The 72,089-nt window shown below is 45.9% G+C and overlaps 1 protein-coding gene and 1 long non-coding RNA gene across 2 annotated transcripts; both read right to left on the bottom strand.

Annotated features, from left to right (window-relative positions):
- Positions 1 to 5,200: 5,200 nt before the first annotated feature.
- On the bottom strand, positions 5,201 to 12,665 carry LOC119437221 (uncharacterized). The gene is made up of 4 exons (XR_005189287.2): positions 12,568 to 12,665; positions 8,374 to 8,394; positions 8,053 to 8,160; positions 5,201 to 5,425 (listed from the first exon to the last, which is right to left on the bottom strand). It is a non-coding gene; the product is annotated as an uncharacterized LOC119437221 (long non-coding RNA).
- Positions 12,666 to 22,265: 9,600 nt separating this feature from the next.
- LOC119437220 (uncharacterized) lies at positions 22,266 to 69,181 on the bottom strand. The gene is made up of 7 exons (XM_049660359.1): positions 69,088 to 69,181; positions 68,501 to 68,615; positions 61,896 to 61,968; positions 46,577 to 46,622; positions 29,751 to 29,823; positions 27,186 to 27,307; positions 22,266 to 22,559 (listed from the first exon to the last, which is right to left on the bottom strand). Exons 2-6 carry the CDS (start codon positions 68,592 to 68,594, stop codon positions 27,231 to 27,233), a joined length of 363 nt encoding a protein of 120 aa, XP_049516316.1. The 5' UTR covers positions 68,595 to 68,615; positions 69,088 to 69,181; the 3' UTR covers positions 22,266 to 22,559; positions 27,186 to 27,230.
- Positions 69,182 to 72,089: the final 2,908 nt, after the last annotated feature.

Below are 72,089 nucleotides of genomic sequence, written 5' to 3'. Positions count from 1 at the left end.
CACTGGTCTGGCCCACGCCGACCGCAATTCCTTGGTAGTGACGATCGAAATATTCATGTGGCATAGCGCTTCGTTTAGCGAACCAGAGCTGCGGCGTCGCCGTGTCCGCCCGTGGACGTAACCATGTGCACTTGCTTGACGGAGTTCGAGGGATGTACTGCATCCTACAAGTCACATATCGGCGATTGCGTCGACGGCGCGCTTCACAACGCGAAATGTGTGGTTTGTGTACTGTGCTTCTTGAAACGAGTGGTGCAGCCGTGCAGCTCATTGCGTCGACCTCGTGCTGTACAACGCGAAACGTGTGGTTTGTGTACTGTGCTTCTTGAAACGAGTGGTGCAGCCGTGCAGCGGGGGTGGTGGAGAAGCTTCGGGTCTCCATTTGCGCCTTCACAGACATATGGTCCCGTTTAGGTCTGATTGGCGGCCGGTTGTCGCGAGATTGTGCTGTGTACCTGGCGTAGTATGAAGTTTACGATACTAACACAGCTCGTTCACGTTCCTCCGTTCTAGATGTCATTTGCATGACGATTGAGCTGAAAACGAGACCTATATCTTAAATTACTTTGCATTATACAAGTTATGGCGATCTTATTACAAAAGGAGTACGGGCGTAAATATATGAACATATTTGTGCATGTCTCAAATTTTGAATTATGTTTCTCTGTATGTCGCATGTTTTGAATTCTCCAAAAGTGGGAGGAGGCTGCCATCAACTGTGTCATGCTACGAAGGGTGCAAATAGGCAAGAATTCCCCGCAATTACATAGTTATTCTTTCAGGATAATAGAGTACTTACTCGAGAAATGTAATTTCCAAATCTTTTATTACACAGTTATTGAAATAGACCTCCGAAGTCCATGTGCATTCTTAAGCAGAATCTGCAAGGAGTGCAGAATTTGTGCAGCTCAAGACCATGGAAAACAAGGCACTTGTGTAATAGAACATTTGCCATAATTAGCAAAGTGGAACAGAGGCAAATAAGCTTCACCACTGATTAGTTAATTCTAATCAAAATAGAATGGAAATGTAAGCTTCACCACTGATTAGTTAATTCTAATCAAAATAGAATGGGAATGTAAACAGCCTATATCCTCCTAGGACCTGAAGACAGCTTAGGGCCTTCAAGTCGGTTATTACTACTGCCCGATAGGCTTTGCATTGGAGACTCAAGATAACGAACCCACTTGCACTGAGTGAAGCTCCATTGTGCTAGGGCGCTCTATTTTCTTCTATGTCACTAAATAATGCAGTCAGGCATTGTTGGTCTTCCTGACCTTCAAATTCTTCACTAATTCAGCATCAAGCAGCAGAAAAGTGCTACACTTTGTGGCACGTCTCTCTTTACATATATAGTTTTTAACAAATTCCAGAAAGTGTCAGTTATGCAGGTTCATTACACAGGACTGACCAACACCGTTTGCATGATACTGCTAAACGAGCAGACAGTATTTTCTGCGAAATTGCTGAAGTTGCAAATGGTGCATATTGTCAAACAGTTACAAGAACATGAATATTTGAGGTAATGTTGCGGCTTTCGAAACATGATGAGTGAACTTAAGTTTGAAACAAATTTGCTGGTGGTATGTATGCACTGTGTTTCCCAATCCATTTCATTACTAGGTTTGAACATGTCGAATATTCAAATGATATTAGAAATGTCTGTAAGGAAGAAATATAATGCCTTGTGGGTGATCATAGAAATATTTGCCTGAATTAATAAAATGTGCCTTATGGCAGCTTTGAAAGAAAATGTGTACAGCAATAGTTACGTTGCTTCGTGCAATGATGCAACTCACGTGGTCATGAATGGAACAAAGGGGAATTATTTCTGGCGCTAGCCCAGGGGTGAGTCAAATGTAAGATGCACTGTTTTGGGGCCTCTTTGGGCCACAGAAGCAGCCAGCAAATATTATCTTACTCTGTTGATCACCACAAGCTCCTTTCCACCAGCTTCTGCAGAAGCCTCCCCTATGGCCTTTTTCCCTTCAGATTGCAGGCAGGTAGCTGTCCAATGTGAGGAACACACCAAACTTCGCGGGAAGTGCGAACATTCCCACGCTCAGGAGGAGTTGTGTGTAGCATTGGACAGCCAGGCACAGGGGTCACGTTGCCAACATACGTGCCGAGACAGCGCAACCATAATTCCAAATTTTACTTATATTTGGCCCTGGGTAGTCCGACACATGGTAAGGTGGCCAACGGGTGTGAGTGGCTGTTCAGCTGTTTGGTTGGTTTGCACGAGTGCCGCCATTTTCACTTGGCAAGGTCGCAGCCACCGCAGTGTCTCCACGTTTGCCATGACAACAGGTGTTAATTTCAGCAATGCGTGTCATGCTCTGTATTTTTTGTCGCTTTATCAAATCTTGTTTAACATTACATACGCCACATTTAGCTTTTCGCCGACTTTTTCAAACCGATGAAAGTCATGGGGCCTGCTATGCCGAACCAGGCCATGCCCTGCTGTGTAGACATTTGGGCTTGTTGGTGTAACATGTTTGCAGATTTTCTTCTTGTACCGCAAAAAACACACAGACGTAGAAGAAGAACGGCAACACACACAGGTGCTACTAACTTCCAACAACAACGTTGTTGGAAGTTAGCACCTGTTAGCAATTGTTAGCAATGGAAGTTAGCAATTGTAAAATGCCCACTTTTATTAGGCAGAGGGTGTATTCTGTAAGAGTCTGCCTAGTGGACTGTCTATGTCAGCTGTCGCTGATTGGCTGCAGCTGCACCAGCGAAAAAGGAGACTGGCTGGGGGCACCTGTCTCCTGCTCACATGTGCAGCTGCAGCCAATCAGCGGCGGCCGAAATGGACAGTCCACTAGGTTGATTTACAGAACACCCCCCTATATAATTTGCAAGTGAATCTGCAGTCGTAGTAAGCTTCACTGCATGGCAATTCTTTGTTTCACCGCATTACAAATTCATTATTGTGGTGAAGCTTACTAAAGCACATTCGCCATTGTAGACCACATTGTTTACCTTTAGTGCAGGAGCACAATGCCGATTCACGCCTATGCTTCTGGTTGGACTACACATGCTGTTTAAGAATTGATTCTTTGTTCATAAGTGCACAGGTAGTCTGAAGTTTCTCCTTCACCAGGGCACTGCTCATTCATTACATTGATTACTCTATTTGGGAGGGCTGAAGTTAATATAGAAGAGCAATTTTTATTAAGGGGACAAGAGGTTCCTAAGATGGTTGCCAACACAGCTTTTCTTTTTTCTGGCACCTGTCCTGCTAAAAGCTTCCATTTCAATATTTGTAGCCTCTTTTAGCCACCAGTTAGTGTATATCAAAAGCTGATACTGATTTGAGCTTGGGAACATCATCTATCCTCTGTGCAGTGAGTGTTATCCTTCCCTTTTGTTTTCTGTTTTTGTGCTTATTTTTATTATGTATTCTGCACACTAACCGCACGAGTGCCGAACTTGAGCTTGTTATTATCGGGTCTCATGGTTGTTACTAACAGAACAGAGTGAAAAACAAGGGCTTGGAGGCATCCAGTGGCCTTGCTTGTCGTCTCATGGTGTCACTCCATGAAAACACCATAACGTTCCTAAAAACCAACTAGGAAGGGAGGTTTGTTAGAATTGCTTCTGAACTGTATTGCCATCAAACCAACAGTGCTCTCAATGACAACTTTTGGACGGCAGAAGGCTTGCACCCAGCAAAGGCTAAGAAGAAAGCATTCAGGATATGCGAAGTGGGCCTTTTGAAGCTGGCAACATCACTCAAGGAGCTCTGCCTGCCTGCCCTCTTAATGGATGCACAAAGATCATGCACAAAGATGATTCCCCCTTTGAGGGGATTTTTTCAGAGGTTGCTACCTGGCAACAGTGTTCGTTGTTTAATAGTAGAGAAGCTTGTATTTGCCCACTGTCAATAATCCGTTGTCTCCAGAGTCCCTGTGAAGTGCCCAGTCTTTAGATGCAATGCACTTTCCATGCATGCATACATTTTTAGCTCATAAAGATGTCGATTACTCCTTGCCTCAAGCTGGTCCTCACTGATGTCGCCCAAGAAGGGATCGGGAAGTATGGCGATGCACTTGGCAAAACACTGTTGATACCAGTGAGACCAGATTGTTGGAGCTGTGGTTTTTTTATGTCCACTACATCCTCCTCAGTTATAATGAGCCATTATTTGCTCAACAGAAGCCATATGTACTTGCTTGTGCATAGCCTGCGTACTAAGACCTGTTAGCGTGTTATGACAGCGACCTGCCCGAGAACTTTAGCATGACATCTATATGTTGATTACTATACGTTGATTACTTCCTTCTCTTGTTTCACACTTTGCCCGATGAAGCCAGCAACAGGGTCAGCCACATGTTCAATAGGCTTCCCATTAGTTTCTCCTTCACCAGGACACTGCTCCCATTGATATCTACGTTTTCTTGACTTCACGCTGCACTTCAACGATGGCCACAACTGCTAAAACCTATAGCCAGGGATCAAAAAAGTGCCGTGTATCATGTTTCTCCAAACTCATGACGTGTGCTATAAGGCCTTGAGGAACACCCTCGTTTATTTACGCCATCATATTGCATGAAGCTTTGCATCGTAAGTGCAATGATTAGCATGTGCTGGCTTTCCAGTTATTACTGTCCAGCTTACTGAAAGCTATCCTGAGTGAGTTTCGGAAGCAAAAGACTGCTGCCTGACAAGAAGTAGATAAAGCAAAGGTTGCCATAGCCGCATATGTCAAACAAAATGAAGAAGGCCGCCAAGTATACAGGTGGTTTACTTCGTATCCAACAAGCTTGGTTCTCCCTTTGCAAGTGAGTAAACTCAACTTGCCCCGAAGGCATGCCCTGTGACAAACTGCATGCCAGATGCTGTATCCCTTGCAAAGCCAAAGTTTTGTAAGAGATTCTGACATCCCGCAGCGGCTTCTGCACTGGGCGAACAGGCCACTGTAAAAACAACTGCCCGTGCAAACATGCTAATATCATAAACATGGGGGTGTTGCGTTCTTTTCGGCTACTGAAGGGCGATAGGCTGGGCCAGTCCGAGATGGTTCTGTGCTTACACCGTGAGTGTAACCTGACGGCAGGTTTCCTTATCCATATTGTGTGCAAAATGGTTAAATGATGTCAACTATGATAGCCATTTTTAATATGAAATGCAACAAAAGAGCAAGAATAGGTAAATTGTAATGCAAAAAGATGAAGACAAACAGTACACAGGATAAGTGATAGACTTTCTATTATTGAAAAAAATTTCACACAAGTGCAAGTGTGCCACCAGCAGTGGGTAACAAACTTTCAAGCGTAGGTGAGAGCCAGAACTTAACAAAATTATACAATCGCATTCAAATGTAAAATGGCATTGGACACAGAAGACTAACATAGTGTACAGAATGAGGGGGCAAGACTCCATCCATGGCACCACATACTCCCCATCCATAAAAAAACTGCAACAAGAACAAAAGCATAACACATTTAAGATATCACTTAAAGTCAGTGATGTCGGAACATTATTTTCACTGGGGGAGCGAAAAAAAAAACACTACCAAGACATCAGCATCAACATAATTTATTCACCTCGAGTGCCCAACATTTACTAAATAAACACAATCAACACACTGACATAAAGGCAATATTATAAACAAACTACAATTTTGGTTTACTAACTGCCGCAAACAATTAAAAACGTAGTGCCTGAACAGTATGTTTTGTGTGACGTTTTGTAAAGTGTTTGTTACCGATATTGTATAGATTTCGCCAGACTGTCTTTATATACATTCATCATTTGATGCGATTCTAGTTTACCCCCGCTAAACGAGCTTGTCAAAGAGATTAAACATAAGAAAGCTGGCAATGAGACATATATAAATCAACATGGTACGCCTGTCGTCCAGGTAGCCTTGGGAGCGACAGCAAACTAGAGTACACATACGATAACACACGTGTATGGATGTAAGTGTAGAAAAGAGAAAAGTAAACCAATCTGACAGCTTTTCACTTGTACAATCTTCGGCGCCATAATCTACTACAGCAGCAACAATAACATATTCCAAACTACAGCCAAAACATGGAATATTATGACACATCAGAAAATAAGAACTTAAATTTCAACCATGTGAGACACTGCTGGCCAGGGGGAACAAACCACTATAAATCGTAAACGAGCCCGAAAAGATTACGACATGCCTATATTCGTCGTAGGCTCACAATAAAATTGCAGAAATAATGTGTATGGATGTGTCAATCGCAAAGTAAATTTAATGTAATCACAAACATAATTTACACATCTTAAACATGCTTTCCAAACACAAATATTAATGAATGCTATAACGATACCATGGACAGCTGCGCTAGTTGGTACGTATTCATACTGAAACAGTGCGAAGAAGACACAGACGAAGCGAGTAAACCAGTAAGAACAGCGCTCGTTCTGTCCAGTTTACTCGCTTCGTCCGTGTCTACTTCAAACTGTATCAATATGAACTATACCGTGTAATCAACCTAAGATCCAAATGTATATTCCTAAGTGATGTTTGAAATGCTACAAAGTTGCACAAACGCATTTATGCGCTCTTGCACGTTATGGTCACACTGTGCCAAACATTGACTTCCTTTCCGAGGTTTTTACAACAAACATCTCAATTACGGAGTCTAAGCTCAAAGTGGCAGTTAAATCACCGTGCACTTGCAAAAGGAGTAGATGCATCAACCTTTCCTGGGACATTGTGCTTCGAAAGCACGTCTGCATATGTTCCAGGACACTAAAGGATCGTTCAGATGTTGCCGACGATGCGGGCACCGTAAGAATTAGAAGCACTAGTTTGAGCCATGCTCCCTCATTTGTAGGTGAGGGGGAGCCGTCGCTCCCCCCGCTCCCCTTGTTCTGACACCCCTGCTTAATGTGCAATTTGCCGAGTTCGAAACCAAGAACAAACAACCCAAAAAGGCTTTGCTAAGTTTTACAATGATTAAAATTGTCAAACTGTCTCGTCACTTTTAAATAATGAACCTGAAAGCCTGACAGCAGGGTTGCAGAAAATGGCATCAAATAAACATACCTCGCTTACCAAGGACACCTTTGGTTTGGTTGTTCTCCGATCTTGCACAATAATTGTGTATATGCTTCTCTTGTTTAAAATGGTTTAGCAGACAGGGAAAAATGGCCATTGCAACAGCAGGTGTATGCATAGTTTGCGCACGAAAAGCCACTGCTTTCTTACTTTCTTTTTTGTTCTCTACTACTATTCACAAGTATTTAAGCACCTTAATAGCATAGCACTGCTGCAAACATGCTACTGCAAAACACAGAATTGGGCAAGTTGTGGCATAAAGAAAATTGCAGTTTTGCTCGTAATAGCTGGTGAAATGTAATGCACAGTAAGCCTGATTGATGCGGTGTCTGTTGGAGTGAACACTTGCCTATGCAAGTGAGTAATCTCCTTTTGAGACGTAAAATAAGTGCGAGTCATATTTGTTTGTGGACGTTATGCCTCCCAGTGATGAAGTGGGAAGACTCGGCTAGAAAAGCCGAGTCTTTCCACTTCATCACTGGGATCAGTGGCCAAGTCTGGATGTGAAAGAGGAGCAAGAAATGCTCCTCTTTCACATCCAGACTTGGCCACTGGTCTCTACCAAAACAACCCTTTATGTTGTTAATGCTGAATTCGTTTTGGTTTTCTCAAATCTATATTTGGGCTACCGCATCAATAGGCCTCACTCTGTCCTTGGGGAAAACAAGACATCAGCAGTCCCATACAGTAAGCATGAGAAGCCAAGCACTGGAAAAAGAATAATGAAGACTAAGCAGACTCATCCGATCATTGTCATTACGTTCAAGAAGAAAATTTAACATAGGACTGCCTCCACAAGTGGGACGGTGACGTGCCACAACCTGAAGGCGTGAACGCCAGCTCTATATACAGTACACAAATATTGAACAGGTGTTAGCTAATCATGGCACCTGTTGGATCGCACTCTCCAGGATCATTATTGACCACGGCTGTAGCTTCAGCAGAGTGGCTTAGATGTAGAATTATGGACTGCCAATCTTTCGGTTGCAAGTTCGAATACTCACAGCACAATGAGAATCCTTTTATTTGCAATTTTCTTGCAGGAAATTTGGGAATTCCAGTGACACCACCAGTAGACATCAGAACAACCAAGGCTGTTACAGCCGCTATTACTGTAAAAAAGATGGCACAAGCCCAAGAATTGAGACAAGTACATTACATGCCTTTGTTCTTGTGCTAGTTCTCCATTACTTTTGTGCTGCAGTTAATGACCTTGAATGAGTTCAAGGTGCAAGATCTTAGCCAAGAAAAACATTAGGCTTAACAGCTGTATCTAGTAGTCTAATTTCACCTATGCAGCTTTATACAACCCTGTGCATACTTACCCAAAGCACACGAGTGGCATCCTGCAGACAAAAAAAAGAAAATATTGAGCTTTTCTAATTGGTTTGGAGTAAATGCATTTGTTTCGGCCTAACTGGTATTGCATACTGCACGTACTTGCACTTGGTATATGTTATCAGCAACTTTGTTAAGTCACCTTCTTATCTCTGCAGTAAATCACTCCTGCAATCAAGTATGGCGGTCCAGGTTTACGTGCATTTCCGCCTGTGCAGCTGGTAAAAGTCCTTGGCTGTTTACTGCCACTTCATATTTGAAACGTCCGGTTGCATAAGAAGGCTTTGACAACACTGGCAACCCTAACAACGGCAGGCTTCACTAAAAGCTACCAGTACCGCCTCGTTGCAGACTGTGTTGAACATCCATCTTGTCTACTGTGACTAGGATCCCAGGTACTTTTCTTCCGCAGCGGCTGGTACTGGTGGTGCTTTCAGGCAGAAAGAAGCTATAGTTGCATAAATCAAAGTTGGGGCAGAAACCAATCTGGCACAGGTGGAAACAGTCCTCTTTCTCAGATGGTAGTTCAGCCCCTCTCGCGAGGCACATTTGTTCAAGCAATTTGCAAGCTGTCGATGTGAATGAGATTAGTCGAAGGTTGGCTATAGTGTCTGGTTTCTTGCCTGATTTCGGTAATGGCATCACCATCGAGTGTTTCCACTACATGGGGAATTAACCAATATTCCAGATTTCATTGATTACAAGCTGTAGTGCTTGCTTTCTAATTTCAGGGAGGATTCCTCAACATCTGCCAAGTGACTCCATCTTTGCCAAGTGCGTTTTAAGTGTTGACATGCTCGAGAGCAGCAACAGGTTCTGCCATCGTAAAGAGGCTTTCAATTCCTTCCTTGGCAAGTGGTGATTAAGGTGCATATAAGTCTGGGGACGGTCGGTTGCTGCGAGGTGGTTGGGGAAAGCATCTGCTGCTTGTTCCTCAAATTCTTCAGATGTGCACTGTAGATTGAACGTCGTGTTTTAAATAGTATTAGAGTTTTTAGTTCATCCTGTTATAGTCGAGAATGTGTGTTACAGCTTACTGAGGGCTATGTGTGCAAATAACGTGCAGCGGTCCATCCACTGGTCTTAGGTGAGTTGCTTAGCACAACATCTCGCCTTCTCAGTCTTGTGTAGAATATTTATCAGGGCTTGTTGCTTGCGGCCACAATTTAAGTATGCAGTAAGCAGCTTGGCTTGCTCACCCCAAAGTTGCAGCAGGTGCTTGTTTGGGTTAGATATTACTCCAGTAAGCTCTGTTCGCATGTCGCTCCTTACATTGTTGCTAGCGATTCTTCAACGCCTTCACATTCTGCAGATTCAAGTGAGTCACGAAAATTATCCCAGCCTGTAGCCATGATTTTGCAAATGTGGCACATTTTCACCTACACTTGAAGTGTTATCTAGATCAGATAACGGTCGCTGCGTCTTGGGTCACAATTGCACTGACACTCTGAACGAAGCCTGCAGTCGCCCAGGTTAGATCAGTGTACTGTCCTTGTGGTTTGAGTGGTGGGTGTGGCATTGGGATAGTTGCTGTCATTTGCTAACTTGAGGTCTGCAGTGTTCTTGAAGGTGGCATCCTCTTGGTCATGCGTCTTTGTATCCCCAATGTGAGTGATGTGCACTGAAGTCACCTCCACTGAGTATTCTGTGCTGGGGAAAGTGAATTTGCAGATGTCAAAGCCAAGTGAAGTCTCCTTGAGTGCAGCGGTTGCTTTTGGGACAGAGGTAGACCAATGTCAAAACGGCTTCTTTGCACTACCTTAGCCTGCAGCACACTGAAATTTTCTCATAAGAGGTGCAGTATAGAATAATGTTCAATTATATGTGCGGAGCGTCTACGCAAGGAAATGTGGCCGTTTGAGCCTGCTCTATTGATGCCTCTCCTCACTATGCCCGATGCTCTATAGTCGCTTGGAGTTAGCCTTTGTACCCTTGTATGTCTGGCGTTGTGCCTCTGTTTTCCTGGAGTAGCAGGACAACGGGTTGGCCCTCTTGCTAAACTAGCTGACCCAGCTATTTCAATGGGTTGCATTATTGGGTCGCATGCATTAGGTCGCACTAGCACTCCAGCAGCAGCTTCCGCTGTATAGTAGCGGCCGTCTGTAAGGTTTGAGGGAGGTTAGCAGTAGGGTATAGGTGTTGTGGATTTCGCAGTCTTTCAGAATCTCATGAAAAAATTGAGCAAAGATGACTCCGATTATTGAATGAGGATTTGGAGGAGTTTTCCATGCTAATCCATGCACACTGCCATCATCTGTTGTTGCTGCTGGCATTGTTACTGCTGCTGAATGTGAAGCTTTAGCTATTTTGCCTTGTTCTATGAGAACCTGTTCGAGCTTAGCAACCAGAAGTGACATGGCTTCTTCAATTGTCATTTTCTTGTGCACAGTTTATCTTGAGGGAGCACAGCCCTCATGGTACCTGTTGACTGGCGCAGCCTCTTCTGTTGCTGCTTCTTGCCGTGTTTCACTTTCTTTTTGCGCACCGAAGAAGCAGACTTGCAGGATGTGCACCTACTATGAGAATTTCTTGGCTCCAGCGTGGCTGACTGCAGGCGCTGCCTGCTTTCCCCACCTCCTCGGGCTTTCTTCTGCAGCTTGTGGTGCACTTCTTACCTGCTGCTCATTTTCAAGTGCAAGGAGGCGTGCAGAGAGCAGCTTGCTGCTTGTCTAGCTGTTCTGTTTGATGCAGTACGTCTACTAATGTCACTCTCAGTTTGAAATATTCCATAATCGTTTCAGTGCGATGTCTCAACGTACTGCGGTGGCCAAGTTTCCATTTTGATTATTCAGACACTGCTTGTGTATAGGTCTTGTATAGCAGCTTGTTCTGTCTGTATTGTGCAGCATGTTCACTTGATTCTCGTCTGGTGTATTCGCTTTCATGGGAGCTGGAGGACGACTGTGCAGTAATCGGCTACGCGGCCACTGCTCTGTGTGCTTCTTCAGTTCTTTTTTGAAACAAGCTTTTTTGGGGTATTTTGGGCAAGGCGCCCATCTTCGCTGTAAACGTACAATGAGGAGCCGTGAGGAGGCAGTCTTCAGGTTCGTGTGTGCCCCACTTTATGCAAACAGGTGGACGCATGCATGTCTTGTTTGTAACCAGTCCCGTGGCATCTAAAGCATGCCAACATTCTGGGTACGTACAGTGACGCAGGCGTCAGCCAGCTGCAGTACTTCACAATACGATGACGCCTAGGCGTCGGTAAAGTGAGCAGCGTCATTTGGCTTTCACCCACTAGTAATGCTGCTGGTATCGTGGCTCCTTCCGAGTCCAATGCTTCTTTTATTGATTCAGCTGTTTCTACTTGCATATTACGAACTGCACCTCGAGACATGCCTTTGCTGGGCTGCTGGTAGGCACTGACTTCAAGAGAATCATACAAATCAAATACAATCAAAGTAATGCGAGTTAGCGGATGCAAATAGTGTGTTGCCAGTTGTAAGTGGTTATGGAAAGTTTTGAAAGTTTCAGTAGGTCACGTTGGCCTGCGTGAGCTGCGATCATCTTGTGGAGGCTGTCAGAAAATACGTTTGACATGGCTTGCCTAGCTCTGGCCAGTATAGAGAGCCCATATTCTTCTAGCCCTTGACGTTCTTGCAGGCGTGGTGTTCACCTATATGCCTTTGTATAATGAAGTTGGGTTACATGCAGATCAGCTGGCTTGAATGCCGCGCAGAACAATGTTGTCTTCACGCTCGGGAGGATCATTTGCACGTCTGTTTTTTGCTTTAGCGGAGACATTTTGTCCCTCTTGCGCCAGAGGGCACTTCCTTGACATCATGGTGCTAGCTGAAGTCTAATTGATAGGCAAAATTCATGCAATATTCCATGCCCAGATCACACACAAGCCATAATTTTCCACTCAGTTCTAGGCGTCGTCACACAGATGGAGCACCTAGCTCCATCTTGTACTTAAACCATAACTATGAAGGAAAGCCATGCCCCATGCTTGCAATAACTAGAACCAGTGCAATATCAGCAACAGGTGCATGCGCGGCCAACTTTGGGACACTTGAGGATTACCTGATTACAAAATAAACACATTTGAATAACTGAACAATGGTAGGTTGCTGCTTCACAACGAACAGAATAATTTTGTATTGTGGCAGGGGTACCTTTTCGTAAAATTACTTTGCTGTAGACAGTAGAGTAAGGGCACCTAACAAACATGTACGTACATGCCAGCAAACCGGAATGAAGGCTGTTTCACATGGTGCGATTTTGCACTGCGATTTTCGCAGGTGCGAAATTCGCAACGGCTATTCACATGGTGCGATGTCAACAATGCGATTATGCGACGCCCAGAGTTGCTTGCTGCCAGATTTTGTCGCACACGCCGCATAAATTCGTTTAATGTAATGAAAAAGACGTTCGCGTTATAATATAATTGACCTCTCTTTATTAGGACCAAATAATACGTGCGTTTTGTAATTTAAAAACGCTTCAAAGTTTACTTTGTTTTGGAGTGCGCAACAGCGGTTTGTGAAGTTCAATACGAGGAGAAATGGCGGACGTAAACAGCTGTTCGCAGGTGGTCGTTCAGCGTTGTGTGCTGTCTCGTGTGTGTTTTATGCCTGTGTCGTTCTACCTGCGGTTAAACAAATTACAAGAGGACCTATCAACAAGCCCCTATAGCTGTTGTCATCGAATATGGAGTATTCGGAATTCGGCTGCAGCGGAGTCGTCATGTCAACGCAGAGACCCTCGCGCTACCCGTGATTAACGTCAGCTTCTGAAAAACGGATGTGTGTGTATTGCTCGTGATTGCGCATTAACGGTTCCTGCTCCTAACAATATTCTTGTATAAGCAAGACTTTAAGACGATTGTATAAGCAAAACTTTATGCCTCCCTGAATTGCCTGCATTAACCCAATGCTGAAAACAGGGGAAGCTGATTCCCTTTCTTGCTGCTGAAAAGCTGCTAGAATCTCAATAACAGACCACTTATGTTCTGAGAGAAAGTGAGGGGCACTGACAATATCTCTAATCTTTTGTATGAGCCTTCACCTTGAACGAAAATGGAATAAAAATATTTACCTTTGCAAGCCTCAGAATCCAAACATTCTCAAAATTTTGAGGAGCCACATTAAATTTTTGAGATACAGACAATAAAAAGTGTGCCTAAGTATAAGTGCACACTGAACACACTTGAGTGGTTGAGTGGCCAGCTGCGAATGCAAAAGCATCCATAGCTGCTACCTCGAGGTAACTGCTAGGTTGCACGTGTGTTTCTCCTATAGCCCATGTACCTGGCAAGGGGAATGGTTATACGTAGTCCTGTGCTTTTTCTTTTTTTTTTCAATAGGTGGTGGCTAGCTGATTCCATTTGTTTATGTATTTATCATTTGTGTCCATCTTATGCGCATGTGTTTGTGTCATGTTGTGATTGTTATACGTGCAGTGATGCAAGCATATTTTTTTAATATATTGCACTACAGTCATTTATTAAATTTTGTGTTGAAATGTACAAAATGTGGCCACCCAGTAATGACTAGGACAGCCAGCAGGATTGGCAAAAAATATGATGCAGATCCAATGCACTTGCTTGAATCGACATGAGGCGAAGCTTTCACGTAACGGTCAGTTGAACTCTAGAAAACTAACTGCAGTGTTTACAGTTGTTCTTATTTCACCCGATGTAACACGTACTCATAGACAATGTTTGCTTATTTACCGCACAGGTCACATAATGTAATGTATACATAGCACGGTGAACTCACTCAAATGTCGGCTCACTAAGACTTCGAACTAACTGTCAGTCTGAGTTCGTTTGAGCCTGACTGAGTAGAATTTTGGTGAATACGAGTAAGAGCAAGCTCAGTTGAGTAAACTTTTAGTGAATATTGTCATGTGGTAGTCAGGGAAAGCTGATCCAAGTATAATTTTAGTGAATATGAGTCAAAGCAAGCTCGGCAAGCTATAGATTTTTGGTGAATATGACTCAGTGCAAGCTCACCTGAGTAGAATTTTGATGAATATAAGTCGTAGCAAGCTTGGCTAAGTAGATATTTGGTGAATATGACTCGGTGCAAGCTTGCCTGAGTAGAATCTTTGTGAATATTAGTCAGATCAAGCTTGGCCAAATACAATTTTGGTGAATATGAGTCAGAGCAAGCTCGGATAAGTAGAATTTTACCAATTTACAAATTGTAGCCGTGGAGTTGGCAAGGCGGATCCACTTAGAATTAATTCGCAGGATGACACCAGTTTCGAGATATTAATTCCCGAACTTTGCGGAGAAATGTATTGGCGCTCCAGTTAATTTTGTGCTTCAATGCAAAAAGCAACGTTTTGTTAAGAACTTAACTGGAACACCAATGCATTTCTCCGCAAAGTTGGGGAATTAATATCTCGAAACTGGTGCCATCGCGAGAATTCGTTCCAAGTGGATCCGCCTTGCGAACTCCACGGCTACAATTTGTAAATTGCAATATGGGCCATCAGGTAATTCGTTAAAAACCTAATTAGTGAATTTCTGTTAATTATTCAATTATACATTTCAATTTCGTGTGCAAGTAATGTCCGCCTCTTCGAGTAGACCAGCTCACGAACTAGAATTGTGCTATCTGCCACAGGCAACCTTTAGGAATTTTTGAAAGTGTTCGCTGAAACACCCTGTATATTCACACCTTGTTTGAATTTTTTTAGTAGTCAGCCTCGTCCATCCTCACCCTCTGCCTGCCAAATCAGTTCGCTGTGGATTACCAACATGCCAATGCTTTAGTTAGTGTCATATTTAGGGCTTAACTATCGTGCTAGAAAAGAGGTCACTGCAGTGTTCTGATTAACTGATGTTTGATATCCATTCCAAAAGGTTAGCCAACTGTGAAGTGGCAACTTCTAAGAGAATTTGGCATCCCACTTGTACGCTTGCAAGCATAAAGATGGGCATGTGAAAGCTAACCTCAAAAAGCACAACATTTTGACGCCCTTTAGCAATGTAATCAAAGCCAGTATTGCAACACCATATTCCAAACATTAAGTAATAATTGTTTGTTCTCTCCACCACACCAACAGCATTTCAATTAATCCCGGCCACGGCGCCCACACTTCGATGAAGGTGAAATGCAAAAACGCTCGTGTACCATGCGTTGGGCGCACGGTAAAGAACCCGAGACATTCCAAATTATTCGGAGTCCCTTACTATAGTGTGGCTCATAATCAAATCGTGGTTTTGGCACCTAAAACCCCAGGAGGAGGAGGAATAAACTTTATTTGTGTAGCAGATTTGTGAGACCTAGGCGTCTCTACCTAGATGACGGCCTCGAGTCCTTGGGCTCTGGCGGCATCTTCGGCCTGCTGGATTGCCTTAAGTTGGTCTTCCGGTGCAGAGCTGAGCAGCGCGGTCTCCCACTGCTCTCTGGTCTTGTGTGTTTTATTCTGTATGGGTGTCCCAGGACAAGCCCAAACCATATGTTGCAAGTCCGCCCTTTCTTGACAGAATCTGCATCTGTCGGTGTAAAGTTCTGGATAGTAGCGGTGGTAGGCCACCGGGTTCGGATATGTTTCTGTTTGCAACAAGCGCCACGCTGTCGCTTGCCGTCTACTTAGCGAAGAGTGTGCCGGGGGGAAACGGGCCCTGCCCAATTTATAGTGTTTGGTTATCTCTGTAAAGCATCCGGTCTCTCTCCGTTCCCAGTATTTGCGTGTTACCTGCTCGGTCCGTCAGTTCTCGAGCCAGGTTGTGTGCAATTTCGTTCCCGGGAAGGGAGGAGTGTGCGGGTGCCCATATAATGTAAACTTTCCGATCTTCACGATAATTAGCTAAAATTCGTAGCGCTTCCGGTGAGATTCTTCCTTTGGCATAGTTTTTGACGGCGGTCTTGGAGTCGCTGACTTTGATGTTGGCCTCCGTGGAGGCTATTGCCAGTGGTAAGGCAGCCTCCTCCGCCACCTCAGCCTTTCCTGTTTTTACACTGCCACTAACTCTGGAGTCACCCTCTAGACTGGTAGCAACTATCGACATACTCTGTCTATTTGTGTATTCCGCCGCGTCCACATAGACCACGTCCCTAGCACTACTGACCACAGAATGAAAATTTTCAGACAAGTGGTTGAAATTAACCAGATTCTCTCCACCGCATGTGTTTCCATGTAAAATTCTTGACTGCTCTTGGAAAGGATTGCATACAAGGTAGGTTAATGGCAAACTTCATAAAGGGACAGTAAAAAGAACTATGCAATAAAAGAGACAAACTTTGAGTAAAAAATTATCACCACTGTCTAGAATAATCTATGCAGCTAAGATGTAAACTCTATTAAAACAGTCCTGTTAGCTAGACTTGGGTCAGTTGGCCACTCAAGTGTGTGGAATCTTGTAGGTAGTCCATACTTTTAGGAGTCGCACAAACCTTAAGGGACGACTTGAAAGTCTCACCTGCACCCTGTCCACTCTTTCTCCTGTTGCTTTTTACCAGCATACAACAGGAAACGAGGGGGCTGCTGATGTATTTTTCTCTCGGAATTCTATTTTAACTTGCAAGACGGTCTTTACTTGAGTGCATTTCAAAAGCTTAAACTTCCCTGTGTAGTTTCCTGGCCAGACAAAAAGCAATGCAATATTTAACAGTATGCTGGAAATAAGTGAAATATTACCGAGATGGGGAGTACTGAGAGCATCACTTAGCACAGCACTATGCAAGCTTTTTATTATTTAAGTGTAGAATAGAATTAGGCTTGGCAGGAAAGACTGATTGCTGTGGTAACAGAAATTTCTGTGATTCTTTGTTTTCAGGGGCTTTTTCGCTGGTACTTCATCTTACCAGTTGTACTTGTGAGGAATTTGTCAGCAGTACAAACGTTTCTTGAGGGGTCACTTGTATGCTAGAGTCGGGAGATCCTCTAAAAACAAATGCTGAAGCGTAAGTTTGGTGTTGAAATGTTACCCGTGGCAAGGATGATATGCAGGGTGTCCCAGCTATCATGCAGCACGATTTAAAAAAAGACGAACGGCGTTACGCGAAGCGAACCTAGTGCGTATTGTTTCCAGTGCAGTGGAGTAGCCAGCAGTAATTTTTTCGTTACTGAGATTTCATTAGTTAATTGTAATTAATTCTCTAACTCGAGAAGTAATGTCCTAATTATCAAAGTGTCAATGAGAACAATGTAGAGCATGAAAAACTCCCGATACAGCTTTCTGTTGCTCAATACGTGCTACACCAATGTGTTTTTCCGAGCGCGAAAGATACCTGCGAATACACGCAAAGCGCCTCGAGCGGCCAGTCGTGCGGCAATTCTGCGTGTGTTCGCGGGCTCCTTTCACACTCGAAAAAAAAAACATTTATGTAGCACGTATTGAGCAACAGAAAGCTGTATCAGGAGTTTTTCATGTTGCTCTACAATTTTCTCATTGACACTTTGATGATTAGGACATTACTTCTCGAGTTAGCTAATTACAATTAACTAATTAAATCTCAGTAACAAAAAAATTACTGGCAGCTACTCCACTGCACTGGAAACAATACGCACTAGGTTTGCTTCGCGCAATGCCATTCCGCTTTTTTTAGTCGTGCTGCGTGGTAGCTGGGACACCCTCTATAGCATGCTTTAAAAAGTTATTTTCAGAACTCCATCAGCATATAAGCCAAACTTCATAACTTTGAACTTTGTATTTAACCTGAAACAAATTTCATTTGGATTTGTGTGGCATTCTACATTTCTACAGTTGTCATTATGTAGCAAGCGTTAATCACTTTTCACTTTGATTTTTTGATGCTACATACACCTGCTTTAAACTGTGTTTCATGCTATGAAAGGTGCACATAGGCTCAATTTTCAGTATTTCCTGTAATTGCATGGTTCTTCTGGGTAATAGAGGTCCTACTCGAGAACTGTATTTTTCAAATCCTTTATTACAGTTATTGTATTGAGTGTGTGTGTAACACAAAAATGAAAGTTTGCACCAAGTGGTCGTACAGACAGACTGGCTGCATTAAAATTGCTGGCTTTACGCCAACCTTCTGAAGAAGACCTCTTCTGAACCTTCTGAAGAAGTCGATGTGCATTCTTGAGCAGCATCTGCAAGAAGTGCAAAATTAATGCAGCTCAAACAAGGCCTCTCGTATAATGGAACATTTCTCAAAATCGGCAAATAACTTTCACCATAGATTAGTCAATTCTAATCAAAACGGAATGGGCATGTAAACAGCATATATTGTCCTGGGACCTGAAGACAGCGCAGGGCCTTCAAGTTAGTTATACTATTACAGCCTGATAGGCCTTGCATATCGGCCAACTGTTATGATTTTATCGTATTTCGAGACCTTGTTTGCGAATGGTCGTATTGACACCAATCATTTCATTTTGTTCCTATTTAAGGTTGAACTGACTTCAGCAGAATGCAAACATACAGCTGTGAAGGTATTTTTTCAGAGCCTTACTTTTTGTACCCGTTAGATTATTTTGACCTATCCGTAGCAGCACCACCGCAAATGGCAGGTGAAATTTTGGCTGTCATTATATGGATATTTCACGAATAAGCATCATGAACATTCCCGTTTTTCTGGGATGAAAATATTGTTTTGATGCGAGTTTCCTATGCAAATTTCTGAAGCGTATCTACAGGTAATTTTCTTTAACAAACTGTGCGTCTTCACTAATGAAGAACATTTAGTATTTTTCAGCAAACTTTGGTGTTATTGCGGTAGTATTTTTTATATCTTAAGGTTGGCAGGTCTGGCTTTTCATTGGAGACTCAAGATAACGAACCCACTTGCACTGAGTGAAGCTCCATTGTGCTAGGGCACTCCATTTTCTTCTATGTTAGTAAATAATGCGGTCGGGCATGGTCAGTCTTCCCGGCCTTCGAATTATTCACTCATTCAGCATCAAGCAGCAGAAAAATGCTACCAAATTGGAGAAATTGTCAGTTATGCAGGTTCATTATACAGGACTGACTAACACCTTTTGCATAATGCTATAGCAAGTAGACAATTTTTTCTGTGATATTGCTGGAACTTGCAAATAGTGCATATTGTCAAACAGTTATAAGAATGCGAATATTTGACACAATGTTGGGCCTTTTTAAATATGATGGGGCAACTGAAGTTTGAAAGACATTTGCTGGTGGTACGTATGCACTGTGTTTCCCAGACAATTTCGTTACTATGTTTGAACATCTCGCACATCCAAATGATATCAGAAGTTTCATTCTAAATGTCTGTAAGGAAGAAATATATATAATCCTTGCGGCCGATCAGAGAAACCATTACCTGAATGAATAAACTTTTCCTTATGCCAGCTTTGAAAGCAAAACGTGTACAGCAGTAATTGCGCTACTTCGTGCAACGCCGCAGCTCGCGCGGTCATGAATATAGCGAAAGACAATTATTTCTGGCGCTAGTACAAGGGCAAGTCGAATGTAAAAGATACGCTGTATTGGTGCCCCTTTGTGCCATAGATGTAGCCAGCGAATATTATGTTACTCAGTTGATCACCACAAGCCCCTCTGCACCAGCATGCACCAGACTGGTGGTGGTGGTGAATTCTTTATTTCGCTCAAAAAGAGGGGACCAGTCCAAGGACTGGTTGCGCTGGCTTAAAGGAGGTCGGCGGGGATTCCTTGGAATTCCGTGGCCTCTACCGCACGCTGGATGAGCCGGCGTTGGTCTGCTGCACCAGACGGGCTGCGCTGTACAATATCAGGCGCACGCCGAAGTGTCAAACTTCGCGGAAAGCGCGTAGTTATTTCAGGTGCGAAGAGCCCCGCGCTCAGAAGGAGTTGGGTGTTGGATAGACTATAGTTTGAGCTCCGTTAGGTTCACTGCACTACGCGATAATTGTAGTAAAGCCAGCGATAAAAGTAAATCGTGTGAAGTCGCGGGCAAGTACTGAACGCGATTGAAAACATGCGCTGCCTCATTTTAACGACGCGTAAACGGGTGAACGAAAACACCACCTTAAGCATTATATTACTTACGTGACATAAGTCGTGGCCTTCAGGAACACGTACAATACCTCCGCCTTCGACGTCCATGTGCATGTGCGATGTGATGACGCTGGCGAAAAGGGCGGACACGGCGACGTTGCCACACAGCGCCGGCTCGCAAACTGCGTTGCCGAGGCGCTAAGCCACGTGAATATTGCGAACGTCAGCACCACCGAATTGTTCAGAAATACGGGTCTTACACCACCAGATTAGAATAAACACTAGAATAAAGCGCGGTCGGCGTGGCCCAGACACCGTCAGACATTCAACGCGCCCTAAACGATTCGCTCCCTACGCACGTGGGATGCAAGGTCGCTGCGCCCGGTCCTGGCGATAAGCGAGCCGCGCTCAGTGGAGACCAGTGCCTCAAAAGTCCCTAAGCGATTACGTCCCTAGGCACCTAGGAGCTTCACGATTGCCATGACAACCCGTGTTAAGCGGAAGTCACATGACCCGCAGTGCCACGCCCCCGCTGTGCTTACTAGCATTTGTAAATACGCGCCCCGGTTGCGAACGCAGAACGAAGTGCGCAAGCTAACAACAGCAGCTGCAGGCCCGAACCCGTGTGCCAGGAGCAGTTATCTTCCCACCCGCCAGGGTGGCTCAATCAGCTAAGGCGTTGCGCTGCTGAGCACGAGGTAGCGGGATCGAATGCCGGCCGCGGCGGCAGCATTTCGATGGAGGCGAAAAACAAAAATGCCCGTGTGCTTGCGGTGTAGTGCACGTTAAAGAACCCCAGGTGGTCAAAATTAATCCGGAGCCCTCTACTACGGCGTGCCTCATAATCAGAACTGGTTTTGGCACGTAAAACCCCAGAAACAAGAAGTTATTTTCCAATCGGAGAAGTTCTCTTCCAATTGCATAGCTCGGCAGCGAGACCAAAGCCTTTGGCTCCTTTTAGAAGTTCGAGGGCCTTTGGGTAAATTCTGACCTAGGGCCAGTATATACTTCCGAAGCAGTTCGCACTCTGGAATGGTTGTTTAGAGTATATCGGGCACCGGTCAATCGGCGACGGCCAGATAACAGATTATCAGCTAACGTATCTGACCATTCGGTGCACTAAATCTCGAACGAACCGCGTCGCGAATATGATTCCTTTATATACTGTACGTATTTACAAAGCAGTTAGCACACGCCATCGTCGTAAGGACACACGCCGGCGAGTAACACATTTCTCGAAGGTGACCGGCCAATGACAACACTTTCTTGAGAACGAAAATCTTTTGGAATTTCAAAGCAATTCGTGGTTCGCCATCGCCCAATATATAGCACCGAAAATCCTCAAATCAACATTACACATGCATTTATTCCGTAGTGTTTAGACGCAACTAAGGAAGGAAAAAAATGATCAGGACAGGAAAGAGCGTCACTTGCAACTAGTTTAGTGAAAGCAGACAAGGGCCTCTTTTAAAGGAGAAGGTGGCCTTATGCGCACGTACATTTGCGCACATAACTCAAAGTTTGCATCATTACCCAGTCATATAGTGCATAAACTGGCGTTCAGTGCTGCGTAAAGCCACAGACGTATCGCTGACACAGATGTCACGTTTCAGAGCAATAAAATACGCCTCCATTAATTTCCGTGCCAGGGAATCTTTGCTTTCGCCAAGAATGCGGATATTGAAAAAGTCTGCCTCACGTGAGCAGGAATCACAGTGCATAGGTCCACTAATCTTATTCTTGTGAACTTGTGAATTCTTGAACTTCTACGGAATAAGATGAACCAACTAGCCCAGCAACAAGTCCTGATACATTACGCATGCACACAGATGGTGTTGGATCGCTTGCTAAAGCCGTCTTATCGGTAACCTCCCTGCATGCATGCGGGCAAGCGTTAGCGCGCTTCTACGTGTATACAGCAGGTGCATGCGCTGCGTGACGCGGGTAGTAACGGCATACGTCATTGAGGCGGTATATTATAGATCTGTATTACAACGTTTCAGTGTGAATATATCCATCAGTTTATTAACTGGCATCAGCAGAGGAGAGAGGCAGCGCTATAGCTGCTTGCTTGCTCAGAGAAGTTCGTTCAGTTTCGCGGCAAAAACATGGCAGCTGCAGCACGAAACGCATTTTTCCTAGTCACACTGCCGAGCGTTTGAGGTGTATAAGCCAGAGCGTGCGCGCCGCTGGATCGCGTATGTAGCGTTTCGCCGTCTTCGAGCCGACGTCAGCTGCAGGCGAAGGCCTCAGAAGCGCTGCTTCAGCCGCAAGACCATCACGGTGTCGTCAGCTGCCTTGACTCTGCACGACAGGAAAAAGGGATCAGGGATGCGCGCCCTTTTTATGCTATCTTTATTTTTTTCACACTGTCGTAACAGGGGTCATTTTTCTTTCTCTTTTTCTCTCGCTCTCTCCCTTCATCATTCTCTTGCCTTACCAATGCATTTTAAAGTGTGGAATCATCCAGCAACAACATAAAAAATGGTGTGAGGAAGGAGGGGGGAGGCGCTAAGAGCCAATTTACGAATTTACAACGCTTATTAACAAATCTAATTGATTATTTTGACGTATAAATCTCATAAAAATGTTCGTACCCATTTTTCACTGCCAGAGAGAAAGGCGTTCCGTATAAAGTATATAGGTGTGCAAAATGTATTTAAATAATTAATCTAAATATTTCCTCGTTGAAATAACTTGATACCTTACAGATGCCATTTAGTTTTACTGTGAAAAGAGTACAAAAAGCTTTAAGGTATAGTGTTTATATATAGACAAAGACGTTATACAGCAATAGATTAACTTTTTACAAATCGAGCAATACGCATATAGCCTATGTTATATATAGCATATAACAGTTGCAGCTTCGCTCGAAAGGCGAAGCATAGATTGCGATAGCAAATACGTAGACAGCTATACAAAGTAAGGATGGTAGTTTAATCGGCCGTATAAACTTGTAAACATTCGCTAACTAACTAAATTACCGAGCGTGGTGTCACGCGCGCAGAAGCAAACGTGAACTCATCTCACTCGATGACCGCGCACACTCGCTGTCAAAACGCTGGAATGAGAAAGCCCGACAGAAGCAGCGAGGGAATTGACCTTCGTGCATCCTCTCGCTTCAACGCCAACTAAGCGGCGAGAACATAGCACACACGAAGCTAACAGCACTCGGCGCACTCTGTCCCCATCGCAGATGGCGTTCAAGTTAGATTCCGCGCGGCCGCACCATACGCAGTAGCCACCGCAGCAAAACGCCCCCCCCCCCCCCTACCCGGTGCCTTCGCGCTTCCTCCTCGCTTTCCTTTCTAGCGAGCACGAAATAGGTGACCCGTAAAAGAGCGAGGGATTCTGGGGTGCGCCGTCTGCTGGATGTTTCCGGTTCTAGGCAGCGCAGCCATGTTCGGCAGCGCAACCATGTTCGGCTGTTCAGCCGGTGGCTGCTCAAATTCAAGCGTTAAAGGTAAACGCATGTAACTACTGCCTTGCAGCATCCTTTGCTGAGTCAGCTGTGCAGAAGCATAAGAGGCATGGCTGCAACTTCCAAAACTGTAACAAGGCAGAGACCATCAGTCAACAAAAAGAAAATGAACTTATCAGGCGGCGATTAGCTGTGTGAGGGCCGACACGGACACGGAATGATTCCCCAAGATATTTCTCCCTCTCCGCAACGGCTACTCTTACATTTTATTTAATAAAGTGTATCATCATCATCTTCCTCTAAGATTGACTCATGCAAGCAGAACTATTTCAGTGCTCGTATGCACATATAGAGGTATTATGAAACATGGTCTTGCGGCGCGAACTTAAGCGGGACGCAGCGAGGTACATAATTATTACTCGTAACCAACTAGCCCATCTTAGCTCCTTGAAAACAGAAAGAAGTAATGTGCAGCGGTAATATGTCAGCGATACGGCCATTGTTGGCAAAAAAGCGAAAACATCTGACTACGTAGCACTTCAAATGAACCTAGAGTTTCGACCGAGAAATACAGTTGACAGCGCACAAAGTTATCAAGCATTTTCAGCGCTAGCTGCGCCGTTATACCGACGATATCGGTTGCAGCGACGATCACAGAGCAGCATTTACCAGACCGCTGTAGCCATCGCCTCAGCACCCGATTTTCTAAGTAATGCTTCTATACGCTTGAGAAATTATCGAATATAGATAACTTTTTCACATGTCTGACTGACCCGCAGGCAGAGCAGTCAATGACGGTGCGTCCAAGCAGCGGCAAATGTCGTAAAATTAAACCTGTCAGAAACAAAAAAGGCGGCCGAAACGAAAACCGAAGTTGGTTTATGAATAAAAGCATATCCTTGCCTTTCGTTGCTTGTCATCATCGCGTCCAAAATGAACTGAAACCTAGAAATCAGCTGCATGATTGGTACGACATTGCTAGTCGCCAAAGAGGACGGAAAGCTTCGCACGACTCACAGTCGAGACCACGCAGAAAAACATGTGCGCCGGGCACGCGTCGCGCGTCGTTCGTCAAACCGGAAACTGGCAGCAGCCCCCCCCCCCCCCCCCCCCCCACAGTTCCTTGCGATTGCTCGTTTTACGGAGCCGCTATTTTGGACATTCCGCCATTTTCTTCGAGGCATGACGTAGCCGCGACCGGGCGCGACGCTCACAAAATGGCGCTGATGGCCCCGTTTTGCTTTCGTAACGTGACGCAAATTTGACGTTTCGCCTAAGAAACTGTAATGTATGCATTAAACCTAGCGTTCTTGATGAAAGAAAACAGTTTTCCTCCCCAGTAAAAATAAAGCAGCTAGCTCAAAGCGTACGATTATTCCATAAAAATCGTTTCTCGCTTCCGTCGTCTGCATGCGCACAAGCTGTCGTCTGCTTCATTAGCTAGGATGCGTGTCCTCGGAAAACGGAATGAGTATTCGTATACTGGCGCCCACGCACTTGCTTTCTACATGCTTTCTACCTTGAGACAACATACGCGACCTACCAGTGATGATGAGCGCACGCTCTAGGCCGCGTTATTGCTATCTCGTGAAACGCAAGTGATTCAGCCCGAGTCGTCTGCATAGCTGAGATGCGGCCGAATATCATCGATAGCGTTGCGCGCGCCACAGGTATCCGCTTGCGCGACGCAAGCGCGGGCGCTGCCATCTCTTGTTCAATTCGCTGCTTACTCGCACCGCGAGAGGAAACTTCAACTTAACGTGCCTTGCCTACATTTATTTTTATAAATTAAGAAATCACCGTTGTCATAGCCTTTGATGACGCGACAAATAATTAATATTGATTACAATACAAACGCCATGCATAGTGAAAAGGGCAAAATGTCGCCGAATGTTTGCTAGCTTCAACCAATATTATTTCAAAGAAACGTGTTTTTAATAAAGATGATGGTTCAAGACACAAATGCCAACACCACCCGAGAACGATGCAAATGCTATGAGCACGCGTTGTCAACAAAAAATTTTCATGACCCCAAATGACAGGGAAAATGCGGCGATACGCATGCCTCTCGACAGCCGTTGCACATGGCCGCTCATTACCATAATTCGCGCGGCTCGTCACACCACAAATTATGGCGTAAAATCTCTGCAATGGCGGCCCAGCGCAACGTCACGCAACGTCAAATTGACGTTTACGAAACAGCCCTTCCTGTGACGCTTTTCACGGCATATTCCTTCAGCCAATTAACAAGCTGACATGCCGGCTATCTTGGAACGCCACCACATATTCGCGGAATTGCAGATGCATTGCGCGGCCTTCTGCACGCTACCCTCCACTTCCTTCTTAAAGCGCTAAAGTCGCAATATAGGTTCCAAGGACCACAAAAAAGTATTAGTCGATAAAATTTGCAGCTCCACGTCACGTTTCGTCATTCTGATGAAAACGCAAAATAGCATTTTGCAAAACTTCCGTTTCCTGGCAAAAATTTCAAAACACGTGACCTCTGGACAGCCAATGAGATGGCGGATAATGGCGGCCGTGCAGCCGCCATGCGTGTCCAGAATAGAGCCTCTGGTCATCTATTGAGCCACCATCGTCGGCTTACACTCGCACGCTTACACTCGCACATACAGCATACGGCGCGAGGGGCGACGATGTTATCACCCTTGGACTTTATACGAGAACATCACGACGCCGATGGCATAAATGCGCCCGGAGTGTCCATATAGTTGTCATCGCAATAATAGGAGAATTGGAAACTATTTATTATGGAGAAAACGCCGCCGTATGGTCGGCAAAAGGCAAACCTTGCTACAAAAATCTATGTCACCCTCAGAATGAATGACACTGACGCGAAATTATCAGTTTCTTTTTTTTTATGCGGGAACGCTCGCACGATCTCGATGCCATGCCCGGTTATTTTTTCGGTCTATATATATTTATGTTGTCCTGCAGTGGACGTAAATATAGGCTGAAATATAGGACATGAATATAGGATGATGATACTTAAAAACACGTGCGCTCAAATAAAACGACATACAACGCTCTCAGAAGAAAAGATGCTTGGGCCATGGCCTATGCATTCTAGCATGCAAAAGGTCACAAAAGGTCACAAAAGCCCTTCTGCAGTTCGTGAAGATTACTGCGTTGTACGAACGCTTGTGACAGCGGAGATTCTTCTTTGACTGTCTCTACGAATGACTGACTCTATTATTTTGCTTTTCTCTCGTTATCTATTCTTCCCCTTTCCTCCTCCCCAAGTGTGGGGTAGCCAACCGGGCACGTCCTTGGTTAACCTCCCTACCTTTCCCTCTTCGTTTCTCTCTCTTGTCGCAGCCGCTCACTTAAGCTACACGCTGTTCGCCCAATGTAAACATTTCCGCAAGACAGGGACGTACAGGATAGACAGCACATGCAACACAGACGGCGCAACGATTTCTATTCTTCACATCACAGTGAACGTCACGCAATTAAGGCGTCCTGGAGCGAATAGTAAGGGCCCCACTCACCTCTGCATCCGCTTGGCAAACATTTTGGCCATGTGCTCTTCAAGATTAAGCAGCACTGATAGCAACGAAAATCCCAGCCATATTCCGATGTATCCTCCGAAATAGCCGAACGCCTCTACTATCTGCAGTTTAGAAGAAGAAGAAGAATAAAACGCAGCTTTAATATAATTGAATTCGGGGGTTTTACGTGCCAAAACTACGATTTGATTATGAGGCACGCCGCAGTGGGAACTCCGGATTAATTTTGACCACCATGGCATCTTTAACGTGCCCCCAATGCAGGGGACACGGGCGTTTTTTTTTCTTTTTTTGTTTCATTTCGCCCCCATTAAAATGCGGCCGACGCGGCCAGGATTCGATCCCGCGACGTCGTGCTTATCAGCGCAACACCATAGCCTCTAAGCCACCGCGGAGGGTGAAGCTGTAATATAGATGAGGTGCTTAAATCGGCAAAATAAGCAGCTGAGAGCTCACCCTGTCTAAAATTGACCAGAAATCAGACTCAGGCCGGATGACTCGCACTCATGGGCCAACTCAGATTCACAGCATCATGTGTTCAGAATGAGCGCTTTCTGAACGTGATAGAATTAAAAAAGAATAAAGAAGTTATTGAGATTCACATTCGACCATAAACGATACATCATGTGCAGTACTTTCCCAGAACCGACCTGCCGCGAGACAACCCTTTTCATTGCGTGTAAGGGAGCTGAGCAAAGAAATGGGCATCCAACTCCTCGATCATCATTTAATTGCTCCAGCGAAGCTCTTGCCGCCGTGGCACTGGCAGGTCATAGAATGTGACATATCGTTTGTAGATGTTACAAAACACGCTCCAGAAGCACATATTCGTATCTATTTTCTCGAACATCAGGCAAAATATTCGTTCCCAGAATTTTACACTGACGCATCTAAGTCTCATAGTGGTGTGTCTTATGCAGCCGTTGGCATATCGTTTTCGGAGTCGAATGTCCTGCACCCGGAAACAAGTATATTTCCTGCAGAGGCATACGCAGTAATGTCAGCTGTACAGCATATTAAGAAAACATAGCTACCATAAAGCAGTTATATTTACAGACTCTTAAATTTAAGCGTTGTAAAATCTCTAATGACATTCTATAAACGGAAGAATCCTATACTCAATGATCATTATTCAATCTTGTGCACAACATATATGTCTAACCAGCATGTCATCATATGCTGGGTTCCTGGACACAGAAACATCGAGGGTAATACGCTTGCCAAGCATGTTGCTACATCCACTAAAAATCCGAGCAATTCTGCCGTAGCAGTCCCTGCCACAGACTTGAAACCTTTCTTACGGAAGAAAATTAGGAGCTATTGGCAAAACACATGGGACGCTGAAACCCATAATAAATTACATGTTATTAAGCCAAACTTAGGAAATTGGCCACCTCTAACGAAAGTACGACATACCGAGGTTACTTTCTGTCGTCTTAGGATAGGGCACACATATGGCACTCACTCCTACTTGCTGACCAATGATGGATCTCCTGTGTGTGATAGATGTGGCGAGGCGCTGACGGTCCTTCACATCTTGTTAGAGTGTCGGGAATTAGAAGATCAGAGGAAAAAGTGTTTTGCCCCTGCCTACAGACAACAGATTCCCCTTCACCCTGCAATGTTTCTCGGAATAGAACCGAGTTTTGACAGTAAAGTACTTTTGAGATATTTACATCATGTTGGTAAATTGCCAGTTATCAAACCAAGGTATTCTCATCCCTCTTACTAGAGGCTACTGCTGCGACAACACTTTTGTAGAGCACCTACCTCCCAGCCCTTAGGTTCAAGGGCCTTGTTGAGGCACTTGTGCAAGTGTCATCAACGTGTTTTACAATATTCCTTCATAACAAAACCTTCATGGTCATAGCGCAAACCTGCACTCATTGCCATTATTTTAATACTGATATATTTTATGAAAGTTGGAGCGACTGATTTTAGGCCCTTTACAGCCATGCTACATCCACCGTTCACAGCCAATTTTTGCATCGCATAAACGTCTCATTGAAAACTCATCACCACGTGCCTGGCGCTCTTTGGTCATATCTGGCCCTTGCGCCATAAAATTCCATACATCATCATCATCCACCGTGATTGCTCAGTGGCTATGGTGTTGGGCTGCTGAGCACGAGGTCGCGGGATCGAATCCCGGCCACGGCGGCCGCATTTCGATGGGGGCAAAATGCGAAAACACCGGCGTACTTAGATTTAGGGGCACGTTAAAGAACCCCAGGTGGTCCAAATTTCCAGAGTTCCCCACTACGGCATGCCTCATAATCATATCGTGGTTTTGGCACGTAAAACCCCCATAATTTTTACAGCGTCGCTCATAATTACCGCTGCTTATAGTTTAGGGACGTTCAAGCACCATATAAACCGCACCGACGAACCGACGCGGAAGCCACAGATCGTGATGAAATGGCCGGGGGGCAAAACAAAATAGATCACGCGTACCATTGCTCTTGGTGCATGTAGCAGGCAACAAAACAGTACACGTTCGCGTGGTTTAACTGCATGCATTCGTGCGACGTGCTGTTCCGTTCTTACCGAAAGATTGGGCTGATACTGCAGCACTCGTTGCGTATCGGACGAAAATTTTATTATGAAGGAGAACTTGTCCCTGCAAAGGCACAATAAAAGCTTCAGTGAGAATTGTTTGACAGCCAGTCGGCATGAATTGCAGCTGAATCGCACGAACAGTCGGGGAAATGACAGAAAAAAGGTGCAAAAACACAGCGTTCGGCTCTGCTGGACCAGGCTCCCATCACACCTCCTACACCATCTAAACACGTGATACGGCTGAGTCAGACCCTAGTTATAAGTCTGAATATTTCTGCCTTTCCCTTACACGCACACTTATCTTGAAAGGTGTCGCACGGCGACTAGCAACTATGGTGATATATACGCAGTGTCCCAGCAAACTTTAGCCAACGTTTAAAAATGTGCCGAAGCACCCTCGGAGGAAGCGACTACATGCATGTTGTTGGCTATTGTATGGAGCAAGTCACAATATTCTTGCTATTTTACTTAATTGAATCAAGATTATTTACCGACCTTCGTAAATATTAACTTTAGGGCGAATCTTTCAATCAGAAAGTTGATGGGGCGTTCTAGAAAACATCTAATTTAGCAGCTTCTATCTTCCTACTTGTTATGTATTAATTTTTACTGCGTCATAAGGAAAGCCCGCGAAATATGAAAAAGAAAGCATGGCGTTCAATGAATAATGTTTTTGAAAGGAGCCGGTCATCGCCGCAGCAGATAAACCCCTTCAAGCGCATTATTCCTTTAAGAGGAAGCTTCAGCTCGGGGTTTCCCATCTAAATACATGGGAACAGAGAAATAGTTTTCCTCGGCAACCACTGCACCGAATATGACGAGGGTTGTTGCATTAAAAATAAGAAAAGTTAAAATCAAGTGGCTGTGGGAAGGGCATTTCTCAAATGAAACCGTACGTGTTATTACAAGAATTGTTGAAAATGGCAAATTTGAAAAAAAAAAATCTCACGTATAGAGTTTACAAGTGTAACTCAGCCATAAAAGCAATATCAAAATTCTGTCAACTGCACCTAATATTACATACGAAGAGCACAACATTTATGCGACATACGCTGCTTTGAGATATGCACCTAATTCGGGAGCGGAACTTTTGCAAAACCCTCGTGAACATTGTAACAGTTTAGGTAAGCTGCAAATTCATATATCAAATCATTTCTCTTTAGATTGTCTAACAGGTGCGGTCTGCATACCTGCGATATCAATTTTTCGTGCTGAGTTGCAACTTTGTAAACTTCATGCTTCAATTTTTAAAGCTTACGGATATTCAGGAATTCCCGTAAAAAAGGTCCAGCCTAATTCAAAGTTTTCCCGGCTAGAGGCGCTAGAACTTGATATTTTTATAACTAAGTGCAACAAATTTCAAATGAAATCGGTCAGGCGGATGTATCACAAAAGCATTTCTATGCTTCACATGTATTTGAATAAGAAATTAGAGCTGGCCTGGATCTAAAGCTTCTTCTTAATATAAAGTGAACTTTTTTTTATTTGCTTCATGTACCGGGTGTTTGGCACGTCTGCTCGGTTGGTTCCAAACCGATAGAACGATTCAAGTGGGCCAATCCCAGAGGCTTTGTAAAAGTAACACAGGCTGATCCCGGCGATGATGTAATGAAAACTGGGAAGATCCCGGAGATAGTGTAATCAAATGTGTGCCGATCCCAGAGAGTTTAATCAGCGGGCCCGTGGGTCACTTGAGTCAACTGATTGGTGTGTCGGCGTCTTGCCTCCTCGTAAGAGTAGGCACATATGCGTTCTGCATGCTGCAAAAACGCGGTGCAAAACAAGAACAGTTACATGGGCATTATCGCGAAGCCAAATGCCACAATACTTCTATGACGAGATGATAAAGCCAGAATGTTTTGTGGCCGTACTTGGAAGTAAATAAAAGTTGCACACGTCATTTGTCTCTCTGCACAGCATTTGACTGAAACGTTTCAGGAAAGGTTCGCCTAACCTTGACTCCAGCAAAGCTGATGAAGCTGTCATAATTTTTTCCTATGTATGAGCTATTCAGCCCTACAGCAGCAGCAGCCACGATCAGCCACGTCCCGGAGGATTCTCAAATAAAGCTTCGCTTTAAAGGTTTCGTGACCGGGGATTGAATTCCCAAAGCTTTTCGTTCGTAAGTGGTCTTTTGCATTGACTAACCGCTTTCGCTAAGCATATGTCCAACTTCATGAATTGGCCGTGTGGGGTCTCACATGGGCTCTTGGGACAAAGGAACGACAACACAGTAGTGCAAACAATCAAAAGGACATTTATTGCGCCTTTCATACACTAATGCACACTAGCCGAATTACTACCAATTGAACATTCACACGGGTGCGCGACAAATGAAGGAAGTCCGACTCACCGCGACCCGATAGCGAGCGAATACGTTCGCCCCATGCTAAGACACCATCGCCTAGTCGTTCACGTGTACGGTCACGCGAACGGTGGCGCGCTCGAACGATCCGTGTTCGTCCATACCGGTGTCCTGCTCTTAGCCTCGCGCGACGGTCGCGCGAAGCGGGCCGCCGCACGCGCGAAGCGTCCGTGCGTGTTGGTCGCCGATCCCAAGCCAAAGAGAGAGCGCCTCCGACCTTTTTCTCCCAAGTGACCCCGCCATTCGGTGGCGTTAGCATCGCGACACTAGCGCCATCTCGCGCAACGCGCCGCAACCACCGCCGGTAGCCACGCAGAGAAGCCGGACTACAGGAGACATGCGGGGAAAACAACATCAGGAGACGCGTGAGAGTCGCGCATCCCCACATCCCCCCAACCTTAAATCACTACACATACGCCGGCGAAACATGTCACAAGGCCTATCAACGCGCGCGTCGCGAACAAAAGTTAGTACATGCGACAGTGGCGCCGCCGAGTAAACGTCCACGCGTTATCCACAACGTGCGAGCCGACATTGACTCTGGGGTTCACCGCTGGCGTCCGTTGGTCACAGCATCAGCTCTGCAGATTCGATGGCACGACTCCAGCACAGGACTCCGGAAACGGTGACGCAGAAGTAGGCACGAGCAAGCGTCGCTTGCGCCGACGCGCCTTGCCGGCGAGAGCCGCTGTAGCCGTTGGTGACTGCCGGCTCTTTTCCCAGCCGCCGAGGGTAGCGAGCTGGACGAACTGGCCACAGGCATCTGCATCGCCTGGGGTAGCTCGATTGTAGTCCGGGGCAGCAGCGCTGACGATGTGCAGGTGACAGCAAACCAGGGGTGACTCCGCTCACGCTGCGTACACTCAACGCACTCTACAAACACTAAAGTAGTGCAAGGGAGAGGAATTCGGCATACGCATCGCCCGCGTGGTACGATGTTCAATTCGGCTAGCGAAATTTCGGACGGCATTTCAGATGCTAAGTTCACGTGAACAAAGCTTGCTTTCTTGAGTCGAACGAGTAATTTCCATTCGTGTGAGGCGAACTAATGAGGGAAGCAATGTGCGACATCTCAACACCAGGGTCCACCAGGTTGTGTCCCTCAACGTGCGACAGGCGGCTTTGTTAAGTCTTAGGCCTAATGCGTCGCTACTTTGACAACAACCGGCATCCAAAAAAAACACCCAAAATGGGCACAAGAACAGGCAGCCGCGAGGAGACGTTAGCTCTGTGAGGTGGTCCTACTCCGCTCGGTGCACACAGCATCCGAGTTGACGGCGCCCACCGTCCCAGACGGTGTCGGAGCGCCCGGTGCCAGGCCGCAATACCAATCAGCCCGTAGCGGCACCCGTGGCCCGCGGCCACCCGGCTCCCTGAGCCTCGACATCCGAAGTCAAAGATATAGAAGAAGCTATTTACATAAGAAATTCGGACCACCCACGAGGCTGCCGTACTCACTCGCTTCAGGCTTGCCAATGCTCCGCGGGCGCTAGGCCTCGCTCTCCCAGGATGCAGACCACGTGGCTATCGTACCGACGAGTGTACTTCAAAACACTCGCGAAAAGGCTTAGCATGTTGAAAAGTTCAAACACGCTACAGCAACCGTCGCCTCGCTCAAGAAAGCACACCGCCGACACTAGCGATCAAAATCCACGCTAGGACTACGCTTCGGTTGAAACATCTCGAACCGAGCAAAGCTGTTAAAATTATCCTCCGATGCCCCAAGAGCCCCACGTTGGGCAGCCAGATGTGGGGTCTCACATGGGCTCTTGGGACAAAGGAACGACAACACAGTAGTGCAAACAATCAAAAGGGCATTTATTGCGCCTTTCATACACTAATGCACACTAGCCGAATTACTACCAATTGAACATTCACACGGGCGCGCGACAAATCAAGGAAGTCCGACTCACCGCGACCCGATAGCGAGCGAATACGTTCGCCCCATGCTAAGACACCATCGCCTAGTCGTTCACGCGTACGGTCACGCGAACGGTGGCGCGCTCGAACGATCCGTGTTCGTCCATACCGGTGTCCTGCTCTTAGCCTCGCGCGACGGTCGCGCGAAGCGGGCCGGCGCACGCGCGAAGCGTCCGTGCGTGTTGGTCGCCGATCCCAAGCCAAAGAGAGAGCGCCTCCGACCTTTTTCTCCCAAGTGACCCCGCCGTTCGGTGGCGTTAGCATCGCGACACTAGCGCCATCTCGCGCAACGCGCCGCAACCACCGCCGGTAGCCACGCAGAGAAGCCGGACTACAGGAGACATGCGGGGAAAACAACATCAAGGGACGCGTGAGAGTCGCGCATCCCCACAGCCGACAACTGCTCATGGAAACAGTTCTGGCGTAAGAACTTTGTCGTAAATGGATTTGGCCGGTGAATGGAAAGGCAGCGGACTGAATGTTTATACGAGTGTTCTTTTTTAATTCATTACGATATTGGTGTTATGTATTGCGATGTCTATGTGTGTGTGTGGGGGGGGGGGTGTCACTTGGGAGCGTGTCTTATGCTGTGTGGATGTGTGTGCATAATGGTCCAAGGACCACCCCGGCAGTGTACTCGGCCCAGCACTGTATGGTACCCATCGTGTGGGCGGCGCTCGAGATGCGCCTTATCACTGTGGTCAGGGTCCGAAGCAGGAACTGACTCATTCAGTGTCATCGCCATGAACAGGCAGTGAAGCATGGAGATTCATGCTTCAGCGGTGCGGCCTTCACAGACTGGCTCAGTTGATGTATTTGATGGCGTCCTCCCATTCTGTGCATACACTTGTGCTGCCGGGTTCTTGCGCTGCTTCACTCGCTCCACGGCTGCGCTCGCGCGTTTACGTTCGGTTGCATCCACGTGATGGTGGTCACTTCATCCTTCTCCTGAACGCACACCATTGTGTGCGAAGAACTGGTTTTTGCAAGTTTTCTACGAATTACTTAATGATAAAACAAATGATGCCTAGATAAATATCCTGATTTCCTCTAATAAGGCGGACATTTCTATGGCTACTTTCCTGGGGTTTGGTGTGTGTCGCACCTGCTTGGGCCGGTCTTTTGCCGAATAAAGTGCACTTTACATTGCACTATCTCCAGGATCAGCCCGCTATAGTCGGCGCGCCGACCATGTATACAGTGCCATAGAAAAGGCGGGGTATTCTAGAAACACTATAAGTCGCGACGACGTGGGTCGTATGGCGAAGGAATCAGCGTCTTGCCTACCTTTACTGGCAGGCAGGTAATCGTAATGTTCCAAAACGCTGTGCATAATATAATCAGTTGCGTGACATTTATTTTAGCGCTCTACGAAAGCTTCGCTTCTCCGATTCGATCATGTGAGTTGGATCTGCATAATTGTTTTCATAAGCGTGTAAGCGCTTATTTGGATGTCATTCGGCGAGTTTGGCGAGTTCCTATGTAACACATGAGGTTTTGCAACAGCTGAAATGTTATCCTTGGATAATGAAACCATTGAATATCATGCCGTCTTACGTTAACACTGACAGGTATGTGGGCTTTTGAGATACCTAAGGGCCGAATATATCTATACGGACATTAAATCACGAATTGTTTTATTACGAGAGCAACCATACGCTCATTCGCGCTATACTTGTAAATGTGATAAGCCGGTGTATGCGAGTGCTCCTCGTAAACTTTGCATCTGCTGCCTCAGATGCTGGCCTCACGGGAAGAACCAAGCGGCAAAAGACTGCGTGCGTGATCGACCCTACTGGAAAGGAAACACTCGCTGTCGAATTATCCCTATGTTTTTTCTGCCGCATGTCTGCACCACACCTTTTGTATCAGCTGTCAGCGACATCAAGGTCAGATTACTTAATCGAAGTGTTCTCCAAAAAAAGAGAGAGAGAGAGAGATTCAAACGTTTGATGTGTGAGAGTGCACTAAGTACAGTATGATCGCACGTCACTGCATAGACACCATAAGTGTGGGAGAAGATCACTGATTCTGCGATATCGTTCTGACGAGTTTACGTAGGGCTCTTGCATAAACGGCTGCATAACGGCTGCAGATATACCAAATTGTTCGTGGGGACGTTGGGCCCGACTGTTGTGTGTAATATCGTAGGCGCTAATTTGGCTGTACACTCCGGTCGCTTTGTCGAGAAGAGATAGACACTTGACAAAACTACGGGAGGCAGCTCAGCTAAAATTGTTGCTATAAGGCCGACGCCTGACGCCCATGCCGTGCACTAGACGCATAGCACAACCACGCTTACGCGCTTAGTCATCGTATGCAGAGAAGCACGCAGAGACGCGGACAATTTTTTAAGGGTTTATCTTTCGTACTTCTACCTTTTCTTTTTCACTTTCCTTTCTATTCGGTATTGTTCTCTTTTTCCCCTGAAATGTCGGATCCCGTATATCGCGACAAGCGATGTGCGTGTCGGAACTTGCTGATTAGAGGGACGAACTTCGGAGCTACGACGCGCAACTTGACACCAAGTAAATAGGATTACATGAAATGGAGGTTGCCGTGAGCATTTAAACACAAACAGTCACAAAAGTGTCAGTTTGGCATTGATAAATAACGTCGTTGTATTCAATGAATTTGATTTTCTTTTGCGGCTTTTGATGTTCCAGGAAAACAACACGAAACCGCCTTTTTTTTTTCTCTCCCCCCCCCCCCCCTCGAAGCCTCGCATCTCTACTACTAACCTTTCACTGGGTGCACAAACTGGACCTGCCAGTTTCGGCGGGTAATAACCGTGAACTTCAGTGTGTCGATTCCCTAACTGCGCGAAGAAGGCAGGCGTTCACCGTGATTGAGGACACGTTCTCAACCGCAGCCCAGGGTTGGGGCCTTCTGATGGATTAACTTCACGGGCGCTCACTTTAACCCGCAAATCAATCAATTATTTAAATGCATATTATTTAATTATTAATCAATCAATCAATAATTACACAATACTGCAGGCTCATCTGGGACCAAGCAGAAGGCCGCAAAAATACGGTACAAGAAAAAATGCACAGAAGCATTCAGAAAACAAACAAATCACATTCCAATTGCCAAAATGTAATATAAGTAACTAATGCATTCTAAAGAATTGGTACCGCTTAGAAATGGCGATAGTAGAGTTCTCTATTTACCTATAGTGCAGGGGAGAATGAAAATTTGACAAACTTGCTCTAATTTTTGCTTGATAAGGAGTTAAACATTCCGGGTGATGTTGTCTGGTTAGCCGTGTAGCTAATTGACAGACGTATGGATCATGGTGCGACGCTAATTTGTTTATGAGACGAAAAAGAACTTTAAGCTGTATAACTTTCTGTCGAAATTGCAATGTCTGGATGCCAGGTATTTGCATGAGACTTGTGGGTTGCACGTTGGTTACGGTTTTGTTTGCGCCCGGTGTTTCGTGCTTTAATACACTTTTTAAAGGCCTACTACAATTAAATTTCAGTTTCGCTAAATTGGCAACTAACGAGTAGTACTATTCGTATACCACCGAAGCAATCTTGGCAAAGTTTCGCAGCTGGTAATTGTCATACACTCTTTTTAACCGCCTTTGAAAAACACCTACTATGACCTCCGAGATACTGAGCGCCCAACACGAACACCGACAAATCTCGGAGGTTATGCAGGTACTGCATCATTTGGTGGAGCTCTTTTTTTTTTTGGATTCCAGTTTCGGGATCCCTAATGCTCATTTTTGCGTACTTCAAACCAGTATTTCAAACTTAAATTGTTGGACGGAGGCGGCTCTATAGATAGAGTATCTGGATCTAGACTTTTGACGCAGTCCAAAATTTTGCAGCAGTTGGCCTCTAAGGTTTCCGCGACGCCATTAAAGCTTCAACATCAGTGTAAAAAAAGTTGCTCATACTCACGTTCCTTTTCCGGGAGTAGACTGCGAGAAAAACAATACACGGGGCGACATTATGTTCATGTTTGCCTTGTCAACATTTTTTTTTCTTCAGCGGTATCATAACATGCGGCACTGTAAATAATACGCTTTTCTTACCGCTGCCTACAAATTGGAAGATGATAAAGAACTTCATTAAAGCTAGCCTTACTTGATAGATGCGTGCATGCCTTCTTGGCTTGTAAAAAAAAATCCTAGGACCAGACAGGTTAAGTTCTAAAGAATAGTTATATTTGATACGACATATCACCGCAGTGACCCTCCGGTGGCAAGAGGATACGGGGTCATATATATCTACGCCGACAATAATCCACCAATTTTCAGTGGGACCGCCGAACACGACGTGGAAGCCTGGCTCTCATCGTACGAACGTGTAAGTGCCCATAACAAATGGGACGACCAGGCTAAGCTGTCCTATGTGTCCTTCTACCTCGCCGACGTAGCCAAACTGTGGTTCTTCAACCACGAATCAGACTTTTCAAGCTGGTCAGCATTTAAGACCCTTTTTGCCGAAGTGTTTGACCGCCCCGCTGTGCGTAAGCTACGCGCTGAACAGCGTCTGCGCCAGCGCGCACAGCAGCCTGGAGAGACATTCACCAGCTACATCGAGTATGTTCTCGATTTGTGCAAGCGGGTAAATCCCATCATGTCAGAGGATGACAAGATTAAGCATATCCTCAAGGGCATCGAGGACGGCGCATTCCAGATGCTGCTGGCAAAAAGCCCAACGAGCGTATCAGTCCTTACTAACCTATGTCAGAGCTTTGACGAGCTGCGCCGCCAACGTTCCATCGCTCGCCAAAACATTCAGCTCACCGATTCCGTCTCGAGCATTGCGGTTTCTGCCGACCTTCTGCCCAACTCGACCCTATCGCAACACATAAAAGATTTTATTCGTGAAGAGGTGGCCAGGCAGCTATCGCTGCTGCCTCACAGCGACTCACCTTCGGCAGCTTTGACTCCGACGCTACAGCAAGCCATCCGGAATCAGATATCGGAAGCGCTTCCTGCAGCTCCTCCAACCTCCCCACCCAATCCTATGAGTGTGCCGCAGCCATATGCCAACTTTCCCACCCACCCTACGTCGTTGCCGCTCAGTTACGCAGCCGTGGTTGCACGGCCTCCTCCGCCGCCAGCTTCCATTTCATCGCCCATGCATCCGGCTTCATTTCCAGTTGCCCGACCGTCGCCGCAGTTTTTTCGTCCAACCTCGACGTGGCGCACTGAAGACAACCGGCCTATCTGCTTCGCCTGCGGCATTGCTGGCCATGTGGCGCGCTTCTGCCGCCGCCGCGCCCCAACAACGCCTACCACCTTTGAAACGCCCACCTACGCACCACAATACGCCGCCGCGTCTCCATTTTCACCGAGACGTCTTGAAACTGATCGCCGATCAGAAACTCGTCGTTCCCCTTCCCCTCGTCGGCGTTCGATTTCGCCGCTGCGTCGTCGAGCTTCCACTGACGCGGGAAACTGACTGGTGCAGTTCCTGAGGCAAGAACTGCTAATACGTCGACGTTCTCAAGACCTCCATCTTCGCCGCAAAATGTTATTACCGTTTTTGTAGAGGGAGTACCCGCAGTTGCGCTAGTCGATACCGGAGCCGCCGTTTCCGTCATTCACGAGAACCTTCGTCGCAAACTCCGAAAAGTGACTACAGCTCCCTCTGGCCTTGTGCTCGCCACTGCCAGCGCGCAGCGAATTCACCCATCAGCTGTATGCACTGCCCGTGTTGTCATCAACGACGTTCTGTACATAATCGAGTGTTTTGTGCTACCATCGTGCTCTCACGACCTCATCCTTGGTTGGGATTTTCTGTCACGTCATCATGCTGTCATTGACTGTTCGCGCGCAGAAGTTTCGCTTTTACCACTATGTGAATCACTGCTGACCGGCTCTCCTCGCGTTGCCGATAAACTCATTGTTGATGCCGACACAACCATACCCCCTGATTCGTCGCTGGCTGTTGTCCTGTCGTCTGCTGCCGACTCTGACGCCACTGTAGTGTTCACGCCGTCCGAAGTGTTTGCTCAGCGCAAGGGCATCGTTCTTCCGTTTGCCGTGCTCACTATATAACATCTGGGTCAACTGTTATGCTGGTCACCAACTACTACCAGTACCCGATCAGCCTACTGCGTGGAGAGACCCTAGGATACGTGCAGGCGGTCGACTACGTTGACGATCTCGATGTTCCTACCGACTCCCACCGTTGTTACGTTGACGCCATCGCTTCTGTCTCAGACTCATCGTCTTCAGTGTGTTTTGACAACGCCATCGACCCTGCTCTTTCCCCATCTCATCGCCGCCAACTTCTCGCTCTCCTTCACAAGTTTCTTTCTTCTTTCGACTGCCATCAGACGTCATTGGGCCGTGCCACCGGTGTTTCTCACACCATCGACACCGGTTCCCACTCCCCCTTGCGACAGCGCCCGTATCGTGTATCGGCCAAAGAGCGACGAGTCATCACAGAGCAAGTGGACGACATGCTCAAACGGGAAGTCATCCGTCCTTCTCAAAGTCCTTGGTCTTCACCTGTCGTGTTGGTAAGAAAAAAACATGGCTCCATTCGTTTTTGTGTCGACTACAGACGCCTAAACAAGATAACAAGAAAAGACGTTTATCCACTGCCTCGAATCGATGACGCTCTCGACTGCTTGCAAGGCGCAGAATATTTCACTTCCTTGGATCTGCGCTCCGGGTACTGGCAAGTTCCAATGGCCGAACCTGACCGTCCGAAAACCGCATTCGTTACACCCGATGGCCTCTACGAGTTTAACGTCATGCCCTTCGGGTTGTGCAACGCGCCTGCTACTTTTGAGCGTATGATCTATACCATCCTTCGCGGCCACAAATGGAAGACATGTCTATGTTACCTCGACGACATCGTCGTCTTCTCAACCGATTTTCCGACACACCTCGCTCGCCTACATGACATTCTGACCTGTCTCGCCTCTGCCGGCCTACAGCTCAACCTCAAAAAGTGCCGTTTTGCTGCAAGCAAGTTAACCATCTTGGGTCACGTAGTCTCAAAGGACGGCGTCCTCCCGGACCCAGACAAGCTCCGCGCTGTTGCAGACTTCCCTACGCCCACGTCTATCAAAACCCTCAGAAGTTTTATTGGCTTATGTTCGTATTTTCGTCGCTTCGTACGCAACTTCGCATCCATCATGGCGCCCTTGACAAGTTTACTTTCCGACAGTAACGGCATAGCAGCGTGGTCACCTGAATGTGATGCGGCATTTGAGCAGTTGCGCCACTTGTTGACTTCACCACCTATTCTTCGCCACTACGACCCTGCTGCTCCTACGGAAGTTCACACTCACGCCAGCGGAGTTGGCCTTGGTGCGGTCTTAGCGCAACGGAAAGCTGGCTATGATGAATACGTCGTCGCTTATGCTAGCCGTACTCTGAAGAAAGCAGAATTAAATTACTCAGTGACAGAAAAGGAGTGCCTGGCGATCGTCTGGGCACTAAGCAAGTTTCGTCCATACCTTTACGGCCGTTCTTTCGCCGTAGCTACAGACCACCATGCCCTTTGTTGGCTTTCTTCCTTGAAAGACCCGTCGGGACGCTTAGGACGTTGGGCGCTTCGCTTGCAAGAGTACGACATCCGCGTCATGTACCGCTCCGGTCGCAAGCACTCCGACGCTGATGCGCTCTCCCGCTCCCCACTGACGCCTGACTTGGCGCCTTTGTCAGATTCCGCGTCCACCCTGTCACCATTGACCATGACCGACATGCACACAGAGCAGCGCAAGGACCCAACACTTGCAATGTTACTTGACTACCTCGCCGCTCCGTCTGATGTCCCTTCGACACGAGCACTGCGTCGCCAAGCAACCCACTTTTCCGTGCGAGACAACATTCTATATCGCCGCAACTATATGCCGGACGGTCGGAAATGGCTCAATGCTATACCTCGTCATATGCGCTCTGACATCTGCGCATCTTTTCACGCTGATCCCCTAAGCGCTCATGCCGGCGTCCTCAAAACTTACACAAGGTTGCGTCAGCGTTATTATTGGCGAGGCATGTACAACTTTGTGCAAAAGTACATTCAGGCTTGTACTACTTGCCAACAGGGCAAGACACCTACACACCATTTCACAGGACCGTTGCAGCCGCTACCATGCCCGGCTCGTCCGTTCGACCGCGTCGGCATCGACCTCTACGGCCCGCTTCCATGCAGCGGGTGTGGAAATCGGTGGATTATTGTCGGCGTAGATCATCTTACTCGCTACGCTGAGACTGCAGCTCTGCCGGCAGCGACCGCCCCTGAAGTTGGGTTTTTCATCCTTCGCAATTTTGTTCTTCGCCACGGTGCTCCCCGAGAACTACTGAGTGATAGGGGCCGTGTCTTCTTGTCGGAGGGTGTCGAAGCCCTCCTCACGGAGTGCAGGATCATTCACCGAAAATCGACCGCATACCATCCCCAAACCAACGGCCTGACCGAACGGTTCAATCGCACACTTGGCGACATGTTGCGGATGTATATTTCATCCGACCACTCCAACTGGGACACCGTACTCCCCTTTCTCACGTTCGCATACAACACCGTGACGCAAGCGACTACCGGCTTTTCCCCGTTTTTCCTTGTGTATGGCCGAGAGCCTTCCTGCCCTTTGGACACCATACTGCCGTACCAACCTGACGCCGCAGAGTACACTCCGCTTTCCGAAGTCGCCAAGTATGCTGAAGATTGCCGTCAGCTGGCACGTTCTCTCACTAGCGAGACTCAAGAACGTCAAAAGACACGACATGACGATACTCATCAACCACCACCCAGCTTTGCTCCCGGTTCACTTGTTTGGCTTTGGATACCAGCCCATATTCCTGGCCTCTCTTCCAAACTCCTGGCGCGTTATCACGGTCCGTACCGTATCATCAATGCCACTTCACCGGTCAACTACATCGTTAAGCCACTCACAGTGTCACCAGACCTGCGTCGTCGCGGGCGAGAGACAGTACATGTCAACCGCCTGAAACCGTATTACGACCCACTCATCTTCTCTGCGCCCTGAGTCGCCAGGGTGGCTATGCTTCGCTCCCGGGGCATTGTAATGAAGCAGAGGCGCCCCTGGGTATGTGCCGACTGAGGAGGAAGACGAAGGACTGTGCCGTGATCGCGAGAGAACCCCGTGCTACAAACAGTCCTTGCAGTGCCTACCAGTACCTAGCGTTCTTACAACGTTATCGACGACAATAAACCTCGTCGCAATAACAAAAGGTGGCACGATAATATTGTTACCAAGCGCTGCTGGAGACGAAGCTGAGGACAGTAGGGAAGACGACGACGCTCTCTGATGTCGCGCAGATTGGTGTTGCCATCTTGTATGTTTTGTATGTCAGTGGCCGCATTGTAAATATCCCTGTAAATATATTTTAAACCTCTTTCCCCGTAAAATTTTGGTGGAGGTGCGGGGTACTCCAAGAAGCACAACGGATTTACGTAGCGGGCGCTCCTTGGCTGCATTGACACTGCCAGCTCAAGGCGAGAATGTTTCGGGCATGTCGCAAACTGCGCCCACTGTCATCCTGGTACAACCGCGCGACCCTGGAACCTTTTCCGGCACAGACAACACCGACGTTGAAGACTGACTTCAACTCTACGAACGGGTGAGCGCGAGCAATCACTGGGACCAGACCGTCATGCTCGCGAACCTGGTATTTTACATTGCGGGAACGGAGAGGAACTCACCAGATAGGGCCTGTGCAAGCAAAAGCTCACTGATTTGTTTGGCAAGCCTGTTGGCCGCCGGCGTGCCGCGCAGAAAGACCTTGCTCAGACGTGCATTGAGTCCTATGTAACATATATTCAGGACGTGCTTGCTCTTTGTCGCAAGGTTTACGAGAAAATGCCAGAAGCGGAAAAGGTCGCGCACATCCTCAAATGAATCGCGGATGACGCGTTTACGCTCTTCGTTTTCAAGAACTCATTGACAGTGCAGGACATCATTGCTGAATGCCGCCGATTCGAAGAAGCCAAAAGCCGTCGCATTGCTCACAACTTTTCTCGCCTTCCTAATACGGCTACAACATTTACCTGCAAGGACCTCCGTTTCCCACCTTTGCAGCCTGCATCCGACAGTACTGTGCACATGGCCCGCCGGGATGTTGAAGCTGCATCTCCTGTTCCTACCCAGGTTCGCAGCCCAGACGACTCCCATGCAACAATATCCCTAATCCAGACCGTTGTGCGGCAAGAGTTGGCCAATGTCGGACTCCATTCACTGAGCCCAGCCCACAGACACGAATACCGCTCACCCGGCGTTCCTGATCTACAAAGAAGTTCGTACGCGCGTTCTCGTTATCGTAACCGGGAGGAATGACGCACTTCTGATGATAGGCCTATATACTGCTGTGGACTCGTTGATCATATTTCTCACCATTGTCGCAGCTCTTGGAACACGCAGCCTTGGCAGAGCTATCGCAATGCTGACGCCCGCCTGGCAGTCCCAGCCCGCCACCACGGATTGAAGAAGGCACCGCTCCAACATGTCTGCCCGCACGACAAACCGTTCCCCTTCGCCACGCCCACGTCTTTCCTGCTCGCCTCTGCCTCGTCGCTCTCCGTCCCCTTACTCCCGCCGCTCCACGGAAAACTAACGGGCGCAGCTCCGAGAGGTGAGCCTGCCATGACGACCCGACCCGAAATTCCTCTATTTACTCTGCCTGGCCATCACAACCTTATCAACGTGGACGTGGACGGTATAGCTGTGACAGCACTGATTGACACAGGAGCACACATATCGGTTATGAACTCGAACCTCCGTACGCGCCTAAACAAAGTCCCACTCCTGCCCCGCTCGCGTTCGTCCGCGTAGCCGACAGTGAACTCCAGCTGTAACTGTGATGTGTGCCGCCCATGTCACTGTAGCCGGACACCTTTTCTGTTTTACGTTTTGGAGCAGTGCCCACACGAAATCATCTTATAGGCCTTGATTTTCTGTCGGCACATTCGGCCGTTATTGATTGCTCTTCGGGTGTTGTCCAACTCGCCCTACAGTGTGCGGTTGACCCTCTGGATCCTACCCCGAGTCGACTATGCTCCACCGATTACGTTCGCCTACCTCACCGAGCCGTGACCTATATTGCCGTTTCACCCGATCCACCTGTCGCCGATGGCGATTACGTCGTGTCGCGCAAAGCCACCGTCCTCCTGTCGCAGAACGTCGCATTCCCCCACACGGTAGTCCGCGTAAAAGACAATGCCACCTGTCTTCCTGTGGTGAATTTCGGCGTCTGTCCTCAAGTGCTACCTCAGGGCATATCTCTTGCAACCTTGACCCCGGCTTCCGACTACCACATTTCTGCCTTGACTAGTGATACTGCGACCTCTACCTCTGCTGGTTCGGACCCTACAACCCGAGCATTAGAACCATTCTCGACAATGGTCGCTCCTGACCTTCGGACCCACCATGCGGACGCACTTGATTGCCTTCTCGCCTCGTACCGGGACATTTTCGATCTCGATGACCGGCCACTGGGTCAAACGTCCGTTCTGAAACATCGGATACACACCGGCGACGCCAGCCCGATCCACCGACGGCCCTATCACGTCTGCCCTACTGAGCGCCAGGTCATACAAAGGAAGTCGACAAGATGCTTGCCCGAGATATCATTGATAAGCGTATTAACATTAAGCATAATTAAGTATGCACCGAGGGGGCAATAAGTAGGACGAAATCGAATGGAATAATTAAAAGCAGTGAGGCCACACAGCTTTGTGACATAGGCGCGCTATCACAGGGAATGCTGAGCTGTGCTATTAAATTGCGCTCCTGCAATATCAAAACGGCCATTCTTTCAGAGAGGAATGCAAGCTCGTTAAGGGGACCACGGAGAGAATGCGCGAGACGGGCGCCCAACGCCGCCCCGAAGTTTCCGCACAAACTCTCCGTGACGTCAGAGGTTTCGACCGCGTCTGATTGGCTCTATCGTTAATTGTTTATCAGTGAAAAAAGACAACACTGTATGCTAAAAAGAACCAAACGCTTAACCCAGTAGCTTTCAAGAACTGATTTTCAGTGGCACAGCTGGTTCAGATGCAAGAAAATGCTCTGAAATCCACGACGTTACACTATGCGCACCCGCACTGAGGTTTCGGAGCGAAATTAAAAAAAAGCAAGTTTGGTTTTCGGTAATCATCAAACTTTTTCCATTAAAGAAAATAACAAACGATTGAAAATAATGTTTTGAAAGACTAGCAGTCTAAACTATTTCAGTGTTCATCTTTGTTGTGTCTTTAATACGTGTAGATATGATGTGGATATTATCTTCTCCTTAGATAAGTATTTACTACTTATTTGCAACAATGGTGGGTTGTGCCGACAAATCAATGCTGACAAACCGCAGATAGAAGAGCCGCGTCAAAAATGTCAGTCTCAACGAGAAGGAACTTGTGACATTTCGTTAATAGCTGCAGAAGAAAATTCAGGAGCTTCGTTGTACCAGAACAATGCCAGCTACAAACCACCAGCCTTTGGTTCGTATAGCTACTTGCACGACATGTTTCCCGGTCAGCATGTCAAGCCGCAGAGCAGCGACAGCGCGTGCAGCGTTAGCACAGTTTAAACGTACCTTGTCTACGGCGAGGCTGCTGAGTCTGACGTCGTACTTTGTCTCCCTTTGAACGACAGTCGCGGAGGGCAACGTGAAAAAAAAAAGAGATGTAACTGCGTCAATCCTTTCAACCGAGCAACAAACTAATTACATCATGACAATATCATGGATACGACGTTCTTCTGCAGAGTGCGAGGTCGCGCGGGTTCGACTCCCCAACCGCAGCGGCCGAATTCCGAATACAAAAACGCTTCCAGGAAACTCGGGTGGTCGAAGTTAATCACCCCCCACCCCTCACTTCGGCATCCCTCGTGTAGCCTGCGTGTTGCTTTAGGAGGTTGAAACCCATACTTTGTTTGAATACCACCACGCGGTTAAAAACGTGCGCTAAGTGCAACGTGGTTTTGTTTATTAAAGCGTCGTCACGGGCAATCGTAGCTGATTTTTTTTGGTAATGCTTTATTTAGACAATTCATTGTCTGGGATGAAGGGGCTAAAGGCAGATGCAACTGCCTGACAGAGGCCCCCCTACCCATACATTACTCAGCGGGTGGGACATTATGAAGGATAGTGCAACAATCTAGAAAAAAATGAACAAAGTGTATGCGGTACGCAATCAAATACAAAAAGAGCAAGAATCTTACACTGTATACATAGTATAGCATCGGTTAATGCGAGAGAACAACGAAATATTTAAACAAACAAATAATACTAATCAGTGTTACAAAACATTATAAAACAAATAGGAGAAAAAATGTAAGAGAACGAGTAGAGACTAAAAAAATGGGGAAAAAATATCGAGACCAAATAGAAGAGCTAAGCACCGTACAGAAGTTTTAAGAGCTAAGCAAAAGATAATTTCTAACCTTTTTCTTGAGACTGTAAGCTGACCTGCATTCCTGAATCATATTAGCGATTTCTCGATTATTATTTAGGAAATGAGGTACTAGGTAGGCGAGGGTCTGAGTACCATAATTGGTTCTAAACATAGGTGTTCTAAGTCGGTTATGCCTAAGGTGATATTGTGAGTTGTCAGATGGCGAAGATGTGGACAGGGTATTTGGGTCATGCAAAATTTCCTTATGTGTATACATAACAAGCCTTAATTGGAATAACTGATCTACTTTCAGTATGTTTAGTTTGGAAAAAAATGGCGCTGTGTGGTTAATTCGTTTAAGGTTCTCTATGCAACGAACAGCTCTTTTTTGTAGGATTGTCAACCTGTCTAAATTTGTCTTAGTAGTTGTTTAGTAGACAGTAGTCGACAGATTAGTAGACAGTAGTGTAGATGTGAGTGAACAAGGGCATAGTATAATTGAAGTTTTAACCATTTTGGTACCAAGGTTCTGATGTTATATAATATTGAAATTGACTTGCACATATTTGCATGGAGCTTGTTTACATGAGGTGTCCAGCTCAAGTTCTCTTCGAAAACAACACCTAGGAATTTATAAGTAGGAACCCGTTCGATAGAAGAGCCTTTAAAGCTAATACAAGTACTATAGTCACCAGGTTTATTACGGCTTTTAAAGATAATATACTTAGTTTTTCCTACATTTAGTAGAAGCTGATTTAAATTCAACCAGTTTGATAGTTCTGTTAACCAGCTATTAGCGGCTATTTCAAGTTCAAGTAAGTGTTTGCCTGTGAAAAAGATGCTAGTGTCGTCTGCATAGAGAATTATGTCAGGGGTTCGCGGTATATTCACAATATCGTTTATATAAAGAATACAGAATAATGGTCCAAGGATGGAGCCTTGTGGTACGCCATATCTTATCTGTTGTGATTGGGAACGGTAACCATTTACACTAGTAAACTGCACCCTGTCGGATAGATAACTGCGTATCAGATGTAATACCAAACCTCTAACACCGTAGAGAGGGAGTTTACGAAACAAAATGGGATGCTTAATGGAATCAAACGCCTTTTTAAAGTCTTGAAATAATCCAAGAATGTATTGCTTATTATCAATATTAGTAACTAACTTTTCTTTAATATCCAGGAGTGCCATTTCGGTTGATTTCTTTTCACGGAAGCCAAATTGTTGCCGGGCAAGCATTTGGTGGTCGCCAAAGAACTTCATTAATCGTGATTTTAGTGCATATTCTAAGACTTTCGAGAACAGAGGTAGCACAGATATAGGCCGGTAGTTATTTAAGTCATTGTGAGAGCCACCTTTGTGGATGACTACTACTTTAGCTATCTTCATGCCTTCAGGAAAGGTGCCCGTGGCGAAAGCTTGATTGCAGATATGCTGCAGTGGGCCACATAGTAATTCGGCAATATGTTTAATTGGATCAGCCTTAATGTTATCATAACCAGCAGCAGTATTTTTATTTAACGATTTCAGGTATTTGACTATTTCTTGTTTACTACTGGAGTCAAAAAATACATTTTGCGCAGGGAGAAGAAATATATTGTTCACAGTCGTTTGTTGTGTCACCTGTCTGACCTGCCGCACCTGAAGTAAGGAAATGATCATTGAATTTATCCGCTAGACTGGCTTCAGTGAACTCAACGCCGTCAATGGTTAGTGTCGTAGGAAGGCTATCTTTTGATTTACCTATGAGTAGACGTGCCGACTTCCAGGCTTTCCTGGGATTACAGCAGGCCCCAGCAAATCTAGCCTGATAGTACTGAATACGGGCTCTTCAAATCCTAGTTTAATTTGTTGCGAACCTTTTTGTATTCATGTAGTAGAGATATGTCTCTTAGTCTAATGAAGTTATGGTATAGTTTATCTCTTTCTCTAATTCTGTTGTAAAGATCTCTGTTAATCCATGGTTTCCTAGACTTGCTGTGCTTCTTATAGTATTGGAGTGGGAAGGCAGCATCATAGGAACTGTTTACATGTTGCAGAAACAGTTCATATGATAAACTAGGGTTTTGCTCACTGTACACGGCACTCCAGTCAATACTCTCAACACTAGCATGAAATATATACAAGGCATTGGCATTAAAGGAGCGATATGCAACAGGAGCATCGTTATCATTTTTTTTCTTTCTTTGCCGCAGGGAAAAAACAAAATACTGATAAGTGATCGCTCAGATCAGTTGTTAGCACTCTAGCGTTGACGTCACTTTTATCATGGTTAGTTATGCATAAGTCTAGCAGTGTTTCAGTTGGTGTTGTAATTCTAGTGGGCAGTCCTATTAAGTTTGTGCATGAGAATGACTCGATTACATCTAGAAATTGTCGACTTTGTGGACTGAGCAATAGGCAGATCAATATTAAAATCACCAACAAGGATAATAGGCAAACTCCTTAAGGACGCATATTCAAAAACCGTAGTTACAAATCCAAAAAATTCTTGCGTATCCCCTGATGGGGGGCGATAAACTGAGACGATCAGAGATGTTACACATTTAACAGCAATAGACTCATAATGTGCACAAACGGAACAAAATTCGGGAAGCACCTCATATAAGACATCTTCTTTAATATATAATGACACTCCACCACCCCTACGATTCGGTCTATATACACCTTCATGTTTATATCCTTCGAAAAATACTACATCGAACGCACATGAGTACCAAGTCTCAGTGAAGGCCAAGAAATGAAACGTATGACCTAATGAATCAAGCAGTACATCAGTTTGTTTGTTTCTCAGACTACGTACATTTAAATGGAAAATCGACATTCTGTCCTGCTTCTTAAAAGAGGGGCACTGCACAAAAGATTTAAAAGATTCAGCATCATGATATATGGCTTCATGGAAGATAGCCATGATAGCAAAACTCGTAATTGAACACAAGTTATAGAAGAAAATAAGTCATTCAGCGAATCTTATCAAGGTCGCTTTCACTGTCAATGCGCAGTGCTCGATCACCAGGCATCTTGCGCACAAAAAACTTGCCGTTTTTAAACCACGCGAACTGATAATGAAGCTCCACAGCCTTTGCCTTCATTAGCCAAAGAAGTTTCTTGTACTGTGGCGTGAGATTGTCAAGGAAATACACGTCTGAGCTAGCGGCTTTTAATTCGGCCTTCTTAGCCATCCACTGATCACGTGTGGCACGTGATGCGAAACGGACTAGCACGACAGGAACTTTGCCAGTTTTTGGCGGAAGTCTGTGCACGCCTTCAACTTCGGAGCTAGACAATTCAGGAAGGGAAAGCTTAGTTGCTAAATTATTCAGCTTCCCGAGCAAATTTTCATTCTGGGTGACAGGTAAACCATGTATTTCAATATTTTGTCGTCTGCTGTATTGCTCTAGGACACTGACTTGCTTTTGCAACTCAAGCACATTCATGTTGGTGTTAGATAATCCGGCGGAATCTACCCTCTTTTTAAGGGCGGTTATTTCAGTTGCTTGCTTTTGCATTTCAGCAAGCACCGAATCATATTGATCAGACAAATGCTGAACAGACAGCTCCAATTTGTCCACTGTATTCTTTAATACCATTAGTGCATCCACCTTGCTTTGTATTTCAGGTATTTGGGCCAGCTTCTTATTAATTTCAATAAGTATTTTCTCGAAGGTCAATTCATGCTCGCCGGTGTGGCTCTTTTCGCCACGAGCCCTTCGGGCCGCTAAGTGGTAGTACAAACTAGTGAAACCATGCAACCACGTGCCAGTCAGCCGCGTGTACTTTATTAAAAACAAACTACATGATCTCGTTGATAAGTTCCTACCAAGAATAACGTTCTGTGGAAACCGAAACAATCCGTGGTTCACCAAAACGCTGAAGCGACAGCCAAATTAAAAGGGCACCCCTCTGCTTGGAGGAAATATTTTGTGGCGGAAGACGATGATCTGAGGGCTATACGAAATGCTAAATTCTCCTTTTTATACGATGAACTGCCTAAAATGCTTACAAGCAGCCCTCGTCAATTTTGGCAAATATTGAAACCAAAAGAGATGCGCATGATCAGCGTGCTAAATGCACATGACGAAGTGGTCAGTGACAGCGAGTGTGCTGACATGTTTAACGCAGCCCTTTTCTCTGTGTTTACTAAAGAGACTTGAACTCCAGACATTCCCACATCTACTAACATAACTGCGCATATGTCACCAATTATATTCTCGACAGACACCTCGATCATTGATAACATCAAGCTTTCATCGTCAGCAGGTGTAGATGATATTATTTTCAAACTTTAAAAAATATTAAACCTGTACCTGCTGCGTACCTCGCGTTGTTTTTCTCGCAGTCACTCTCTAGGGGCATCTTACCATCCGACTGGAAAGTGGGCAAGATCGTTCCAGTCTTCAAATCAGGCAACAGAGGCACTCCATTAAATTAGGTACAGTTTGAGCCAGCGCCACCGCGCTCTGGCAACGCTGTGCGCCGGCATCCGGTGCCCTTAGAAAACTTCCGGTAGCCGTTCTTTTTGCTCGTTTTTGCTGGTACTTGTTCGCTCGCGCGCTCGTCCTGCGCATATTCTGTGGCATTTAGTGTGTTGTGGCATTCAGTGTGTTGCGTGACGGCGAGTAGCTCTTGGAACATCGACTGTTTTCATTACGTTTACTCCTCAACGGTGTTTTTCAAATCTGGGAGCCTACCAAGAGCTCCCAGATTTGCTCTGCTCACTTCATCCAAGGTACGTTACTACGTGGAGTAGCCGGACTGCTATAATGCTGAATAATAAAAGTGCTAAAGCGCGATTGTTCTGGCCGTATTTCGTGTAACTCACGCGAGAGCCGGTCGACTCTTGCCCCGAGTTTGCCCGCTCGTCCAGTTTCTTGCCTCGGCGTGGATCGCCATGCTACGAACATGAGTTAAAATTATTGTTTAGCGGGTGCCATGCTGCCGCTATTTTATTTGAATATTTTTCGTATCTGAGGCACAAGGGCACTTCTGCAGCTTTACTACCTAGGTACATGTGCGCATTGGTTTATCATGTTTAACGTCCCAAAGCGACTCAGGCTATGACGGACGCCGCAGTGTAGGGCTCCGGATAATTTCGACCACCTGTGGTTCTTTAACGTGTACTGACATCGCACAGTACGGGGACCTCTAGCATTTCGCCTCGATCGAAATGCGACAGCCGGGACCCAAACGGCGTCTTTCGGGTCATCAACAGGGCACCGTAGCCGCTGAGCCACCGCGGCGGCATGTGAGCATTCGTATCGGTATCGCAGAGCAGAATCGAAGAAAAGTTAGCGATTTCCGTGCATGCATGTAGGAAGTTTCGGCCACATTCTAAATGCATTTACGAATTAACGGAGGCCAATTATGGATTGCAATCTCATGCCCAACACTACAGGTTTCATTTTGTTAGAAGTGTGGTAAATTCGTGAGCATTTAAGTTAGTCCCCATTTCAGTCGACCTAGGCTTTTGCACTAAATGACTTTTGAGAATGTACAGTTATTTGTGAATGCATATTGAAAAGCAGAAACAAGGGATATGACGCAAAAAAACATGTGCATGTACACATGCACAGCTTACCAGTTCATCCTCCATCTTGCAGCAATAAAAGTGCCATTGCGAAATGCAAAAACGCCCGTGTGCTTGTGTTGTAGGGCAAGTTAAAGAACCCCAGGTGGTCAAAATGAATCCGGAACCCTCCACTACGGTGAGCCTCATATTCAGAACTAGTTTTGGAACGTAAAACTCCAGAAAGAAGAAAAAAGTGCCATTAAAGTTTTTCTAGTTTTCGGCAGTCCCATTACCTGCCTTGAAGACAACAGTCTGCGTTCATTGCATGTCCTCACTAAGATGCTCCGCTTGTTGCTCCGGGGTTGTAACTGAGGGAAGGCGTTTGGAGTCCGGCGAAAACGAAAATCGCACGACATCATCGTCCAGCAGATCGGGCAGCTCTCCGCCTCTAAACATCAGCTTTTGGCGATACCGATCTTTTGCTTCGGTGCTATAAGCGCCTTAAGGTAATCGCTCGTCATCTCGACAATATTTACGATGTAGAATTAGCTCATCACAGATTCCACCAAGCAGTGCAAACATCGACACACCGGCCTCACACCTTCAAACAACATAAAGTGTTTCTAGCTCTCCTGCCGGAAGTTCCGATGGGGCAACCAATGAGCGCGGCAAACGAGGTTTGTTTGTAAACACTGAAACCGTCTATATAATTACCTAGTGTCCCCTGCAAAATTATGGAACACGTCATATACTCGCATACCATGAACTTGTTAGACTCAATCTTCTTTTTTCACCTTTATCAACACCGATTTCGAAAAGGGTATTCTTGCGAAACGCAGTTGACCATTTTCTTTCACGATCTGCATGTTAACCTTCACAGAAACCTTCGGACTGATGCCATATTCCTGGATTTCGCAAAATCATTTGACATGGTTCCTCATAAACGTTTGCTACTAAAATTGTCTCAGTTAAATTTACATCCCGACGTAGAAAAAGTGGATAGAAGCATTCTTGACTAACCGCTCTCAGTTTGTTTTCGTTAATAACCATTATTCTAGCAGACTCCCCCGTAACATCAGGCGTCCCGCAGGGATGCGTGTTAGGACCGCTTCTTTTTTTTAATTTACATTAACGATATACCAACGCATGTATCATGTAACATTCGTATGTTTGCAGATGACTGTGCAATCTACCGCACAGTTACTAACACATTTGACCTCACATTCATCCAGAACGACCTTAATAATGTACAAGAATGGTGTAATCGCTGGCTAATGAAGCTAAATCCTAACAAATGTAAACTTATGTATTTCACTCGCTGCTGTAACCCCCTCACATTTGCCTGTTCCGTTGCTGATCTTCCAGTAGAATCAGTCCATTCATTCAAATACCTGAGTGTCACTCTATCTCGTGATCTGTCCTGGCGCTTGCACACTACTAACATCATCTCAGCTGCTAATAGATCACTGGGATTTCTTAGGAGACATCTACGTCATACCCCACAAAAAGCAAAAGCGTTGGCCTATAAATCATTTGTAAGATCGAAACTTGGGCATGCATCTCCCATCTGGAACCCGCATCAAATTTGTATAATAAATGCACTCGAGTCTGTACAAAATCGTGCTATAGGTTTATTCAATCTTTATATTCTTATGATATCAGGATTTCATCGTTGAAAGTGGAATCTGGATGGGAGGAAACGCTTTCGTTCCGTGGACAAGTTGCCACCCTCTCTCTCTTCCGTTCATTTTTTTACAGCTCCCTTAATCACACACCATATACATGACGCCCCCTTCGTGCATGTCTCATCGCACCGGTCATCCGCTTCAAGTTGCACGCGCAGGTGCCCGGACCACCACTTTTCAAGCATCACTTTTTATTCGAGCAGCAAGGGACTGGAACGGCCTTCCACACGCCATCGCAGCCATCAGAAGCCCACCTGCCTTTACCGAAACTGTTGTCACCCATATTTCAAAATGAACACCTGTTTCTAATATTTATTTTATTAACCACCCGTTATGCAATATCCCTCCAATGGGGTTTTTAAGGTAATAGAGTGAAGTGAAGTGAAGTGTAGTACGTATGGGTCTCGGCTTATGCTGTGCCACCGAAAGCTTGGTGGGTTGAGCTATTGCCGCACAATTGGTCGTTTCCATCAGGAAGGCTCGATTACACGCAATGTAAACCTGGAAAGAGTTCTGCACTGCAGCACCTCCTTAAACAGGGGGCGTCCACCTCGCAATCTCTGACTTCCCAGTGGGTCAACGAAAGGAATCGGGCTGGGAGGTAGGGGGGGGGGGGGTCGAATTTTCATATATTGCATGGAGCATAAAATAAAACTTCTCCACAACCGGCTTCACTGGGATTTGCACAGATGCCAGTGAAGTAATGCGCATTTGGGAGACAAGAGCCCTAGCCCAGATATCTATCATCCAACGATGGTGCTCCACACAGACTCTGAGCGCCGTGGCATATGTGCATGTATTTCGGAGGCCATAACGAGCATACTGTACTGGATGTGGCATACATGTGAATCGCATAGGAATTGTTCTTTACACGATGACCACTCAACGTCACTGCCAACCGCGACGTCGATACGACAACGCCCGCGTAGTTTACACAGTAACTCGCAGTATTCACAGCTGCCAAGTGCCTATTATAGTAGCACCGAAAATGTACGTAGAAAACGAAATCGCTCAAATCTTGCATGTGGCACTGCGTCATTTCGCTCGTGCTATCGGTTGTAGAAGTTCTGGGCCGGTATTTTGTAGCGATGCCTTTAAAGTAATAATGCCTTTTCGCGCTTATCGCGCTTTGTGTGTGGTCAGAGCGACGGTCCGCTCGCGTTATCAACGTTGACATCGTGAGCGGGCCGTCGCACTGACCACTGAGAAAGCGCGATAAGCGCGAAAAGGCATTATTACTTTAAAGGCATCGCTACAAAATAGCGGCCCAGGCCTAGGAGTCTATTCGGAAGTTTCAGGCAGGACATTCAAAACGAGTCACCGTGTCTTAGAAGCATGAAGCCTATAACAGAGCAATTGTCTACTCACTTATGGCCTAAATATATATATATATATATTGATATGATCTCAAATACCTCGCCACAGTTACGTCAAACGTGTAAGTGCGTGAACGTTGTCCTAATGCACTATGAAAACAAAGAAATGTGACTGTTTCATAGAAAACAAACAGTAATATACATGTATCATGAATGCCCGAATCAAATATATTTAAATTGTAAAAATGTTCAACCACTGCGAACAACAAAAAAATGCAGCAGAACGAACAAGTTAGAATCTATATACAGCGACGCTTTGTGTGAGTGCATAAAGAGGCGAAACACGAGTTTATGTTCATTGAATGTCCGCACAAAGTGGCACGGAAGACTTTATTCAGACATTGTAGAGAGGCTAATGCAATGCCACGGCCGCGGATGCACGGAGGCGAGCGACATCTGGTGGTGGCGCAAGGAACCCAGCGGCGCGCGCTGCGCTCGTCCTCCCCTGTGATTGGTTGGCCTATTCGGCTACATAACAGCCATGCCGCAGCACCCGCGGTCACGAAAACCCGCCGAGATTCCCAAAGACAAGCTTCGCTTTTATATAAAGAAGTAACGATTAGCATATATGCATTCGTCCAAACAATTGCGAATAAAAGGGGCTTGTAAATCTAAATACATAGAGCCTACTTGGAGAAGCGGAGTCTCAGGATGCTGAAGTCTGTTCACGTACGTAGTTCGATTTCCACAGCATGCATTACTTTGTCATACAGAAAGGGGACTGCGTACATCCCAAAAAGAATGGGCAAAAACTTATCTATTCCACACTACCCTTTCTGTACTATCACAAATTCTAATTACCTTTCATATGTAATAATATATATATTAGTAGTGTTTTCATTGTTACTTTAAAGGATAACTTCTTATATAACCGGACTCTTCGCCCCTAAAAAAGCACCCTAACTGCTGGGGTCTCTTCCAGTTCCGCGTAGTGGGTGGACACAATTATTTGAAAAAAAAAAGGCAGGCAATAAAAAACAAAGAAACAAACAAATATGCTGGTCTTCGCTATGGGAGAATGCTGCTGTCGTAGTAAATGAGTTCAGAGCCGAAGGAACAGCTGAAATCTGCTGCCTTTTTTAAATTATTCACTGTAGGGCACCCGCTCTAATAGCGAAATTTAAGCCGAGATGTAGATCTGCCTAGCAGAAATTGTAAGACAAGCGTCAATTTCGAGTTCCCCGCCCCGAAAGTCTACCAAAAAAATGCATTAGCTTTACAGTTAAGATCATCTCGAAGTGCTTGTTGCACGGTTTTGATAAAGTCCTTAGATTTCCTGCTCTTTCTTACGTAGCGACATCTACTCCGTCGGCCGCCATTATCTTCCAAGATAGCATGCGACCGCCAACGGCCGCTGCTATCTAGGCAGCTCGCAGCAGCGTGCAAGTGATTGGGGGGGGGGGGGGGGGGGTTAGGAAGAACATGGCTGCCGGAATGAGCGTCGCTCAAAGCTAAGAACGCATGACAAGCGAGAGTTGTAAATTCACTTTCCTTAGTATATTTTAATGCCAGGAGCATTGTTAATAAAGCTGAACAATTTGAAGATATCTTGCTAATTTACTCTCCTGACATTGCCGTCATAACGGAAACATGGCTGCACGCTGATATTCATGATTGAGAAATAGTTCCTCCCTCTTATTTTCTTCTTTGCTCCGACCGCGACAGTCGCGGGGGTGGAGTTGCCATAGCATTAAGGCAGGGCTTACCTTTTCGCAAAGAGCAAGGTATTCCAGATCATGAAAGTGTGTGGTGCACTGTATATGTCCAAGTGTCACCCGTGCTGATTGGTGGTATTTATAGGAAACCAAACGCGTCTGACGACTATACATACTGAAAATTCACGACTTCCTTTGTGGCAGGTTGAAAGATCGTACTAAGCTAATTCTTACTGGTGATTTTAACCTCGCGACTATTGATTGGAGCACGTTGACAGCCGGTAGTAGAGATCTTAGTAGTTCTGAACTGCTTTTGAACATAGCGTTTAGTTTTTCGTTATCTCAGCTTGTCACAGAGCCAACGCGCATTCAAGGGCAAAAATATTCAGTACTAGACCTTGAATTCGTCTCTAATCATCTAACAGCCGGCATCACACTCGTGGAGGGCATATCAGATCACAAACTGCTGCTGCTAACAGTTACTATCGGCGCTAGCGGACCAATTCCTGAATCACGTGTAGCTGTTAAAAACCACAATAGAGCTGACGATGTCAGCATCATCGACTACCTTGAAGTAGCATTAGAAACCTTTTCCATTGAAAGTTATGGCACTGTGAATAATGTATGGCTTAAACTGAAAGACATAATAACATATTGTGAGGGAACGTTCGTTCCCACGCGACTGAAACGTACAAAACGCAGAAACCCATGGATTACGCGTAGTGTGATCCACCTAAAAAGAAAACTACAGAGGATGCGAAGAAAAAACGTAATCCTGAAGACATTCGCCGACTTTCTGGTGAGCTCAAAACTGCTTTAAGGAAGGCAAGAGATGTTTTCTTTTCAACAACACTAATAAATTTTATGACACAGTACCCACAAAAGTTTTGGCACTACCTATCCAGGCCCGAGAACCACGTGACTCAGATCGACGTAAATGGAATTATAATTGGTGAAGCTCACACCATCGCCAACACATTTAAAAGATAATTTCAGTCCGTTTTTACAAGCACCCCTGGGATTACAGAAAGTGAAACTATGACGGATCCCCCGTTATCAATGTCTGAAGTAGTCGTAACTTAAGAAGGAATACTTAATTTATTGCTACAGATTGACGTTAAAAAATCTCCAGGTCCTGACAATCTTTCAAATGTTTTTCTTCGGCGTTACGCAGAAGAGATAACTCCTTTCTTGCATACAATTTTTGTAGCGTCGCTTCATACAGCCACCCTTCCGATGGACTGGCTACGTGCCAAGGTCCTCCCGATTCACAGAGGAGGTAATAAGTTACTGGTAAACAGGCCAATTTCAGTCACTAGTTGCTGTTGTAAAATGATGGAGCATATTATTAGCAAAGCAATTACCTCCTACTTAGAAGATAACAATCTACTTTACCCCAAACAACACGGGTTTCGTAAAGGTCTTTCTACCGTAACTCAACTCCTCGAAATAACGCATGACTTTGCTACAGTAATTAACTCGAGACTTCAAGCTGACGCAATATTCGTAGACTTTTCCAAAGCTTTTGACAGGGTGCCCCATCCAAATAATTGACAGGCTTAAGAATATCGGGATTAACACTAACGTAGTACACTGGATAGCCGCCTATCTCTCAAACCGCAGTCAGTATGTTAAAATAAGTGACACTGAATCTGAAGAGTTAGATGTCTACTCCGGTGTTCCACAAGGGTCTGAGCTCGGTCAAATTATTTTCCTAATATTTGTTAACGACATTCATTCTCATATTGAACCTGATGTAACAGTAAGGCTATTTGCTGATGACTGCGTCATCTACACTACAGTACGCACGGTTAACGACCAGATACGACTTAATTCCTCCTTAACAAACATTGCCAGATGGTGTCAAGAATGGGGTATGGAACTTAACGTAGCAAAAACTTCATCAATGTGTACAACTCGAAAAAAGGTACCCTTAAAATTTGCGTATCATCTAATGGGACTACATGTAACAGAAACTGATACAGTTACATACTTGGGTGTTGCCATCACAAACACAATATAATGGGATGTTCACATTAAACAGACGTGCACAAAAGCATATAGACAGCTGGGATACCTTCGCAGGAAACTTGCACTGGCACCTTCCAAAGCTTGGCTAGCTAGTTATAAGGCCCTTGTAAGGCTAATCCTTGAATACGGCAGTATTATCTGGAATCCGCACCAAATCTACCTTCTTAATCAACTGGAGGGAATTCAAAATAAAGCTATTCGGTTTGTGTATTCGCAGTACTCACGTGACGTCAGCATAACCGCACTACGCAACAGGGCAAACATTCAAACTTTGGCGATTCGCCAACGCGTTGCTGCTTTAAAGTTTCTTTACCTTCTTTATCATTAATATAAGCAAACACGAGTACCTAAAACCACCATACCAGCGCTCAGCCAGAACAAACCACGACAAGAGTATCAGGCCATTTATCTCCCGCTGTAATACATTCAAGTATTCCTTCTTTCCGTCAGTTATAAAATTATGGAATAAACTGCCACGCGACATTGTGTCCTCAGAATGTAGTAACGCATTTTCTGTCAAGATTGAAAAATTTCTTAATCAACAGGTTGCGCCGTTGTAGAAGAAAAAAAAAGCGCTGCTCACGGAGTGTATGCTTTTCATGTGTATGTTGATCGCAGTTCTTTTTAGTGTATGCTTTTACTATGTATGCCGCTTGCAGTTCTTATTCCGAACTCAGTGTCTAATGTGTACCCTTTCCTGTTAGTCTGTACTGTTTGTTTTTTTCTTCTTCTTTTTTGTGTATTCTTTGCAATCTGTACTTTTTTTATTTTTTGTTCCCACTCCTGTAAGAGCCTGTCAAGGCTTACAGTATAAATAAATAAATAAGTAATAAATGAGATTCGTGGGCGGTGCTTCAAAGCTTGTCACTACTTAAAGAAAGCAAAAAATATCTATAGGGATATTAGGTTTTGAGAAACTGTTAGCTTGTACGCCTGTTTATTTCGTAGCACACTTTAAGGCCGAATATCTAAAAAGTTACTCCAGTCTTACGATTTCTGCTAGGCAAACGTGACTTCAGCATTTCTCGGCTTGAATTTCGTAATTGGAACACGTGCCCGAAAGTTAAGGAAAAGTTAATTAATGAATATTCTTAATTTTCTTAGTTCAGCTACCTGGATTTTTCAATTTCTTGTGCAGGTAATTTCCGCCTCTTCTGTAAAGGGATCTGAAATGGCGAAACCACCCTATATGCTACCGTCAAATAAAAATATGTTCGAACTAAAAAAAATACAAGGTGGTATATTTAGGGGTAATGCTTATTTAGGCACAATAGAAGAATGACTGGATGATCTACTGATCCTTCGGGTTTTATATTGCACAATTTCACCAAACCTGTGAGAGATGGCCGTGGTAGAGACACTTTCCGACTTGGGGTTCTTTCACCGAAATTTCAGTGCACATGTATTTGTGCCCCGCTATTATCGACATGCGCCCACAGTGGCCCGGAATCTAATAGTGCGCATCAGTCTTATGCCTGTAAACTGCACTGCATGAAGCAGAAACTAAACGCGCAATCTGTGCACAGAGGCAGAACGCCATAGCCACTGAGTCGCCACACAGCGGATATACGAGAGAAGGAACAACCATTTTCTCAGACACGAGAATTCGTAGCGATTCTAGGGAGCAGCTATCTTTTGCCGAGGACTGTGGGGAACGGGCAGAAATAACGAAACAACAACCGCGATAGTGCTTGCCGCTGAGTGTTCGGTCGTCATGGCTTTGTAAAGGCGGATTCACACTACGGCGACACGACAACGATTTTGGTCTGCTGACTGATGACGACAGCAGTTTACACGACGGAAAACGCTGTGGCCAACAGTCGTCAGACCGAAATCGGTGCCGTGTCTTGCCTAGTGTGAATCAGCCTTAACCAAACCCGGATCCCGTGCGTATGCAGCTGCACTGACGGCTGGCGGCGGGGGTCGAGCTTAAGGGCGCTTGGTCTAAACGGGCGTGTCAGAGTATTACGATTCCTGTCTATACAGCACTCGCCACCAAAACAACAGTTCGCCAAGTTCCTTGTGTTAGCGCACTGCTAAAGGCGGATTCACACTAGGCCAACACGGCACCGATTTTGGTCTGCCTACTGTTGGCGACAGCGTTTTCTTTCCTTTAAACCGTTGGCCACAGCGTTTTCCGTCCTGTAAACTGCTGTCGTCATCAGTCGGCAGACCAAAATCGGTGCCGTGTAGGCCTAGTGTGAATCCGCCTTTACGGAGCGCTGAAGGGCACGCACACAAGATGAGCGTTCCGTACTCACTGGCAGGCTACGCGGCAGCGGCTCAGGCACAGCTGGTAGGCACCCAGGTTCTCAACTTTTCTCGTGCATATGTCTGTTGTACAAGAAGGTTTAAACCGTGTGAACAGCTGTGGTTAAATTAGTTAACATGCGTAAACACCACAGAAACGCAATCCCAAAGCAAAGCCAAGATAGAGAGAGAGAGAGAAATAAAAGGAAAAACAGGAGAAAGCACTGGTTACCGTGTCAATAAATGTAGTAAGCGTAAATGCATCGGGCCCCGCGTAAGAGCAGTAACACTACGGAACGTACTGAAACTTGGTGCCCGGGAAAAGAAAACTCAGATCTGGGCGTGCATTTTTTTTTTCAATTTGTTCCTAGCCAACAAGAGTCAAGAAGGCAGCCACTCATACTAACGGCACGCCAAGGTGAAAAGGATTCTTTTTCTTCTTTCTGTGGTTTTACGCGCCAAAACTACTTCTGATTATGAGGCACGCCGTAGTGGAGGGCTCCGGATTAATTTTGACCACCTGGGGTTCTTTAACGTGCACTACAACGCAAGCACACCGGCGTTTTTGCATTTCGCCTCCATCGAAATGCGGCCGCCACGGCCGGGATTCGATCCCGCTACCTCGTGCTCAGCAAGGTGAAAAGGATAATCAGCCCATTGCGATGACTTCATACAGCTGCGCATGTAATAGTCATTTCTTCGCGCATCACTGCGGCTGCATCTAGCAACACAATTAATTAATTAATTATAAACAATGATACACCACAAGGCCCTATTTTGGCTCAAGCAGTTAGCAACTTAAACAATTCTATGCATCAGTACCACTGACACAGCGCTACACAATTGCCATACCAGATTAGAAAACTTATAGAAAGGCAAAAGCAGCAGTAAAAATTCGAAAATAAAATGCAAACTTAGTTGTTAAGAAACTTTTCGAAAGATTTAACTTTAAATAAACTTTAACCTGGATGAATATTTGGACTAATTCATTTAGTGGACACGTTGAAATTTCGCAGGGGAAGCCCGCTGTTGCTTATAGCACGTAGGAATCCTGTTGAAAATTTAGCGCTAACACCGCTGATACTAGCACCAATGGAGAAATATCATTCACATACACGCACATATATACATTAGTGTCCTAGTTTATATATTCGCAAAAGAAAATCCTACCTCGTGTGACACGGGACAAAGTTAGGTGGAACAACGTCATACTTTGTGACATACTTTTAGGACGAATGTCTCAAAACTCGTACCAGTCTCAGTATTCCTTTTAAGTGGAGATGCCAGGGTACTGATTGGCTTCAATTCAGAAACTGCAGCCAGTGCCACAAAGAAGTAAAGGTTGCATTAGGGGAAAAAAAACTACACTGAGCTGTCCTTGAAAAAAAAACTGGCTGTTCCCTTAGAAGGCTACAGCGCGGAACCGACACAGCGCTGACTTTTAACAAGAATTAAATGAAAGCCAGCGCTGTGCCTGCGTACTTTGTGTGCCCCTCTTCGTCGGTTCCGCGCCGTAGCCTTCTACGATGTTCAGCCAACAAGCCAAGTGGCTACTCTGGCTATGCCCATTTCAAGCTGAATACATGCTAAATGTTAGCTGGTGAACTTCGGCATGTAGGGCGGATATCATTCCTACCGTACGTGACAGACCTAAATAAACAATCAAAGGACCACTCGGTGGAATTTTTTCAGCCGAGCCCATCATTGCGCGTGAGTGATATTATTGAGTGGGTGACATTGATTGAGTGATAGAGTAATGCTCTCCAAAAGTGCACCCGCCGAGAGTTCATCAACGCTATCTACACACTTCTGATTGTTGCCTGCGTCCAACTATGCACATATCTTTTTTGGACTATATAGATATTTTGTTTTAAAGAAAGGCTATGAGCGTAGTGAACGTGGCGTTCTGGCACACGATTTCCTATAGGCGTGGCAGACGGACTTCGCCGCGAGTAACGTAAGTGTGACAAGCATATTAAAAAGAAATGTTAACTTTTTTATTAGAACCTTGAGGACACTTATAACACATTTGGAGACAGTGACATTTCAGTGTTTTATTGCAAGATCATTTTCTTTAGTATTGAAGATCGGACCTGGTTCGATATAGTATATACTCGCGTAACGAACGCACTTTGTTTTCCCCAAAAATCGAAGCAAAGTTGGGGGGTGCGTTTATTATCCGGGGTAAATTTTATGGGAACTCTTTCGAAACAGTAAGAATTGAAAATTGAGACGATAATTATTTGAAAAATGCAATTACACAACTTGTCCTTGAGGTAAAATAGACGTAAGCTATTTGCAAACCGTAACAGCATTCTTATCGCACTTCACCAGACATCGAAACCACCAGAGCTGTCGTCGAGGTCGCTGGCCGCTTCACCCACATCACAGTTCGTCCTCGCAGCCGCTTCCGACCGGCTGCCGTTATCGGAAGCACCACGTTGAAGCGCTGCTTTTCGGCAACTGTTTTGACAAGCACGATGTGTGCGTCTCTTTGCTCGACCGTCCTGCTCATCGCGCGGCATGTCAGAGCGGCATGTCATCGCGCGGCAGTCAGAGGCGTATAATTCGACTTTGGCGCCATCGCCCACAGCGAAACCAAAGACCGGCAGAAAAGCGAGCACCAGACTACGCCGACCACGTGCCGGCCGCCCCTCCTTCACTTGGACTCTCCCAAGCGCCGCTATCCGCCGGGCATCGCGCGCGCACGCACGCTCTCCTTTTAAAGGGACACTAAAGAGAAACGGGAAGTTCAGCTGTAATAAAAGAGGGACCTTCGGGAACGCATGCAGTTTTTGTTGGGTGCAAAAATATGAGTTATTAGCGGAGAAATTCGTAAACAAAGACCAAATATATCTCTTCCTCGATTTCTCTCACCCCAGATTTGGCGCTGAAGCAGTGTCGTCACAGATTTCATTGCTCTCAGCGAATCAGAATGCGCCATGACACATCACCGCTTGCGTAAACGGCCGAGGCGCTGGCTACATCATGGCTGCATGGATGCTGCGTTTACGTTCGCCGCGATGGATACCGTTGCTGCCGCTGAACCTTGCAACGAAGAGCTCGCCAGGGTAGCAGGACTGCATTTCAGCGATATTCAGTGAAACGGAGCGCGAAATGATCCTCCGTGCTCGAGCGGTAGGTGTTTCCGCGTGCGATGGCGGTGAGCCTCCGACCGCGCCGGCGGAAAGCAGAGCTTCGTTTTCGTCGACGGAAGGCGTGTGTGCGGTCCGCCAGGCGACGATATTCGCGACAGAACATGCGTAGAAAGTTGCGCAGGTACTCAGTATGGTTATTTCGTGGATTTATTTAATGACATTCAGCACTCACCGAGCCGCCAGTTTGCTACTGCAGGGGCACTGATAGGGGGTTTAATGAAGGCCGCATTGAGGGAACGTCTGCTCGAGAAAGGACTGGATTCTGGGGCACGCCAAGATACTTTTTTGTAGGATTATACACATAATCCGAGGGCGAGAAATGCAGAGAGCGCACCATCGGTTTCTCTGGCTCTTTCGCCGTTTTATCATCGGCAGAGCACTGAGCCATTGCGAACGCCGGGGAGCCGGGGCTCACCACGCGGCACCACATGAAAGGACACAATCGAGTCAACACTGCCGCTGCCCCTGAGCAAGCACCTTGGGCCATTTATACAGCCCTCAACACTACACACACGAGGCATTTTCTGACTGTTTGCCGCGAAGTCAATGTTTTTCGAGCCACGCAACACGCAACCAAACACTGTAGAGCGGAACAGGCGCGCGCGATGATGCATGGACAAAAAACGAAACTACGAAACTATCACAACCGGATGTATCGCCGTGCCATTTTTTCTTATTTAATTTTGCGATAAACTTGTACTTCCTCGCTTGTAACGGTTTAAAAAGTTGGCAACTGCTGTTTATGTACGTTTAAGGTGTATTTCATTTTGCGTTTTTTTAACAGCGATAAATCGCTCTCGACCAATCGCGACCGGCCTGCGTTTGTAATCTCCGACGTCACGAACGTGTAGTGCGGGAAATTCGAAGGAGCGTCAGCATCCATCCTTCAGTTTTTCGCTATTTTCTCGCTTATTAAACATCTGTTCGCCGTAAGAATGGTATGACTCTGATTGTGATAGGATAATCTACCATTAAAGCGCAACTTCCGGTTTCTCTGTAGTGTCTATTTAAGTTAGAATCCGTAAACTGCGTTGAGTACTGTTGCGAAGAGCCAGTTGCCTCGAGCCTGCGCGTTGCCTTTGCGCCGGCACTGTGCGGCAAGCATGCGGTAAGAGTGGTAAGAGCAGGCTAAGCGTTATCGCGGTCGCTGCTTCTGTCAGGTCCCGAGCGACCGCGATAATGTGCAGCCTGTTCTTTCCGCATGCTTCCCGCCAGTGTTCTCTCGTCATGTCTTCGCCATGGACGGGCACCGAGATTAAGTGCGCTTGTATTAAACACATGGGCGAGAGTAAAAGATCCCAGTCTCTCCGAAAAACTATCGCATAGTCGTTAGATCGTGGGACCGCAGAGTAGCAAAGTTGGGGGTGCGTTCATTACGCGAGTAAATACAGTATACATAAAATCAAATTTCAACGGTCAATACAGAAGCAACAAGGAGACCGATGGCGCAGGGAGCCTAGAAAAGGCATCTCCGCTATCAGATCAGACGGAAGCGCCCCGTGGCGGCCAGTCGTGGTAGATACTGATACGGCACGTTTTTCTTGGCAAGCAGATGCCGCGACGTTCCGTCTGATCTGATAGCTTAGATGAATTTTGCACACTTCCGGCAGGCTGGGCATCGATAGTGCCTGGACTGAGTGTTGAAATTTGATTACGTATACATAACCTCAGATTAGGTGCGATTATCATGCTTAAAAAAATGGGGGTGAATTGAAATATAACTGCCTCTGAATATTTTATATATGCCCTTGGGTAAATTTTCTTCTCAATATTGTTTTTTACCTTCCTTCCTTATTTTCTTTTTTTAACCTGTTACATGCTATCCGACGACCTCTTCACACAACTGCATGTTTAATTTATTGACTCGTTAAATGATATCTTTCCGCTCCTTGTTATTCATGTATAACTGGTAAGGTAAGTTTGTTTAAATGTTCGTTTTTTTACTGGTTCTTTTATGTTTTTCGATATCACGCTGTTTAATTATCATGCAGAAACATATGCATTTATATCCCTAAACTCAGCGTCTAACTATTGTTTAACCATGCTTTTTACTTAAATCCCCCGCCCCCTCTCCCCTTCTGGGATATGAATATATATACTGTATTGCCAAACTGCCATGCTCTCGAATGAGAGTAGCAGTTTCGTAAATAAAAAGTAACTAAACAACTGTCCCAAAGTTCTAATAAGGAAAGTAATTAACGAATTTTCGTTCACTGGTCTTCGGAAATTAATATTATTAGCGGCAAAGTATGTCCGCGCCTTGCTGTACAACTCCTTGCTACGCTCATAGCCGTTTCATAAAAAATCTAATAATCTGCGTAAGTAGTCGTAACTAATTAGATAACAGGACACACACACACACAATAAAACAAAACAAAAAGAAACAATCTGAGTTGCTGTACACAACTGCCAACAACATGCTTTCGGCCTCATCCGTCCAAAATGTGCGCATTATTCAAAGTTGGTTCAATTAAATTCGCTTCAGAGACCAGCTAGCCCGAGATAAAAACAATGCATCGAACTCTGGAGCAAATCTTCTGCTCCACAAGTCACCAAGTATACTCGGCCGTTGGACACAGAATCCACAGCGGGACCAGATTATTCACTTCGTTCCGTCTGGTGACCGCATAGGAACAGCGACCCCTGTGCCGATCGCACACCCTAAATGTATGCAAGTGCAGCGGCTAATATTTCCAGAAGACTCAAGGATAGGGAGAATGGCTGCTCGTATTTTGGCGTGTTTCTGAAGGTGTGATAATTATGCGGAACAGATAATTATGCGCTACAGAAAATAAACCTACTGGCCCCTCACCACCGCCGCCACCACCACCAGCACACAGCGCCGCTTTTATCGTTATCATAATTTATTACACTGCAAATTAAGATGTTCATTTTATCACAGGGGTCTGACGTTATATTCCTGACATTATAAGACACTACAAAAAGTTAATTATTGCAAAAATGCGCGAACGGACTAAGACGAGGGAAGAACACAGAGACGCCCGCTTGCGCAATACGAGCGCGTAAACTGCAAAAAGTCGTTTGGCTCAACCAAACTGCGGCTTAACGCGTAACAGGATAACGTTAAAACCCATACCGGGATTTCACAAAGAGCATTTGTAGAAATAAAGTATTACAATTGCTTCTAAGAAAGAAAATAAAAAAAACTGAATATAAATTAACGGGGATTCGGCTATGGGTGACAGGAAGTAGCACACTCGCGACCTTCAGTCATTGGGCTATTCTCTGGTATTTGACGGGTCCGGTTGAACGAATTGGTGTGCTGAAACAAAAACTGACATCTGCACCACACCACTCAAAAGTCGTACACGCAATGATGCCCATTATTTACGCTCGAGCCTTTGCCACCGAAGTGAGGAGAAGTTGGGAAAAAAAGCTGACAAGGAGCGAGAAACGGGCATCGGTCGACGCTGTGTGCAGTGCACACGGCTATTTACCGTCTCTGATGATATCGCAGACTTGGCCTCCGAAAGTGGCCGCGAACTCGTGGTGCGTGCGAACGCACTGGCAGTGCTTCATCTCCAGCGTCATTTCGCAGTTCTGCACGCATATCTGGTGAGGCGGGAGAAAAAAAAGAAACCGTGCACCCGCGCTGAGGGGCGGAAGCGGAAGAAGCGTCACACGCGCGAATGATTTATGATTAACATGCCATATAGGGCGCACGAGGTTAAGCTATATATACTAAAACGCGTGGAAAAAATGAGATACATCAGCACTAGCCAAAATGCGTCATTGATCTTAAGTGATGCTCTATGCATATGTACACCCTTGAGCAAAAGAATACGGACCACAGAGTTGCCGAAAAAAACTGAATTTTTTCGTAATTAACAAGCATAAACTGGAATTGACGAGTACACTGAAAAGTTCCCAATGCCAAGTTTGTACTGCAGTCCTCAATTTCAAGTTGCGTTCACAGGTAGAGGGAAAAGCGGGCTTTATCGCGCAACCCCTGGTCCGTATACTTTTGCTCACGGGTGTACATACACAGTTCAATAATATCAACTACGTCTGAGGCAGTTGTTACCAGTTCTGCAGCCTCTCAACAGTTGGTTTCCGTGGGCCACTGAAGTTCGTTACAGGCGCGTGCGAGTGCGTTGTAGGAGGAACGAAGTGCCAGACTTAACTACTGGAAGTATATACAGACACCATATATGTTAAGAACGACGTGTTGGTTGCTAACGGTTATATGCCGACCTCATTGTTTGCTGCGGCCCCATAGTATGCATGTACAGAGACACAAGTTTGTTTGTGGTATAGGTATACGTGACGGCGCGCATAAGGAAGACGAACGAGGGTGCGGCTTCAGCATGTGTTGCCGTGTATACTATTCGCCTTCCTTCTGTGCTCGCGCTGCATCACTCATGTAAATATGCGCGTCATTCTTTGGCTGCTGGCATTGCTCTCTCGCGTGTCGACGCGCCACTGGGGGGCCAAAAAAATAAAGGTGTCGGTATAGCTCAGCATATTATAGGCGCACTGCATTTGTGCTGCGTCATTTGTCGGCGTATATGGCTCTGCTTCGTCGCGACCACAAGTGCAGATAAGCCATAGGGCTTGAGAGTAAAAATCGTGTTCGCATCTCGGAAGCACGCTGCGTGAGTCACGGCACCAGCCGCTTAAGCCGTACGCCGTAGAGAGTAGCCAAGCATTTTTTGCCAGGGTTCATATACGACGCAGTGATTTTCTGAAATTAATGCGTCGTTCTTCACAACAAAATATAAATTTACGTCTTGTTGTTGTATGGCGCTAGTTTCATTTTGCCACTGTTTCATTGTGCATTTTTTATTAATTTATCGTTTATGGTCGTGTATTGTCCATTTTTATTTTTCAAATTTGCAAGTGTGTGTGCGTTAATTTGACATATATATATATATATATATCGATTTGGTGAGATATGAGCGATCCATGGTCATCAGAAAGAATCTGGTCAATAGCGGTTAAGGACAACACATGCGGGGAAGGACGGTCCGAAAGCTTGTCGCGGAAGGCAGGAGCGGAACCATGTCATGGAGTCGTAGGAAGCGGGCAGCGAGAAAGCGCGTCTGCGCCCTGATGATTTTTACCACACTTGTAGATAATAGTGAAGTCGTATTCTTGCAGACGGATAATCCAGTGACCAAGGCGTCCGCTCAAGTTCTTGAGCGTGGAAAGCCAACATAAGGCATGGTGGTCCGTAACGATGGTAAAATGGCGGCCGTTAAGATACGGTCGAAATTTCTATACCGACCAAACCACAGCTAGGCATTCCTGCTCAATGATGGTATAATTCTTCTCGGTGTTCGTCAGTACGCGGCTTGCGTAAGCGACGACCCGCTCACGTGAAGACTCATCTCGCTGTAGGAGAATACCACCGATGCCATGACCGGTAGCGTCCGTATGCAGGAGTGTGGGTGCGGTTTCATCGAAATGACGAAGTACCGGTTCAGATGTGAGGGCGGTTTTCAGATGGGTAAACGCTGATTCGCATTCGGGAGACCACTCAAAGGCAACGCCAGAACCGAGTAATTTGTGCAATGGTGCAGCTATTGAGGTGAAGTCACGTATAAAGCGGCGAAAATAAGAAGCGAGGCCAAGGAAACTGCGCAAATCTTTGGCCCTTTCAGGGCGAGGGAAGTGAAGAACCGCTGAAACCTTATCGGGATCTCGACGAATGCCGTCCTTGCTCACAATGTGACCCTAGACCTGTCTTGCTGGCAAAACGGCACTTTTTCGTGTTCAGCTGTAGGCCAGCGTTGGCAAGGCACGTGAGAACTTCGGCCAGGCGTTGCAGGTGTTGAGAGAAGGTGGAAGAGAAAACAACAATGTCGTCCAGATAGCACAGGCAAGTCTTCCACTTCAGGCCACGCAGAATGGTGTCAATCATGCGTTCGAATGTTGCGGGTGCATTGCAGAGGCCGAATGGCATTACATTGAACGCGTATAGCCCATCTGGTGTTGAAAACGCTGTTTTTTTCTTTATCGTCCTCATGCATAGGTATTTGCCAGTAGCCCTGAACGCAAATCAAGACTCGAGAAGTACTCGGCATTCTGCAGTGAATCCAAGGCACCGTCTATGCGAGGCATAGGGTATACATCCTTACGCGTGATCTTATTGAGTGCCCTGTAATCGACGCAAAACCGCACAGAGCCGTCTTTTTTCCGAACTAGAACGACGGGGGATGACCAAGGACTAGCGGAGGGGGCGTATTATCTTCCGTTGCAGCATGTCGTCGACGTTTTCTTCAATGACTTTCCGCTCGGCAAGAGAGACGCGATATGGTCGACGGCGAACAATGGACCCGCCATCTGTCTCTATCCTACGCGTGATGACGGAAGTCTGTCCCAATGAAGAGGCATGCGCGTCAAACGAAGCTTCATACTTTTTCAGCAAAGCAAGCAACTGTTGTGACTGTGAAGGGGTGAGGTCGGAACTGATGGCAGTTTCAAGGGCAAAGAAAGATGCGGAACGCCCAACAGAAGGAGCTTCAGAGGAAGCCGCTTCAACAGAAACAACAGAGAGATGCTCGGATTTAGTGACGCAAGCCAACGTAGTGCCCTTAGGGATCAGAAGTTTTTCGGATGTCGTGTTGGTAGCGCAGACGAATGCGGAGCCATTCTCAAACCGGAACAGCCCTGACGCAAAGACTATCCCTCTTATGAGACAGTGCGCAGATGGTTGTACGAACACGTCACCATGGTCAATGACATCCGACGCGATTGCAACAATTGTCTGACGGCAAGGAAGTAGCTCGATGTCTTCTGCAGCAAGCAAGCGAAGCGGTGAGTCATCTGTATGAAGTGAATGGGCTGTGTCGGTCATGTGGAGAACACGCTTCCGACAGCAGATGGAAGCGGACGCCGTAGAAAGAAAATCCCATCCTAATATCAGCTGCTGGGTACACGAACTTAGCACTGCGAATTGTATATAATTCAGAATTCCATCAATGTAGACACGAACAGTGCACATGGCGGCAGGTCGAATGGCGTTCCCTTGAGCAGCGAGTAGCATAGGTCCATCATAAGGAGTGGTGACTTTCCTGAGGCGCG

The sequence above is a fragment of the Dermacentor silvarum genome, chromosome 1, assembly GCF_013339745.2.
Source record: "Dermacentor silvarum isolate Dsil-2018 chromosome 1, BIME_Dsil_1.4, whole genome shotgun sequence".
Classification (NCBI taxonomy): domain Eukaryota; kingdom Metazoa; phylum Arthropoda; class Arachnida; order Ixodida; family Ixodidae; genus Dermacentor; species Dermacentor silvarum.
Note: the sequence above shows the minus strand (reverse complement) of the source record. Positions and strands in the feature narration are given on the sequence as shown.

What these genes read in the sequence shown, in the direction of transcription:
- LOC119437220 (XM_049660359.1), bottom strand. Translation starts at nt 68,594, where the DNA reads ATGACGCTGGAGATGAAGCACTGCCAGTGCGTTCGCACGCACCACGAG. An exon ending in CGCTGCCGCGTAGCCTGCCA is followed by an intron (nt 46,623 to 61,895) that starts GTGAGTACGGAA and finishes TGTCGTTCAAAG; the next exon opens with GGAGACAAAGTACGACGTCA. An exon ending in GCAGCCTCGCCGTAGACAAG is followed by an intron (nt 29,824 to 46,576) that starts GTACGTTTAAAC and finishes GTGCCTTTGCAG; the next exon opens with GGACAAGTTCTCCTTCATAA.